This window comes from Nicotiana tabacum, chromosome 4, assembly GCF_000715075.1.
Source record: "Nicotiana tabacum cultivar K326 chromosome 4, ASM71507v2, whole genome shotgun sequence".
In the NCBI taxonomy this organism is placed as follows: Eukaryota; Viridiplantae; Streptophyta; class Magnoliopsida; order Solanales; family Solanaceae; genus Nicotiana; species Nicotiana tabacum.
Window position 1 is genome coordinate 46,820,097 of NC_134083.1, and position 70,984 is coordinate 46,891,080.

The 70,984-nt window shown below is 37.0% G+C and overlaps 5 protein-coding genes across 9 annotated transcripts; 3 read left to right on the forward strand and 2 right to left on the reverse strand.

The window, feature by feature from the left end:
* Nucleotides 1–3,692: 3,692 nt before the first annotated feature.
* Nucleotides 3,693–9,122, forward strand: LOC107767393 (uncharacterized). Of its 3 annotated transcripts, none has more exons than XM_016586392.2 (7): nt 3,693–3,918; nt 4,075–4,244; nt 7,013–7,505; nt 7,838–8,013; nt 8,437–8,460; nt 8,562–8,685; nt 8,803–9,122. In XM_016586392.2, exons 2-6 carry the CDS (start codon nt 4,180–4,182, stop codon nt 8,671–8,673), a joined length of 870 nt encoding a protein of 289 aa, XP_016441878.1. In that variant the 5' UTR covers nt 3,693–3,918; nt 4,075–4,179; the 3' UTR covers nt 8,674–8,685; nt 8,803–9,122. The 3 variants fall into 3 exon arrangements, with proteins under 3 accessions (XP_016441878.1, XP_016441876.1, XP_016441877.1); XM_016586390.2 differs by having other exon boundaries at nt 3,697–3,918; nt 4,075–4,216; XM_016586391.2 differs by lacking the exon at nt 8,437–8,460 and having other exon boundaries at nt 3,701–3,918; nt 4,075–4,216.
* A 16,398-nt stretch (nt 9,123–25,520) lies between these two features.
* On the forward strand, nt 25,521–32,903 carry LOC107767392 (mitogen-activated protein kinase kinase 3). Of its 2 annotated transcripts, none has more exons than XM_016586389.2 (10): nt 25,521–25,650; nt 26,302–26,448; nt 26,522–26,776; nt 27,315–27,533; nt 27,621–27,758; nt 27,874–28,041; nt 29,177–29,290; nt 31,605–31,712; nt 31,921–32,012; nt 32,462–32,903. In XM_016586389.2, exons 2-10 carry the CDS (start codon nt 26,347–26,349, stop codon nt 32,820–32,822), a joined length of 1,557 nt encoding a protein of 518 aa, XP_016441875.2. In that variant the 5' UTR covers nt 25,521–25,650; nt 26,302–26,346; the 3' UTR covers nt 32,823–32,903. The 2 variants fall into 2 exon arrangements, with proteins under 2 accessions (XP_016441875.2, XP_075107891.1); XM_075251790.1 differs by lacking the exon at nt 25,521–25,650 and adding an exon at nt 26,098–26,120.
* Nucleotides 32,904–33,633: 730 nt separating this feature from the next.
* On the reverse strand, nt 33,634–36,972 carry LOC107767391 (uncharacterized). Of its 2 annotated transcripts, none has more exons than XM_075251791.1 (6): nt 36,730–36,972; nt 36,580–36,650; nt 34,911–34,959; nt 34,675–34,782; nt 34,339–34,414; nt 33,634–34,255 (listed from the first exon to the last, which is right to left on the reverse strand). In XM_075251791.1, exons 1-6 carry the CDS (start codon nt 36,776–36,778, stop codon nt 34,003–34,005), a joined length of 606 nt encoding a protein of 201 aa, XP_075107892.1. In that variant the 5' UTR covers nt 36,779–36,972; the 3' UTR covers nt 33,634–34,002. The 2 variants fall into 2 exon arrangements, with proteins under 2 accessions (XP_075107892.1, XP_075107893.1); XM_075251792.1 differs by having other exon boundaries at nt 34,911–34,999.
* A 679-nt stretch (nt 36,973–37,651) lies between these two features.
* On the reverse strand, nt 37,652–42,814 carry LOC107802675 (abietadienol/abietadienal oxidase-like). The gene is made up of 9 exons (XM_075251793.1): nt 42,503–42,814; nt 42,094–42,418; nt 41,466–41,615; nt 40,737–40,976; nt 39,978–40,076; nt 39,808–39,886; nt 39,171–39,292; nt 38,924–39,051; nt 37,652–37,951 (listed from the first exon to the last, which is right to left on the reverse strand). Exons 1-9 carry the CDS (start codon nt 42,709–42,711, stop codon nt 37,864–37,866), a joined length of 1,440 nt encoding a protein of 479 aa, XP_075107894.1. The 5' UTR covers nt 42,712–42,814; the 3' UTR covers nt 37,652–37,863.
* Nucleotides 42,815–65,200: 22,386 nt separating this feature from the next.
* On the forward strand, nt 65,201–68,768 carry LOC107802677 (UPF0426 protein At1g28150, chloroplastic). Its single transcript, XM_016626214.2, has 3 exons — nt 65,201–65,372; nt 65,474–65,617; nt 68,411–68,768. The coding sequence occupies exons 1-3, from the start codon at nt 65,322–65,324 to the stop codon at nt 68,585–68,587; spliced, it is 372 nt and encodes a 123-aa protein (XP_016481700.1). The 5' UTR covers nt 65,201–65,321; the 3' UTR covers nt 68,588–68,768.
* Nucleotides 68,769–70,984: the final 2,216 nt, after the last annotated feature.

Below are 70,984 nucleotides of genomic sequence, written 5' to 3' on the forward strand. Positions count from 1 at the left end.
CTATCTTTGTCCTTGATGCTAGTAGGCCAGAATCCCGTGTTTTAGTCGTAGTTTGCACTCCACTTACTGTATTTTACTTGTGTTTGAGCCTAAATGATAGTGAATTGTACATATTATGTGTTGTATGCCTTGCATGAAGTGATTTCGAGTTAAAAAGATAATCGAGAGCTAAATCGAACAAGTTGGAGCTTTGAAGTCTAAGTATAAGCCCAAGGGATTAAACTAAGATCGCGTTCGGGGGTCGGGAGCAAAGGCCGGATACCAAAAATGGACGAAAACAATTTACTCTGTAAAAATTGCACAGCCGCAGTGCATGGGGCGGCGCGGCAATGTTTTTTCGTTATTGTCCTTCAGAAGTTGCTCTCTGAACTTTCCCACTAGCGCCCCGCATGGGGCGGCACGCGTGTACAAATTTATTAGAGTATTTTCCTATTTCGGCTTGGAAATGGTATATTCATCCGGGCTCACTCCTACATGGTATAAATACATCAAAAAAGATATTTTTGAAGGAACTTTTAACCTTGGAAGATTTGGGAGAGCATATATTGGAGGTTAGAAGACATAGGATTTCGTCATCTTTCCATCAATTCAATATGGGAGTTTGGATTGCAACGTTAGATTGATATTTTTTTATTCTTTAATTATATTTCTAATGACTTCTTTCATGATTATGGAGTAGTTTCCCTTAGGGTTTGATGTGTATAGTGTTTTGATAAATATTTGTGGATTCTAACTCTAGTTCTTTGCTTGAATTCGTTTATGGGGCTTTGAATTGTTGCAACTTTATTCACCGGTTTATTTAATCGAAAGATGAATATTTTGGTGATTATCTTTGCATTATTTTATTTGGTTTAATTCAGTGATTCTCTTAAGTAATCGAAAGCGCTTGTTGAATTGTTGATTAAATCAAGTTAGGAGAATATTCGACAGACGTTTTTATGAAAACTACTCCATTAACGCATGCTTGCATATTTTCACAATGCTTATATTAGTTCACCTCGTAGAGTTAAGATTTAATCGAGAAAGGAGTCTTGGCTATATGTTTGAATAATCATCGAGTGAATTCGTGAGGATCATTAGAACAATAGAGTGAATTAACTAGAGTTAGATCCAAAATAGTTATCTTTCACCTGTCATGTCGTAACCCTTATTCCTCACATTAATAAAAACCCAACTCTGCTAATCTCTAGTTCTTGGCAGTCAATTGTCAATTGCTTTACTTTAGTAGTTAATCATAGTTAGTAGTCCTTCAAAATCATGTTTTGATCGTCTTGAATAACGTTAAACCAGAAATTACTAGAGCATTATTTAAATCCAATCCCTGTGGAGATGATAATTTAATTATACTATCTTTAGCTAGCGAGTATTAATTTCGTGTTGTATTTTACGCTCGTCAGTACTACCAGATATTGTATTAACATAGGCCTTTTTCATAACCAAATATGAGAAAAAAATTCTTTTCTCTTAATATTGTGTGAGTTGTAGCACTATCCAAAATACATAAATTTTCATTACTTGTCTTGGATCCAATTGAAGTCTAGAGAATTTTATTTTCTTCATAAAAAAATAAAAGTGCACCATAAGAAATATAGAAAAACTAACAACATTAACAACAACATAAGACAAAGTACTACTTGAAAATAAAAATAACTTTAGAACGAAATAAAAAAATATTAAATATAAAAATAAAACATAATTGCATTCCCCGACAAAATGATCAAACTTTAGTTTTGATCCCCAAATAAGTCTTCAAATTCCAAATGAGTAAGATCATCGAGACCTTCAAAATCATAATCATTTAAAGCAAGATTTGCCTCGGCATTATCATCATTTTTGTTTGAAGACCCTGCCTCAAAATTATTTTTAAAGGTTAAGTGAGACTCCACTTGGGCATTAGTAGAAGATGCTCTAACATTATTTACCTTTCTTTTGATGGAGTTTTGATAAAGCCTGACAAAATGCTTAGGTGCATGACATTCAATTTTCCAATGACCTTTCATGTCACAACGGTGGCAGTTACCGTTTTTGCCTCTTAAAGGATTGTTTTGAAAACCCATATTGTTTTCTTATTTTCCATGACCACCACGATGATGATTATTATATCATCTCTTACCATTGTCATGCCCACGTACATTCATATGGCCATGATAATTATTCTATCTTTTTTCATACTTATCACGTCTCGCTACCATGTTCGCTTCAAGAATTGGAGCTAATCCCTGTGGGACGGGCTTCATAGTTTTTCATCAAAAGTGTATTATGTTGCTCAGTCACTAGAAGGCATGAGATCAATTCAGAATACTTTTTAAAACTCCTTTTATGGTATTGTTGTTGTAATACCATATTTGAGGCATGAAAAGTCGTAAGAGTCTTTTCCAACAAATCCTCTTCATTCATAACATCCCCACATAATTTTAATTGGGAAGTTATTCGAAATACATCAGAGTTATACTCACTTACGGTCTTAAAATCTTGCAACCGTAAGTACATCCACTCATATCGAGCATGTGGCAATACTGTAGCCTTAAGGTGATCATACATTTTCTTCAGGCCAATCCATAATTCAAGTGAAACTTTCACTGTCAAATATTCAACCTTCAAACCTTCATCCAAATGACGTCGAAGGAAAATCATGACCTTCGCTTTGTCCTGACTTGATGCCTCATTACCCTGAGTAATGGTGTCACCAAGACCTTTAGCGGCTTAAGTGAATCTCAACATCGAGAACCCATGATAGGTAATTCTTTCTAGAAATGTCAAGTGCCACAAACTCAAGTTTTGACAAATTCGACATAGTGAAAACTATCAAAGAAGATAAATAATTAAAAATTATTAGGATAATAGCGTACAGAAACGATTGACATAATATCAAATTTGTGATTTTTATACACTAAAGTGATAATTCCATAAAAAAGAATACTATTTTTTTCAAATTATTAATATATCTAATGTTACCTAGAACAAAAATGATAACTTTAACACAATTTCAAATGTCGAAAAACATAAATCAAGTGTTCTTTTCTCAATCCATTCTATTAACATGAAAATTAGCAACTTTCACGTGACAATCATGCAAACAACTTAAAATAAAGAAACATAGAATTCTCTACTTTTACACATGTCCAGAGATGTGAGAAATTATAAAACTGCATACTAAATACATTAATCATGAAATCAAAATATACAACGAAGAAAACAGAATGAATAGATACGCTTGAACAACGAAAAGAGCTCAACTTCGTGCTGATAACGTATTAAGAAATGTGGTTCACAATAATAATATAAAACAAGAAAATAAGTAATAGAATAAAAGAAGAAGAGATAATTTTCTTTTTTATCAAGTGTTCGAGTGTGTCTCATATCACATTTCATGCCTCTATTTATACTATTACATAGAATATTATAAAAGCATTATCTTAAACATGACATTAACAATTGAGATCATGGGAAGGGTTATAAAGGTGTGGCCGTTACCATCAAAATAGTGATGAGTAATGGTATGTTATTTGCGTCATGGACGAAAGTATTGGCACCAGTGAACATACACATTTATTAATAGTTTTACAACACTAACACTAACCAGAAAAAAATGATATTTATAATGAAGATGTTATCAAGTGGTTGACTGTAAAAGAGCCCTCTTTCCGAAAAAAGTAAAGTAAAAAAGAACCCTTTAAAGGGGAAAAAATTAAAAAAAACGCCCTCTTATAATTTTCTAGAGCTTGTCTTAAACCTCAGTCCCCAAAGTGAAACAGATTAATTTTGGAATCTTAAACCCTCCTTCGCCAACTCCTTCACTTTCAAAGCTTTCACTTCAAATATTTTAGTATATATTATTATGTGTATACTGTTGGGTTGATTTTATATACTTAGAGATGCAGATTGTTCGGCGACTCTCTATAAATCTCTTCAAACGAGGTATTTTTCTTCTTCTCTTGAATTTTATTACTAGTATTTATTTATTTATTTTGGTTAATCTGGGCATCTGGCTGTAAAGTAGTATCCTGGGATCATCAACATTTTGAGCAAAAAGTAATCCTAGGAAATAACGAATGCATGCATAATCTGTTGTAGTTGTTGATGGTGCTTCAAATTCAGTTCGTGGGAAGTCGTATGCTGCTTCCACTGTTCCGTCGGATTTAGCGGCAGTTAAAAGGCAACGCAAAAGGGTATCAAAGGATGAAAGGAAAGCAATGGTGGAAGCTTTTGTTAACAAGTATTATATCGTTTTCCCTTCTTTTTAGGTTGACTCTTTGCTTCTCTTTTCTTGTGTTTACAAGGGCTTAGTGCTTTTCAGTTAGTGGCCCGAGGCGGATCCATGATTTTAATTTGATGGTTTCAACCTTTATGTTTTACTAATGCCCCCATTACACTTTTGCAATTATGGGTTTAGAATCTAATATTTGTTAAAATTCTGGTGATTTTTCAAATATGTATCTATACTTAGTGTCGAAACCACTAGGTTAAGATGAACCCAGTACTTGTGCTCTACATCTGTCATTGGCTAGTGTGGGGTAGTGAGAGAGTGGACATATACCTGCAGCCTTCCTGTTAAAATTTCTGCAAAAAATGTTGTTTCCACGCCTCGAACCGTGACCTACAATCACCGGAAGAGCAACTCTATTGTTGCACTCACATGACTAAACAAATGGAAAATTAGGCACCCAAGTCCCCAAATTCTGAAGTTTGGTGCTATACATTATTTGACCTGTGTGACAAATTTTGCTGGAGGTATTTTCAAATCCAACCCTTATACTTGACGTTGACAAATTGGGAACAACTGATGCAATGGGCTACAGCTAAGCAAATAGGCATAAAGAATGCTCTGAATTTCATTCGAAAGTCATTAGAGAGTGAAGTTTCATATATGAAAATTTATGGAGGCTAAATAAAATTGGATATTGGATAATTATGTCTTAGTTTTTACTCATTATTAAGGGGAGCCAAGACATGATCTTCATCACCATCTTATACAAATAAAGTTTCCTCCGTTTTATTCAGTTTGGTGATTGAAGCATTTGGTTGACTAATTTGGAGGGAAAAGGGTGAGGTTCCGTTAGGGTTCTTGAATATGGTGGAGAGTATTTTACTTCTTGTTGGAACATTCCCGTTTCTTCCCTCCTCAAATAATTAACTTGTGTAAAGTATCATGTATCCAGATATGGCACCAAGATAATCAACACATGTTTTCTTGGAAATCATTGTTCTCAATTGTATCCCTCCCCGTGGATGCTTCATCAGAAGGTTTTCCCTTGCGTCTTTCGAGTCCTTTTTCTAGATTTGGCTGCAAAAACCTGTTATATGACCTCTTTTTGTACTGTATCAATGACCTGGTGGAGTTCTAATGATTGTATGATGCTCTTTTTCTCTTGGTTGATCTACACTAGTGAGATCCATTCTCACTGTATAAGTGAACCAATGAACTCATTCTCTTACTGATGGAATTGATGATAAGCAAAAAAGATAGCATTCTTAAATTGGTTATTTGGTTGATCTCTGAAAGCAACAAATAGGACTATGGCCAAGTGAATTGGTGATCCTAGGGGCAGAGCAGATTTATAGAAGTATAAATGAAAATTTTTGTGCTTAGTTTTGATTTTTGGAAGTCTGCTAAATCAACAAGAATATGTTACTCTCATTTTCATGGAAAATGAAGCATATATTTTCTAGATTTATTGATCTCTTGAAGTGTTCTTTGATTTAATTTTCTTCTATTTACTTATAAGTAAGAGAAAAACACTAGTGGTAGTGCGGAAAGATGAAGGGGCTACGCGATATATTATCTTCTTTGGCAATGTTACTGAATAGTCGCTTTTGATGTGTCAATCATGACAGTGCTCCTGGATGCCCTTTAGGAGTTCCTAAAAGGTATTGTTGTCTCTGGATTACGGGAACCTTAGTATTGAAAGTCATCGAACCTGTGTCTGAACCGAGTTAGAATTTATTTGTGAGTACTCCTGGTTGTCTATAAGGATATTACAGCTGATGTGTAGAGATTTTGTATCTTCTTTGTACTCAGGTGGGACAAGAGTGGGTTGCTCTAGTGGTGAGCACCCTCCACTTCCAACCAAGAGTTTGTGAGTTCGAGTCACCCCAAGAGCAAGGTGGAGAGTTCTTGGAGGGAGGGCTGCCGAGGGTTTATCGGAAACAGCCTCTCTATCCCAGGGTAGGGGTAAGGTCTGCGTACACACTACCCTCCCCAAACCCCACTAGTGGGATTATACTGGGTGGTTGTTGTTGTTGTTGTCTGTACTCAGGTGGAATAAAATTGCCTATACTCCTGACTAAGGGTGGCAAACGGGCGGGTCGAGTCGGATATGGGACGGATCGAAAGCGGTTAATGAAAAAACGGATAAATTATCCGACCAAACCCATATTTAATACGGATAAAAACGGGTTAACCGACGGATAATATAGGTATATTATCCATGACTTCTTGAATATGATCACTCTTGGGAGAATTCCTAATCTCCCAAACTTGAGAAACCCCCAATATGAGTCTTTACAAATGTAAAAGTTAAACCCATTAGTTGTCCATTTTCCACATGGATAATATGGTTCTTATCCATATTAACCCGTTTTAAAAAAATTCATTATCCAACCCATTTTTTAGTGGATAATATGGGTGGTTAACTATTTTATTTTAACCATTTTGCCACCACTAGTCCTGATCATATTTTCTTTTGGAATAGTTTTTATGTCAATCAGACCTATGTTGCTCGGACCCTCCGAAAATGTCGCAGGGTGCATGTCGCCTCCTCCAAAGGTAGTGTATTTTTGGAGGATCCGACACGGGTGCGGCAACATTTTGGAGAGTTCATTCAACATAGCATCAAACTACTATTTAGGTCTATATCTGTTCCTTTACCACTTTTACATAGCATCAAGTGCAAATAATGAATGCTTATAACTAATGTGTACACATTGAAGCAGGTCCTTAATTTGGTTTGCAGGTTTTACGGTGGAGTTCTGAAGTTTAAGGTCAGCTAATCATCTATTATCCATTTTGCAGATATAGAGCCATGAATGGTGGAAAATTTCCACCTACTAAGAAGGCAATGAAAGAAGTTGGTGGCTCGTATTACACTATCAAGAGGCTTGTACAAGAACTGCAGTACAATTCTAAAATGCCAGTTGAACATAAAGTCACTGTGGTTAAAGAAGCTTCCGCAGGAGAAGCTGCAACTAGGAAGGACAAATTACTGACCAAAGTTGAAGAGACTTTAAGCATTGCAACAGCTCTCAAACATGGAGAATGCGAAGATGGTCCGTTAAGAAATGGGATTTCATTGGAAAAAGAATTCACTCAGAACAGGAAGACCTCACCTGAACTCAAAGAAATCCTAAGTGATCGACAAGCAGTTGATGTAGGCATATCTCAAGAAGCTCAACCATTAACCATAGATGGCGATACTAATAGCAACTATGAGGCAGGGGCAAAGCCACAAACTCCAATTGCAGCAGAGAAGTCTTTCTTGCAGGAGATGTCAAGAATTTCTGGAAGTGTAAGTATGCAATAGAACTCAGTGCTCTTTGAGTTCATCTGATATTGAAATTTGATCACATTTTTGTCCCTGTTAAGAGTTCTTGAATTTGAATTTATAGTAATTGTAAGACGTACAATGACTTCATCATTATCCACCACTATGGTGATTTTTCAAATAGGCTTTGAATCCTCTTCTGAGGGCTCCACAAAATCAGGTTTTAAAGGAAAAAAGACATGGCAAGCTATCTTACTATCTATTTCCTTTCAAAGTTCATGAATCTGAATTTTTACATTTTCCCATGTTTCCTCTTGTATCTTGCATGTGGTAAAATAAATAAGTTTCTAATGCAGGATAATAAAGATGCTGCTGCACAAGTTCTTGAACCAGAGCTAGAAACCTTTTCACATTCTGAGGAACCTGAGACTAACATAAAACAGAAAGTCTCCACTATGGAAACTTTCAAATTTGATGGCCTGAAGCTGACGGATGAGAAAAAACGTTCACCTGAATTGGAAGAGCCTACAAGGTAACCTGGTTATCTGTGTCTGTCAATATTTGTTGACGGATGCTATGTCTTGTCCTATCCTCACCACCCCCACCCCACAAACCCCTCCACACAAAAAAACAGAAACCTCTTAATATAGCAATGATTAATTACTATTATAATAATACTAGTAATAATTGGACTATGACTTGCACAAATTGGACTTGTCATCTTTCCTTTCGAAGTATCATTTTAATGTGTGATAGACTTACAGTATTACACTTTGGAGTAGTTCAAAGGTGCAGAATCAGTCAAGCAAATAATGAAAAGTTGATTATTTCAAGCATCAAAATGTGGGTTGAAATTGATTAACTGGTTGATGCAGTTAAACTCGGAATTGATTATTCTTAGCTTAGGGCATCTTAAATCAGCTCATAATTATGCTTATATGCTTGCATTTGACAGATCAGCAGAGAAGGCCAATCAGAGGTGTCCAATCCTGCTTTAGTTTATTGGTTTTTCATATAGAATCATTTATATATGATGAGTCTATGTTTACACCTTATCTGACATGAACTAGCTTCATATAGGGAATTATCCAATGAGCACAAGGCTGATACACAAGCTGAAAGCAATTCATCTATGTGGAGGAATCTGAAGTCTCTTGCAGCTGGAATCCTCAACATGTGGAGGAAACAGTAAATTAGTGCCTAGGTGATCTCTACCTTTTGAATTCATCCATTTAGATATCATACTGTTTTTATCGTCCGTTGTTGTAGCTACGAGTTCCCTTATCACTTCCTCTAAATGTAGACGTTTGTGGTTCTGCAGAGTTAGCTTCCAGAACAAGATGTAGATGGACAGAATTTACGCCGACTTGAGAAATCTTACTGTGTGTTATGCAGCCAAGTCTATACGATGTAACCATTTAATTCTTAGTAAATGATCAATGGTGAGAGAATCTGAAGATGGGTTGTAGTCTTGAAATAGGTGTTTTCCCTTTTCAAGATAGGAGCCTCTAGGAAGGACAGAATTGTTGTAGTAGGTGAACGCAATGGAAATGTTATATGGGTGATGGTGTAAAACTATCCTCACTGAGGAGATGCATGTTCATGTAAATACTAATAGCTTGTTTGGCCAAGCTTTTTCAAGACCAAAAGTGCTTAAAGAAAAAGGCGCATTTTTTTGAAGGTTTTTTTTTTCTTCATGGCCAAGCTTTTAGAAGAAAAATAAGTGCTTTTGAGTAGAAACAGAAGCAATTTTGGAGAAGCAGAAAAACGTAACTTCTTTCCGGAAGCACTTTTTGAAAAATACTTTTTGAAAAAAATACACTTAGAAATATTTTTTAAAAGCTTGGTCAAACACTAATTGTTGCTCAGAAATACTTTTCAAATTAATAAGTCAAACACAAATTATTTTTCACCAAAAGTATTTTTGAGAAAAGCAACTTTGAGAAAAAACACTTTTCAAAATAAGTTGAATTTTAGAAGCTTGGCCAAACACACTAAAAACAAGGTTTTTATTTATCCTTTTGTTGGCCCTTGGTAACACGTATTGGCTGGGAAGTTGAATTGTTTAATTTTGTCAAGTGTAAAATAACCCAAGATGAGGATAAAATATGCAGATAAATAGTTCATTGCTAGTGTACATTTCATTCTGCGGTTCTGCCTCAAATGTCAATTGCAAGATCAAATCTGTTATTGTTGAGACTAATGAAAATGCTAATGCAAGAAACACCCTAGCACACTAAAAATAGTTAGCCTGTATATGAGTTTTTGCAATTCTTTTTTCATTTCTTTTTTTGCAAAATCCATTCTCAACGGAAGTTTTTCAGTCTTGGTAAAAATTGAATAAATTGTTTTTTGCCGTTTAGCTGGAAAATAACTTTTGCAAACAAAAAGGAAAAATCAATGTTAAGCAATATTCAAGGTTAACCATTATTCGCTATTAAGTATTTTTTGCCATTAAAAATTATTCGGCATCTTAAGTATTATTCACTATTAAACATTATCCGCCATTAAGCACTATTTGGCATTTTAAAAGATATTGGGAAAAATACAAAATTGATTGGTTGGCCGAAATTAGTTGTATTTTTCTTTGCAAAAAATAATTTTCAATGAATTACCAAAAGAGAAAAGAAAATTAGTCTTTATAAAAGTTGAGAAATTATTAGTATTGCCGTTTAGCTGAAAAATAACTTTTGCAAAAAGAGAAAAAAATAAAATTAATACTTTTTGAAAACTGCAATTTTTCCGCAAAAATTCATCTTCAACTTTTTCTTTTTCTTTTTTAAAAATGCAACCTAAAAAATTGTATGGGACAATAGTAGACATAATTAGTTTTGGATAAGTTTGTGTCCAATTTAAAGTTGATGATCTTTGTGTGTATTTGAAGAAGTGAAATTTGCCAATGGTGCTATAAATATTCTTATGACAAAACTTAAAAATGAAAAAGAAAAAAGAAAAACTAAACAAATATATGAGTGTTATAAAATAAAGACCGTAAAGTAAAGACAAGTATAGAGAGAAACTAATATATTATTCAAACTTCAAACTTATGTACATAATGAAATGAAATCTCCTCTATTTATAGAAGAAAGCAAGCTGCTACTTTACCAGATATAGATAATCTTCTACCGGGGTAATGTTTATCCATAACGGAGTACCGAAAGGATAAGCTCATTATACCAGATATAGATAATCTTCTACCGGGGGTAATATTTATCCATAGCGGGGTACCAAAATAATAAGCTCATTGTACCAGATATAGATAATTTTCTATCGGGTGTGATGTTTATCCATAACGGGGTACTGAAAGGATAAGTTTCTTCAAGAGACTTATTTCCAATAGAGTACTAAATAGATAAACATAATTATGGCAAAGTCTCATATAGATAAGCTTCTTCAGGAAGCTTATTTTCAAATTAAAACCTTACTAGGAAAAATCCGGTGGGAAAAAATCCTAGTGAAGGAAAAAGAGTACACATATTTAGTAATACGCATAACTAGTTATCTCATTAAAACCTTTATAAGGAAAACCCTGTGGAAAAAACCTTAGTAAGGGAAAAATAGTATAGCGCGTATTTTACTCCCCCTCATAAAAACCTTGTTTCAAATATTTGAGTCTCTGCATTGTAATCATGTATACCATCTTCTCAAAAGTTAAAGTTGGCAAAGATTTAGTGAATAAATATGCCGGATTGACACTTGAACAGATTTGTTGCACATCAATGTCACCATTTTTCTGAAAATCATGTGTATAGAATAATTTTGGTGAAATGTGCTTCGTTCTATCTCCTTTTATAAAACCTCCCTTTAATTGGGCTATGCATGCAGCATTATCTTCGTATAAAATTGTGGATCTTTTATCACATTTCAAACCACATTTTTCTTGAATAAAATGAATCAGATCTCAATCACACGCACTCCCTACTTGCTTCATGAATAGCTATTATCTCAGCATGATTTGAAGAAGTAGCAATAATAGATTGCTTTGTGGAGCGCCATGATATGGCAGTACCTCCACATGTAAACACGTACCCGGTTTAAGATCGAGCTTTATGTGGATCAGATAAATAACATGCATCTGCATAACCAACAAGATCTGCACTACCTTTGTTAAAATAAAATAAACCCATATCAAGTGTTTCCTTTAAATATCGTAATATATGCTTAATCTCGTTCCAATGTCTCTGTGTAGGAGAAGAGCTATATCTTGCTAGTAAATTAACAGAAAATGTTATGTCAGGCCTTGTAGCATTAGCAAGATACATAAGTGCACCAATTGCACTAAGATAAGGTATTTCGGGACCAAGGAGTTCCTCATCCTCTTCTGGAGGTCGGAACAAATTATTATTCACTTCAAGTGATCGAACAACCATTGGTGTACTCAATGGGTGCGCTTTGTCCATGTAAAAGCGTTTTAAGACCCTTTATGTATAGGTAGATTGATGGATAAAGATCACGTCTGCTATATATTCAATTTGCAGACCAAAATAAAGTTTTGTCTTTCCAAGATCTTTCATCTCAAATTCTTTCTTAAGATATTCAATTGCCTTTTGGAGCTCTTCTCGAGTTACTACAAGATTTATGTCATCAACATAAACAACAAGTATAACAAATTCTGATGCCATTTTCTTTATAAAAATACATAGACAAATAACATCATTTATGTAACCCTCTTTAAGCAAATATTCACTGAGGCAATTATACCACATACGCCCAGATTTCTTTAAACCATACAAAAATCTTTATAATCTGATTGAATATATTTCCCGAGATTTTGGATTCGCTTCAGGCATTTTAAGTCCTTCGGGAATTTTCATATAAATTTCATTATCAAGTGAACTGTACAGATAAGCTGTAACTACATCCATTAGATACATTTCAAGCTTTTCATGTAGTGCTAAACTGATGAGATATCGAAATGTTATGGCATCCATAACAGGTGAATATGTTTCATCAAAATCGACTCCAGGCCGTTGTGAGAATCCTTGTGCGACAAGGCGAGCTTTGTATCTTTCAATTTCATTTTTATCATTCCTTTTTCGCACAAAAATCCATTTATGACCAACTGGTTTTATACCAGTAGGTGTTTGGACTACTGGTCCAAAGACCTCTCTTTTAGCAAGTACGTTCAATTCTAATTGAATTGCCTCTTGCCATTTTAGCCAATCAGATCTTTTTCGACATTCTTCGACAGATCGAGGTTTAAGATCCTCACTATCTTGCATAATGTTAAGTGCAACATTATATGCAAAAATATTATCCACCACTATTTCAGATCAATATAAATTAATCCCTTCACCGGTAGAACTTATTAAAAGCTTCTCACTCACTTGAGTCTCGGGTTCATTGATTTCTTCAGAAATCTCAGAACTAATCAGATCTTGGATCTCTTCTGGGGATCCCTTCATAGTATCGTTTTGATCATTTGTTGTTTTTTTTTTCGAGGATTTCGATCCTTAGAACCCAAAGGTCTACCACGCTTCAGGCGTCCTTTAGGTTCACTAGCTCTCATGCTAGTAGATGGTTCTGGTGGGACATCCATTCGGATAGGCACATTCTTTGTAGGGATATGTGACTTAGTTATCATTTTCAAATCAGTAAACGCATCTGACATTTGATTTGCTATATTTTTTAAATGAATGATCTTCTGGACCTCCTGATTACATATAGGGGTACGTGGATCAAAATGGGATAATGATGAAACTTTTCACATAATTTCTCTTTTGATTTCCTTTTTCTCTCCCCCTAATTGTGGGAAATTTATTTCATCAAACCGACAATCTGCAAATCGAGCAGTAAATAAATCTCCCGTCAATGGTTCAAGATAGCGAATAATAGAGGGTGATTCAAACCCAACATATATTCCTAATCTTCTCTGCGGGCCCATCTTACTGCGTTGTGGTGGTGCTACTGGCACATATACAACACATCCAAAAATTCGTATATGGGCAATATTTAGTTCATGACCAAAAACTAATTGTGACGGAGAATATTTATTATAATGTGTCGGTCTGAGACGGATAAGTGATGTTGCATGCAAGATAGCATGACCCCAAAGAGTAGTGGGCAATTTTGTTTTCATAAGTAGTGGTCTTGCTATCAATTGCAGGCATTTAATAAATGACTATGCAAGGCCATTTTGAGTATGAACATAAGATACAAGATGTTCAATTTGTATCCCAACTGATAGACAATAATCATCAAAAACTTGAGATAAGAATTCTCCAACATTATCAAGGCGAATAGCCTTTATAGGATAATTTGGGAATTGTGCCCTTAATCGGATAATTTGGGCTAATAGCTTTGCAAACGCCAGGTTGCGAGATTATAGTAGGCACACATGAGACCATCTTGAAGATGCATCTATTAGGACCATAAAATATCTAAACAACCCACTTGATGGGTGAATATGTCCACATATATCTCCATGTGTACGTTCTAAAAAGGCACGGGATTCAATGCCAACCTTCATTGGTGATGGTTTAGTGATCATTTTGCCTTGATAACAAGCATCACAAGAAAATTCATTATTTGTAAGAATCTTCAGGTTCTTTAATGGATGCCCACTCGAATTTTCAGTAATTCGTCTCATCATTATTGATCCAGGATGGCCCAAACGGCCATGCCAAAGCATAAAAATATTTGAATCAGTAAACTTCTGGTTTACGATAGAGTGTGTTTCAACTGTACTAATCTTTGAATAGTATAATCCATAAGATAAAGTTGGTAACTTTTCTGCAATCCACTTCTGGCCAGAAACATTCTTCGTAATTCAAAGATATTCCATATTAATTTCATCTATCGTCTCAACATGATACCCATTTCAGCGGATATCCACAAAACTCAACAAGTTTCTTCAGGACTTGGAGGAGAATAATGCATTGTATATTATAAGTTTTATTCCCTTAGACAGAAATATAGTGGCTCTTCCGGAGCCTTTAATTAAACTTATATTACCAGAAATTGTTGAAACATTTGCTTTCTCCCTATGCAAATAAGAAAAATATTTCTGATCTTTGAATATGGCATGAGTTGTTCCACTATCAATTACACAAATATCTTCATGATTGGTCTTTGATCCAAACATAATTTGAGGATTATTCATATTCTTCAAAATGACATAAACAAAATAAATATGATAGTAAACATCATTATCAAAGCATAACTTTTATTTATGTACAACAATTACATAACCATACTATCAACAACAAATAATAAAAATTAAAATATTTACATCTCTACAGATTCATCACCGATCACATGACTTGTTTCTCCTTTCGGAAGTGCAAAGTAATCAGCTACATCCAAATGCATGAAGTCTAAATTATCTTCAGAAATAAAATTTGCTTCAATATTTTTCTCTGTCTTCTTCAGGGAGGCTTGATACAACTCAACCAGGTGCTTTGGCGTACGACATGTATGTGACCAGTGCCTTTTTCCTCCACATCTATAGCATGCATTTTTTGGCTTTGCTGCTTGCACCGCTTCATGCTTTTGTTCCTTTCTTTTCCACTACTGGTGGTTAGGAGGGTTCTTTGGTGCATTATTATTACCATGATTAGAGTTTCTTCCCTGACCACGGCCATGACCACGACTGGGGCCACGTCCTCTTCCACACTTAGCTTGGTGGAAGTTCGTCTTATTCACTTCAGAGAATGGACAAGAACCAATAGGTCGGCTTTCATGATTTTTCATTAATAGCCCATTATGTTGCTCGGCTACAAGAAGATGTGAGATAAGTTCAGAATATTATCACCACATAGTTTCAATTGGGAAATAATTCTGAACATAGCAGAATTATACTCACTGATAGATTTAAAATCTTGTAGCTTTAGATGAGTCCAATCATAACGTGCCTGTGGAAGAACAACCATCTTCAGGTGGTCATATCTATCTTTCAAATTATTCCACAGTATGACTGGATCTTTAATAGTGAGATATTCCATTTTCAAGCATTCATCAAGGTGATGGCGTAGGAATAACATTGCCTTGGCACGGTCTTGGTTTGAGGTAACGACCCGGCCGGTCATTTCGAGAGTTGTAGCCCCGTTTTCCCTATTTCTGCTTCCTTTTATAGCTATATGCTCTTTATGTGCTTTAGAAAGATTTACTGTAAATCATGCTAGATACCATGTCTAGGCCTTATGTCACTGTTGTTTGGACCCTTAGAGGTCATTTCTTATTGTCCTCTCACTGCTTTAGTTGATATACCGCACTCAGTCATGTTCATGTATTCTTACATCAAAGCCCAGTCTCTGTTATTCTATTTGTTGCATCATGTTAATTTTGTTTGGGCTGATTTCTTTGATTTCTCGAAGCCCGAGAGACTGGAGAGGTTTATGACTGAGTGAGGTCGAGGGCATATTTGTGAGGTATTGTACCTTAGAATGTTAGTTGTCCGTGCGGATTCTGATATGATATTATAGCACGTGAGTTGTCCGTGCAGCACGTGAGTTGTCCGTGCAGATTATAGCGTTTGGGATGTAGGAGCCCCTCCGAAGTCTGTACACACCCCCAGTGATCGCAGGTACCTACTGAGTGCGTGTGCCGAGTGATTGGGAGGCATGAGCGATTGTGAGGCATGAGTGATTGTGAGGTTGGAGTGATTGGGAGGACTGAGTGATGTTTTGCCCGAGAGGCGGTAAATGATTTCATTCGGTGTGCTCATAGCTTCTTTGAGTCCTTATTTGAGAATTATTGAAAGATATTTTTATTGGTTTTACCTGAACTGGATTTAAACAAGCCGATTTAACTTAAACACTGGTTTTTAAAGCATGTTGTACTTTACGGAAATTTTGTGATATGAACTATACTTGCATCTAGCTCGTCACTACTTCTCAGCCTTTATTTACTGCTGTTACTTACTGAGTTAGTGTACTCACGTTACTCCCTGCACCTTGTGTGCAGATCCAGACATTTCTGGCCACGGTAGCGGTTGTTGATATATTCAGTAGCGGATCATCGGAGATAGCAAGGTAGCTGCCTAGCGATCGCAACTCTGCTTTTCTCCTTCCTTATCTTCCCCTTAGTTGTATTGGGTTTTCCCGTACTATGCTAGTCTTGATGTTATCATACAGTTTGTAGTAGTTGCTCATGACTTAGTGACACCCCGATGCCGGGCTATCTTTTACGCATTTTATTTTTATTTTGGTTTGAACTCTTTAATGAAGATTCTAGTAAAGTAAAACTTTGACTTATCTTTTAAATGAAATATCGATGTGTTTTGGAAATGTGTCAGCTTTCCTAGTACCACGATAGGCGCCATCACGACGGGTTAGGTTTTAGGTCATGACAAGTTGGTATCAGAGCCTAGCTTACATAGGTCTCACGAGTCATGAGCGGGTTTAGTAGAGTTTTGTGGATCGGTACGGAGACGTCTGTACTTATCTTCGAGAGGCTGCAGTACCTTTAGGAAATCTCACATTCTTGAATTCTTGTCGTGCAAATCTGTTGATTCTGGTAACTAAACATTTGTTATTTCATTCTCTCACAGATGGTGAGGACTCGTACTGCTGGTCAGGATGGACGGCCACCAGTACCACCAGCCAGGGCTGCGAGAGGCCGAGGTCACGGTAGAGGCCACGGTAGGGGCATAGGTGCAGCCCCCACAACAGCTGGGGCAGTACCTGCAGACCCACCAATTGCCCCAGATCAGGATCAGATTCCAGTTATTGATGCACCAGCTCAGGCACCACTTGCGACTATTGTGATTCCAAGCCTTCAGGAGGCCCTAGCTCAGATTCTGATAGCGTGTACCGGCCTTGCTCAGGCGGTCTCTCTCTCGACCGCCGCAACCACTTCTCAAGCTGGGGGAGGCACTCAAACTCTCGTCCCTCGCACACTCGAGCAGGTTGTTCAGGAACTCCAGACACCGGGGGCACCACCAGCCTAGCCGGTTGCAGCTGCTCAGGACTATGTGGTTCCTGCTATGCCTGAGGATGATCAGCGTAGGTTGGAGAGGTTTGGGAGACTCCAGCCTCCACCTTTCAATGGCACACAGAGAGAGGATGCCCAGGACTTCTTGGGCAGGTGTCAAAGGATACTCTGTACAGTTGGTATTCTGGAGTCTTGTGGGGTCTCATTCACTACTTTTCAGTTTTCCGGGGCTGCTCTCAAATGGTGGGAGACTTACGAGAGGCGTCGGCCTTAGTCCCGTAGAGAGGAGCTGTGCAGACAGTTTGAGCAGCTTTGCCAGGGTGATATGTCTGTGACGTAGTATGAGATACGATTCTCGGAGTTGGACCGTCATGCTATCTGGTTGGTTCCCACAGATAGGGAGAGGATCAGGAGGTTTATAGATGGCCTCACTTATCAGTTGCGATTGCTTATGACCAGAAAAAAAGTGTCTGATGCTACTTTTGATGAGGTTGTCGACATTGCTCGGCAGATTGAGATGGTTCGCAGTCAGGAGAACGTTGAGAGGGAGGTTAAGAGGCCTCGAGGACATGGAGGATTTAGTGGTGCTCCTTATGGGAATCAGTTCCAACACGGCAGAGGCCTTCCATTCAGGCATGCTCAGTGATCCCGCCCAGTTCACCGTGGTGCATCATCGGGCCATAGTTCTCACAGTTCTCATCAGGGCCACTCATCACTCAGTGCCCTCCAAGCCCAGAGTTCGTCCCGTGCTCCGTCAGTTCAGGGCTCCTCTATGCCAGATTTTTCTACCAGTTATCCCGGTGCTAGGGGCTCCCTTCAGTCCCCTCCACTAGCACCAGGGAGTTATTTTGAGTGTGGGGAGTGTGGGCATATGTGGAGGCAGTATCCTCGTCGTCATGGAGGTCCATCTCAGCATAGGAGTCAGCCTTCGACTCCAGCACTAGTTCCTCCACCACCCGCCCGACCAGGCCCGTTTCTATGCCCTCCCTGCCAGACCAGATGCTATTGCTTCAGATGTTGTGATTACAGGTATTGTCTTAGTTTGTCACAGAGATGCCTTAGTATTATTTGACCCTGGCTCCACGTATTCATATGTTACCTCATATTTTGCTCATTTTTTGGATATGCCCTGTGAGTCTTTAGTTTCATATGCTCATGTATCTACTCCGGTAGGCGATACTATTGTTGTAGACCACGTGTATCGGTCATGTGTGATGTTTATTGGGGGTCTGGAGACCCGTGTGAACCTTTTGCTGTTACGTATGGTTGACTTTGATGTAATATTGGGTATGGATTGGTTATCTCCATGTCATGTTGTTCTAGATTATCACATAAAGACCGTGAAGTTGGCGATGCCGGTATTTTCAAGGGTTGAGTGGAGCGGTTCTATAGATTATTTACCTAGTAGGGTGATTTCATTTTTGAAGGCTCAGCGTATGGTTGAGAAGGGTTGCCTATCTTATTTGGCGTTTGTGAGGGATGTTGGTGCAGAGACTCCTACCATTGATTCTGTTCTGGTGGTACGTGATTTTCTGGATATGTTTCCTGCAGACCTGTCGGGCATGCCGCCTGACAGGGATATTGACTTCGGTATTGATTTGGTGTCGGGCAGTCAGCCCATTTCTATTTCACTGTATCGTATGGCACCGGCGAAGTTGGAGGAACAGCTTCAGGAACTCCTTGATAAGGGGTTTATTTGGCCTAGCGTGTCACCTTGGGTGCACCAGTTCTATTTGTAAAGAAGAAAGATGGTTCCATGAGGATATGCATTGATTACAGGCAGTTGAACAAGGTCACAGTCAAGAACAAGTATCATTTTCCTCGAATTGATGATTTATTTGACCAGCTTCAGGGAGCGAGGGTGTTCTCTAAGATTGATTTGAGGTCTGGGTATGACCAGCTGAAGATTTGGGATTCGGATATTCTTAAGACAGCTTTCAGGACCCAATATTGCCATTATGAGTTCTTAGTGATGTCTTTTGGGCTGACCAATGTCCCAACAACGTTCATGCATTTGATGAACAGTGTATTCCAACCCTATTTGGACTCATTCGTTATTGTATTCATTGATGACATCTTGGTGTACTCTCGTAGCCAAGAGGAGCATGCTCAGCATCTAAGTATTGTATTATAGAGATTGATGGAGGAGAAGCTTTATGCAAAAAATTTCAAGTGTGAGTTTTGGCTCGGTTCAGTAGTATTCTTGAGGCACGTGGTGTCCAATGAGGGTATTCAGGTGGATCCGAAGAAGATAGAGGCGTTGACCTAGACCATCCTCAACCACAAAAATTAGGAGCTTCCATGGTTTGGCGGGCTATTATTGTCGCTTTGTGGAGGGATTTTCATCTATTGCATCGCCCCTTGACCAAATTGACCAAAAAGGGTGCTCCATTCAGGTGGTCGGATGAGTGTGAGGAGAGCTTTCAGAAGCTCAAGACTGCTTTGACCATAGCTCCAGTGTTAGTTATGCCATCAACTTCAGGTTCTTACACCGTGTATTGTGATGCCTCGAGGGTATGTATTGGATGTGTTCTGATGCAGGAGGGTTGGGTGATTGCCTATGCCTCGCACCAGTTGAAGACCCATGAGAAGAACTATCATGTCCACGATCTTGAGTTAGCAGCCATTGTTCACGCCTTGAAGATTTAGCGTCATTATTTGTATGGGGTTCATTGTGATGTCTATACTGATCACCAAAGTTTGCAGCATCTATTTAAGCAGAAGGATCTTAATTTGCGTCGGCGGAGATGGTTAGAGCTTCTCAAGGACTATGATATCACTATTTTGTACCATCCGGGGAAGGCCAATGTGGTGGCCGATGCTTTGAGTTACCGGGCGAAGAGTTTGAGGAGTTTAGCATATCTCCCAGCAGCAAAGAGACCCTTGGCATTGGATGTTCAGGCCCTAGTGGGCCAGCTTGTCAGATTGGATATTTCGGAGCCGAGTCGGGTATTGGCTTGTGTAGTCTCCAGATCTTCTCTTTATGACCGTGTCAGGGAGCGTCAGTATGATGACCCCCACCTGCTCATTCTTCAGGATAGGGTTCAGCGAGGTGATGCCAGAGATGTGACTATTGGTGATGATGGCGTGATGAGGATGCAAGGTCGAATATGTGTGCCCAACGTGGATAGGCTTCAGGAGTTGATTCTTGAGGAGGCCCACAACTCGCGGTACTCTATCCATCCGGGTGCCGCGAAGATGTACCAGGATTTGAGACAACACTATTGGTGGAGGCGGATGAAGAATGATATAGTTGGGTTTGTGGCTCGGTGTCTCAACTGTCAGCAGGTTAAGTATGAACATCAGAGACTGGGTGGCTTGCTTCAGAGGTTAGAGATCCCAAAGTGGAAGTGGGAGCGAATCACCATGGACTTTGTAGTTGGGCTCCTACGGACTTCGAGGAAGTTCGATATTATTTGGGTGATTGTGGATCGGCTGACCAAGTCCGCACACTTCATTCCAGTTAGTACTACTTACTCTTCAGAGCGGTTGGCAGAGATTTACATCCGAGAGATTGTTCGCTTGCATGGTGTCCCAATTTTCATCATTTCAGATAGGGGCACTCAGTTTACATCACAGTTTTGGAGGGCCGTGCAGCGAGAGTTGGGTACTCAGGTTGAGTTGAGCACAACGTTTCACGCTCAGACGGACGGGCAGTCCAAGCGCACTATTAAGATATTGGAGGACATGTTATGCGCTTGTGTCATTTACTTTGAGGGTTCATGAGATCAGTTTTTACCGCTCGCGGAGTTTGCATATAACAACAGTTATCAGTTGAGCATTCAGATGGCTCTGTACGAGGCTTTATATGAGAGGAGGTGTAGATCTCTAGTAGGATGGTTTGAGGAGGGTGAGGCTAGGCTCTTGGGTGCACACTTGGTCCAGGATGCATTAGATAAGGTGAAATTGATTCAGGAGCGGTTCGCACGGTGCAGTCTAGGTAGAAGAGCTACGCGGATAGGAAGGTCTGTGATATGTCTTTTATGGTTGGGGAGAAGGTTTTGCTGAAGGGTGTTATGATTTTTGGGAAGAGGGTCAAGTTGAGCCCCCGGTTTATTGGGCCTTCTGAGGTGCTTCAGAGGATAGGGGATGTGGCTTATAAGCATGCCTTGCCACCCAGCTTGTCGAGTGTGCATCCAGTGTTTCATGTTTCCATGCTCCAGAAGTATGTTGTCGATCTGTCCCATGTTTTGGACTTCGTCATGGTTCAGTTGGAGAGTGATATGACTTATGATGTGGAGCCAGTGGCCATTTTGGATTGGCAGATTCGAAAGTTGAGGTCAAAGGATATAGCTTCAGTGAAAGTGTAGTGGAGAGGTCAGCCTGTGTATGAAGCCACCTGGGAGACCGAGTGGGAGATGCGGAGCATATATCCACACCTATTTGAGACTCCATGTATGTTTCTAGACCCGTTCGAGGACGAATGGTTGTTTAAGAGGGGGAGGATGTAACGACCCGGCCGGTCGTTTTGAGAGTTATAGCCCTGTTTTCCCTATTTCTGCTTCCTTTTGTGCTTTTCAGCTATATTATGTTACATCGGATTAGTTGGTTCGGGTCCGGAGTAGTTTCGAAATGAATTGAGACACTTAGTTTCTAAAGTAGAAGCTTAAGTTGGAAAAGTCAATTGAACGTTGGCTTATGTGTAAACCTCAGATTTGAATTTTGATGGTTCTGTTAGCTCTGTTAGGTGATTTTGGACTTAGGAGCGCGTTCGGAATGTGATTTGGAGGTCCGTAGTGGAATTAGGCTTAAATTGGCGAAAGTTAGAATTTTGACGATTTTGGCCGGCAGTGGAAATTTTGATATCGTGGTTGGATTGGATTTTCAGAAGTTGGAGTAGCTTCATGGTGTCATTTTAGACTTATGTGTAAAATTTGAGGTCATTCGGACGTGGTTTGGTAGGTTTCGGCGTCGTTTGTGGAATTCAGAAATTTCTAAGTTTATTAGGCTTGAATCCATGTGTAATTCATATTTTTGGTGTTGTTGAAGGTGATTTGAAGGTTCAACTAAGTTCGTATTATGTTATGGGACGTGTTGGTATGTTTGGTTGAGGTCCCTAGGGCCTCGGGTGAGTTTCAGGTGGTTAACGGATCATTCTTGGCCTTGGTGAGATTGTTGATATCTGCTGCTACATTCTTCTGGTTTCCTCTTTCGGGATCGCGAGTGGGCTCTCGCGTTCGCGAAGAGTGTTTTATGAGTGGTGAATTTTTGTTCTACGCGTTCGCGAAGGGGAGGACGCGAACGCGAAGGTGTGGTCTGCGTGTGCATTGCGAACGCGGGAAAAAGATCGCGTTCGCGAATAGGAATGAGGCAGTTGGGGACCCCAGGTCCTTGCTCTACGCGTTCACGAGGTGGTAGTCGCGTTCGCGAAGGTTTGAGTTAGTAAAGCATCCCGTTCGCGAGGCATGTGTTGCATTCGCGAAGAGTAAAATGGTGAGGCAGTCAAGTTGGTCTACGCGAACGTGAGAGGACGGTCGCATTCACGAAGGGAAAAATCTGGGCAAGTAGTGTTAAATTCAAATTGAGGGTTTGAGCTCATTTTTCATATTTTGAGCTAGAGATCACAGATTTGGGAGATTCTTGAAGGAATTTTTGCGGAGTTGATTGGGGTAAGTATTTCTTACTTGGTTTTGGTTATATCTTGATTTTTGCGAAGAGTGTTTTCTAAGTGGTAGATTATATCTAGATTTTATCATCTAAATTGTCATTTGGGGTGAAAAATTGGGAAAAAAGTGGAAGAGTTCTTAAGATGGAATTTTGAGGTTTTGAAGGGAATTTTGTTGTCGGATTTTGGTAAATTTGGTATGACTAGACTCGTGAGTGAATGGGATTTCGGATTTTGTGATTTTTGTCGGATTTCGAGGCGTGGGCCCGGGGGCCGAGTTTGAGCCGATTTCAGATTTTGGCTATAATTTGGTATTTTTCATGTGAAATTGATTCCTTTAGCCTATATTGATCGTATTGTGTTGCTTGTGGCTAGATTCGGGGCGTTTGGAGACCGATTCGAGAGGCAAGGGGATTGCAGAGTAGAGATTTGCTCGAATTGAGGTAAGTAACAGTTGTAAATCTAGTCCTGATGGTGTAAAACCCCAAATATTTTGTGTCATGTGACTATTTGGAGGTGACGCACATGCTAGGTGACGGGCGTGTGGGCGTGCACCATTGGGGATTTATGACTTGATCCGTCCCGTAGCAACTGTAAAGTTGAACAACCTGTTGTAGCTATATGCTCTTTATGTGCTTTAGAAAGATTTACTGTAAATCATGCTAGATACCATGTCTAGGCCTTATACCAGTGTTGTTTGGACCCTTAGAGGCCGTTTCTTGTTGTCCTCTCACTGCTTTAGTTGATATCCCGTACTCAGTCATGTTCATGCATTCTTACATCATAGCCCAGTCTCTGTTATACTATTTTTTGCATCATGTTAATGTTGTTTGGGCTGATTTCTTTTATTTCTGAAAGCCCGAGAGACTGGAGAGGTTTATGACCGAGTGAGGCCAAGGGCCTGTTTTTCAGGTATTGTACCTTAGCACGTGAGTTGTCCGTGCGGATTCTGATATGATATTATAGCACGTGAGTTGTTTGTGCAACACGTGAGTTATCCGTGCATATTATAGCGCTTGGGCACCCCTAGTGAGTGCAGGTACCTATTAAGTGCGAGTGTCGAGTGTCGAGTGTCGAGTGCTGAGTGATTGTGAGGCATGAGCGATTGGGAGGCATGAGTGATTGTGAGGTTGGAGTGATTGTGAGGAGTAAGTGATGTTTTGCCCGAGGGGCGGTATATGATTTCATCTGATGTGCTCATAGCTGCTTTGAGTCCTTGTTTGAGAACTGTTGAAAGATATTTTTATTGGTTTTACCTGAACTGGATTTAAACAAGCCGATTTAACTTAAACACTATTTTTAAAGCATGTTGTACTTTACGAAATTTTTGTGATATGAACTATACTTGCATCTAGCTCGTCACTACTTCTCAGCCTTTATTTACTGTTGTTACTTACTGAGTTGGTGTACTCACGTTACTCCCTACACCTTATGTGCAGATCCAGGCATTTCTGGCTACGGTAGCGGTTGTTGATATATTCAGTAGCGGATCATTGGAGATAGCAAGGTAGCTGGCTAGCGATCGCAACCCTATTTTTCTCCTTCCTTATCTTCCCCTTAGTTGTATTGGTTTTTCCCAGACTATGCTAGTCTTGATGTTATTAGACAGTTTGTAGTAGTTGCTCATGACTTAGTGACACCCCGATGTCGGGCTATCTTTTCCGCATTTTATTTTTATTTTGGTTTGAACTCTTTAATGAAGATTCTAGTAAAGTAAAACTTTGACTTATCTTTTAAATGAAATATCGATGTGTTTTGAAAATGTGTCGGGTTGCCTAGTACCACGATAGGCGCCATCACGACGGGTTAGGTTTTGGGTCGTGACATTTGATGCTTGATTTTTGTCTATGATGGTGTCTGCTAGACCCATCGCATCAAGATGAATTTCAGCATCAAGCACCCAAGACATGTATCTTTTGCCCGATATATCCAGAGCTACAAACTCAAGTTTAGAAATATTTGATATTATTTAGAAAAAGAAAGTTCGTACCTCTGATACTTTCAAAGTATTTGCTCGAGATGGCAGAGTCTCGTGCTGATAACGTGTTATAAAATAAAGACTGTAAAGTAAAGACAAGTATAGAGAGAAAGTGATATATTATTCAAACTTCAAACTTATTTACATAATGAACTGAAATCTCCTCTATTTATAGAAGAAAGCAAGATGTTGTGTAAGCTCCTTCTGCAAGTTACTACTTTACCAGATATAGATGATCTTCTACCGGAGGTAATGTTTATCCATAACGGAGTACCGAAAGGATAAGTTCATTATACCAGATATAGATAATCTTCTACCGGAGTAATATTTATCCATAGCGGGGTACCGAAAGGATAAGCTCATTGTACCAAATATAGATAATCTTCTATCGGGTGTGATGTTTATCCATAACGGGGTATTGAAAGGATAAGCTTATTCAAGAGACTTATTTTCAATAGAGTACTAAATAAATAAAAATAATTACAGCGGAGTCTCGTATAGATAAGTTTCTTCAGCAAGCTTATTTTCAACGGAATTTTAAATGAATATTCATAATATAATATTTTTATAACAATGGGACAATATTGCAAAAGGCAAAAAAACTATAAAGGCCCAAAGCGATTTATAGGCATTCATTTTGTACTGCAAATCCAACGTCCTCCGGTCCATCATCATCGTCTTTGTACCTTTTGCCTGTCTGATCATCAAAACAGGTGATTGCTTACTTTGCTTGTAATTTCTGCTTCTTTTGTTGTACCATAGAAGAAGCACCGGAGCAAATTGGGTGCATCAAATGGGAACTGAATTGAATTCGTTCTAAGTATCTCTAAGTGTTAACTTTTTGTCGCTTTCTTTTCTCATTTTCCCAAACAACACCGATCTCTTTTAGGTTTTCCTGTCTTTGTTTATATTGCTGCCGTTCTGCAAATTCAGCTCACACGACGTGTAATTGTTTGATGCTGATATTCTGATTCTGCGAAGTTAGTGATATTATGTGTTACTCAACTATTTGTGTATATTCTAAGAACGCGTGTAAGTTTAACAAAATTACATGAAGGTTCCGTTACATAAATGGAAAGTATGATATATGTTTCCATGACACATATTATGTTTGTTATGCAGTCTGAGAAGGAAATGTTGTAACGAGAAAAGATGATTAATGGGTTCAAATAGAGCTGAATGGGTATAATGATCCGTACAACGGGCTTTAACTTTTACCTTATTAAAAAAATGATTCATATAACTAACTCCAACTAGTTCAGGATAGAGGCATAGTAGTTTTTGTAAAAAGAAAGAAAAGGAAAGAAAGAAGAGATAGTAGAGAATGGTATATCTCATTAGCCTTATTCCCTTTATGTGGACAGGGAAGAAGGATGTTATATTCTACTTGTTAAAGCTTTTCGCATGTGATGGCTGGATTGGAGGAATTGAAGAAAAAGCTTGTGCCTTTGTTTGATGCTGAGAAGGGTTTCTCCCCTGCCTCTACATCGGATCCTTTTGATTCATACTCTGTAAGTTCTTTTTAAAAGATTAATATGCCCACGAACTACATTTTTACGAGTGCTGATATTGGTTTCTGTGAAGCTATCGGATGGTGGAACTGTGAATTTGTTGAGTCAATCATATGGTGTTTACAACATCAATGAGCTGGGACTTCAAAAGTGTACTTCATGGCCTGTTGATGACGCAGATCATGGTGAAAAGACATATAAATGTGCTTCCCATGAGATGAGAGTTTTTGGAGCCATAGGTAGCGGTGCCAGTAGTGTTGTTCAGAGAGCTATCCACATTCCAACTCACAGGATTATTGCTTTGAAGAAGATTAATATTTTTGAGAAGGTTTCTGCATTTTAGTCTTTTCAATCTTAATGTTTAATTCCTTTCATTTTACCTGATAAAAAAAAAAAGAAATCTTAATGTTTAAGTCTGCAAATTTGTCATAAATTTAGAGATAGAGCCTCACAACGGAAGTGATATGGATGTTTATCTTTTGGCTAAGACAGTGATAAATTTCAGTACTGTACTTCCTCTGATTTATGCTCCCTTTACCAACTTAAACATGTCTAGAAGGAAACGTCTTTTATCTGTGAGCAAAAAGATTCTATCTAGGTGTAGCAAACATATCAGCCATAAAGCTATTATTCCTGTGCCAAAAAAAAAAAAGAAAAAAAAAAGAGAGGAAATAACATAAGAAGCCATGAAGGATCAAACGTGCAGTATTACCATGTAATCATATGGTAGAACTTAAAAGAATGTATGTACATGTGGGTAAGTGAATTTTATGGAACCATGTCATTACTTTTAAGAGGATATTAGCCCTAAAAAAGGAGGAATGTCCAATTTTCTGTTCACTGAGATATTTTCTCGTGCATTTTAGGAGAAAAGGCAACAACTGCTTACTGAAATAAGGACATTGTGTGAGGCACCATGCTGCCATGGTCTTGTTGAGTTCTATGGAGCGTTTTATACTCCAGATTCTGGGCAAATAAGCATAGCTCTAGAGTACATGGATGGGGGTTCTCTTGCAGATATCATAAAAGTGAGGAAGAGCATTCCAGAAGCTATCCTTTCTCCAATGGTTCAAAAGCTCTTGAATGTAAGGAATCTTTTTCAACTTCTTTCTTTAGTGGTAGTCTTAGTATTGTCCCTCAGCTTTACTTATAGAACTTCTCTGTTCTTTAAGGGTCTCAGTTATTTGCACGGAGTTCGACATTTAGTTCACAGAGACATAAAGCCGGCAAATCTGCTTGTCAATCTCAAGGGGGAGCCAAAAATAACAGATTTTGGCATTAGTGCTGGCTTAGAAAGCTCTATTGCTATGGTTAGTTAAAGGAGGTTACACCAATATCCACTTCTCTTTCTCCAAGAAATGTATTATGAATATCTTCAGGCATATGTTATTTCAGATTCATTCCTTCTAATTTTTGTATTTTCAGTGTGCTACTTTCGTTGGAACAGTAACTTACATGTCGCCGGAACGAATACGAAATGAGAATTACTCTTACCCAGCTGACATTTGGAGCCTTGGGCTTGCACTGTTTGAGTGTGGTACAGGTGAATTTCCATATACAGCTAATGAAGGACCTGTCAATCTCATGTTGCAGGTCAATCCTCTATGGCTACCTATTTCTTACCAATTTGTTCTTGATTATTTTAAGGATTTGCAACTGAACCCCCTCTCCATCCAAAAAAGACTATAATACGCAAGTCTGAGATTCAAACTCTTATAAAATTTGCATGATTTGCTGTGGAACTTGTTGATTTTGTGCATTGCAGAGTTCTACTATATGTTCTTTCCTTTACATAAGCCTTTAACTTGCTGGTAAGTCATTAGGTTGCAAACCATCTCAGGTAGAAACCGACATCTAGAAACATGAAGTTTCCTCCTATTTCTGTGGTGGAATAGGATATACCATGAGAGAGAGAGAGAGAGAGAGAGTTTACCGTTTTCAGGGCATTAAAGGAGCATATGAGACTGATGCCGCTGGGAAGCTTACTATTTTGGACACGGGTGCTCCAGGTGATGTGGATAATGCTCTTCAGAGGGAGGACACCAATGATGAAAAAAGAGTCAGACTGCAAAAGAAGCAATAGCGACAAGCCGACATTGGTTCAGAAAGTAGGGACTAACATGTAAATTTTGTGGTGATCAGATGAGGAAAGGCGAAGGTAATGCAACTTGAAAAGGGAAGGCAAGAAGGTAGTGAACCCCGTTATAAGGAAAATCTTGTGAAGAAAAAGAAGGGCAGCAGCACAAGAGAATCGAACTTCAAGAGTTAGAATGTAATATCAACTACAACAAGAAAGGAGATAAAGCAAAATCAAATTCAGGGAAAGGAAATTGTATTGGAATGAACTCTTGCTTTTCTTCCATTTTTTGAATTTGAGGTGACAGTTAAATTTTGTTTGATAAAGAAAGGCTGGGCTTGTGAGGGTCGTAGTGGACGGTTAATACGAACAGGTTGCATCTCTGGATGCTCTTTTATCAATTATTTTACTGTAAAAACTTACTGGTAGTTTGCCCCGTTATTGTGGAAATGTAAATATGGATGGAATTATAAATGATTCATATTTGGCCCCAGTATGTTACCATATCAGATTTTCTAAATTTAGATCAGTTCAGCCCCTGTTAACATGTTTGGGTCACTTTTCTTTCAGATATAATCTAGATGAATTACATACACTAACTTGAGTCCATCATCAGATCTCATCCTTGTTTTTTCCAAACTATAATGGCAGATCCTAGATGATCCGTCTCCTTCACTGTCAAGACACGACTTTTCACCAGAATTCTGCTCGTTCATTGATGCTTGCCTCAAAAAAAATCCTGATGATAGGCTGACGGCAGAGCAGGTCAGTACAAAGGCTTTTCCTTTACAAGCAAGTAGATCACAAGAAGGGGAACTGGAAGTTTTACACATTCTAAATAGGTAAATGCAGCTATAAAAGCAGCATATACCTCTAGTGAAAATATGATGATCACTTGTACACTTCATATGTCAATCTTGAACTAAAAAGAATTCAGTATTAGGGAATATTATTCCTCCACTGCATTTTATATGAAACAATTTGAATATGTTCCGAGTTTATGAGGTAAGTTTTACTGGTAAAAGTATGAAAAGGTACAAAGTAAAAGTAAATATGTCTGTATGATGAGGGAATCATCACCATTGTTTACAATTGAATTGGTTAAATACATCTAAATTCTCAAAAGAAGTAAGAATTCCATAAAATATTATTTTTTCATAGAACCATGTTAAACATTTGAGAGGTCCTTCAGAGGTAGTAAGAGTTATGGTTCCCTTTTAGTGATTCTCCCTTTTTATTTCGTACGGGAATGGGAATAATACTGCTATTGGATAACTACACTCAGAATTTCCGATGTAAAAGGATTACGCTTAGGAGAATTAATCTTATATCCACACTACTTCATGCATGTGGTGTTTCTGGTGCATTCCTGAAGGAAATTAAAAAAAGGAAGGTGCTCTGGGATTGCAAGAATTAGTGCTCCATTTGATCAAATGCTCGATATCAGACAGTCAATAGATAGTTCACATTTCACCCTATCTTTGCGCAACTGCCAAGGCACTGTGATGCTACTGGAAGCAGAATCAGACTGTCAATTTTACTCAGTCAGCTGGAACAATTTCAGTTTTAAGTTATTAATCTGTCTACTGTTTACCACTCTCCTGATAAGTGCATTGGAGTTTGGGGCAATTAGGAACACCTTGATATGTCTTGCAAACAATTGCTTGCATACTCTCAGATTATTTGGGACTTGAGACTCTGCTAGCAATTGTTTGCAAAACGTATAATGGTACTAAAGCACTGGAGACATATGATAAGGAAGGGTATATAAACAAAACATCTGGTCTTCATGGACTTGGAGCTTCTGGAGGCCTTTGGATGGCCGATTTCTTGTTTATCTGTTTTGAAAACTTAAGACCATATGCCAGTGAGTTCATAGCCAATGGACTTCAAAGGACGCTTAATATTTTGAAGCCAAGATTACCCAATTAGGAAACTCCACCTGGTTTTCTTGATTTTGCTGTGAATATGGTCAATATAGACGTGTGAAATTATATTGTGCTACAAGCACTGGTTACGGTCTAATAGAAACTCTCTTCTTTAACCTGTTTTCACGCTTGCATGTAAACAGATGAAGAATAGATATTCAACAAGCTCTCCCTTGTATTAGAGGTGGAGCCATGTCTTGGATGGTGGATGATAAAGCATAACAGTGTGTTTCTCCCTGGGCAAGAGGAAGTAGATGTGAAATTCCCAAACAGCTTTGGAAGGTCAAATCTGCTGGAGAACTACTTTGAAATTGAAAGACAGATAAGGAGATGAAGTGGAAAAGGAAGCAACTGTAAAAGATATGCAGAGAGAACAAGCTTGCTAGACCATGCAAGGTTCAATTCGGTAATTGAATCCTGCATCAATTCAGTCTGAAAAGTTGCCCTCCAGGATTATTTGAACTACGTGTGCAGTCTAATGAATTTCTGATTCTTGTTTAGGTCAATCTCAGACATGTAACAAACTCCAGAATTTGTTCGTCAAAGGGACAATTATGAGAAGAAGTCCAAGGATCGACTTTAAAAAAAAAGAAGGAATTCCTTGATATCATTGCCTATTCGATATTTTAGAAATGGTATAGATGGTTAAAACTTCAAGTAGGAAAAAAGACCTTTTCCCATGAAACACTGGTTGTGTGTATGATGTCATCTGATTAGATGAAACCAGTGCTGCCTGATGATTGTCTGAACCTTATGTATGTGCCTAACCGACAGGCAGAAGTTTACTTTTCCTTTTTAAAGAAGGTACAAGCGTAAATGAGCATATATTTTCATTGAACATGGGACAACAGGGGAAGGTGTAATTTTATACAGCTTTCAACTTTTGGAGCTTAATGTACATTATGTATGTGCATATATATTCATTGAAGTTGGAGCTACTGATTGCGTATCGCTTATCATTGTTGGAACTGGATATGGATTTTATTTGACCTGTATGAAACGGGTGGCTGCAGTTACTTTTATGTCTATCATAGAGTTTTCTATGTAGGCTGATACATTAGGACCTTTACTGCTAACAATGATGAAGGTATGATGTACAAAGTAGACTGGTTTAAGATTGCATGGTGGCTCATGGTCCTCTTTTATTGCAGCTTCTTTCACATCCATTTATTACCAAATATGCTGATTCTGCAGTGGACTTGGGTGCTTTTGTCAGAAGCATTTTTGATCCTACACAGAGGATGAAGGATCTGGCAGATGTGAGTTGTCTACTTTATTTTTACCTTTTCAGTAGCTCTAATTCCTTCATTTGGTGAAAAATCTATTAGAATTAAGATGTCGTAGAGAGCATGGGCCTGCCCGTTTGCTGTATTACTTTAGTTAACTCGCTATCAATCAAAATTACAATAGGCTAAAACTTTCGGGAGTAGGTGATGCTGAATTCATGTTTGTTGTTTGCTGTGTCAGATGCTGACAATACATTACTATTTGCTGTTTGATGGATCCGATGAATTTTGGCAGCATACCAAGACATTATATAATGAATGCTCCACATTCAGGTATCTGACATATTGACATTTGCGACTTTAAGTCTAGACTTGTTTGTTGCAAGGAGAAATTTGATTTTAGTATGTCTTCTGTTTTGTTTTAACACACGTAACAAGCATCCGTACAAACAGATGTATACTGTGGGACCTGGCTCCTAGAGCCTAGGTCTTGCTCTGGGAATATTGTGGGATCTGAGGAATTTGAGGCTCTTTGTGCATACCCTTGAATCATATTTCATGAGACTTCACTCTTCTGTCTTTCTCAAAAAATATTTCATGAGAGTCACTCATGCAGTTTTGAGCATAGTTTACTGTGTCTCTGTCTGTCTTTGCATGTATCAACACAACGACAAGAGCATCTTTATTTAAGGCTCGTTGCAATCACGTGTTATGATTTTTTGAAGCTCTTTGTGGTCCTATTGACTTTACCTTCTAACTTTAATGCTTCTATGACGTTTAAGCTTTGGTAGGAAAGAATTTATTGGTCCCAGCAATATCTTTTCAACCTTGTCCAATATACGGAAGACATTAGCTGGTGAATGGCCTCCAGAAAAGCTTGTGCATGTTGTGGAGAAACTTCAATGCCGTCCTCATGGTCAAGATGGAGTAGCAATTCGTGTTTCTGGATCTTTTATAGTTGGGAATCAGTTCCTCATTTGTGGAGATGGTATGCAAGTTGAAAGTCTACCAAATTTAAAAGATCTCTCTATCGATACACCCAACAAACGGATGGGGACCTTTCATGAGCAATTTATTGTAGAGCAGGTGAACATCATTGGCCGTTATTTCATAACTAAGCAAGAACTTTTCATTACTCAATAGGACTCTTCCTGCAAAACTTTTGAGATCGTGGATGTGTTTGTAGTTCTCACTGTTCCTATAAATGGAATAAAGAGTTCAGACTCACCTCAAGGTAACGCCCATTGTAAAGCACGCCAATGAAGTGCAGCAATAGCCATTTTTAAGCCCGCTATTTAAAATATATTTACAATTTACAATGTATTTAAAAATTAGTCAATTCATCTCTAAGTATCCTAAATTTGGAAATTCAGGACTTAGTGTCCGAATTTTTGAGCTGCTAATTTGAAATTCATGACCAAGTGTTCTGAATTTCTGAACTACTAATTTAAAATTCAGGACATAAGATTTGAACTTCTTGACACAATTTTCGAACTTTAGGACACGATATCTTGAAGTTTGAATTTTGAAGTTTAAACTCTAGGACTTCAGGACTAAGTATCCTAAATTTGGAAATTCAGGACTTAGTGTCTTGATTTTTTGAGTTGCTAATTTAAAATTCAGGACGAAGTGTCCTGAATTTTTGAACTGTTAATTTAAAATTCATGACATAAGATTCGAACTTTTGGACACAAATGACACTAGTTGGGGCTTAAAGAAGCAAGCCGGCTTCTTGATTAGGATGGGCACATCGCCCCCTTTCGTTAAGCCCAAATGACACTATTGGCACGAGATGTTAACGCTGTTGCCTCTTGTGGACAATAATTTCTCAACGACATTAGCTCTAAGCTGCTTCTCTCAATTCTCTGTATCATTGGTGCAACTTTCAGTTACGCTGGCCGAAATTATAATATTGTAGAGGCATTTCCAGTCCCGCTCATTGTCACTTTGTATGTCAGTTTGTGAAACTCTTTTTTTTTTTTTTTTGATCTAGTAGTGAACCTACAATTCACTTTACAAAGGAAACAGTACATAGTAGAACTAAAACCAACACTCATCTAATTTAGGCTCTCACATGAAGATTTAGGCTCTTACAGTGCATGTGGGGTAGGGAGAATGCTAATTGTTAAGGTCAAAGCAAACTCCGGTATGAATTGCAACTGCCCATCATCTGTAACCACGTTAAAACAAGCAAGCCGGCTTCTTGATTAGGATGGGCACATCGCACCAACTAATGATGTTCACTACACTCTGCACCTATAACTGATGTTTTCTTGACTCAAACACTATACTAAGCATCATAGACGAATAAATCCTAACAAAATCAGTCATCATCATCAGAACTCTCATATACTGCAAGCAAACTTTTCACTGGATTTTCTATCTCTCCTCTATCTCCAGCATCACTTGGTCTAGCTGGCAAAGTCTCTATCTGCTTCTCATGATCAGCATCACACTTGCCACTTGGCGCAGCCTGTGTACTTGGAAGTACAGGAAAATCATTCCCATTGGATGGGTTAGAGACTTTCGGCTTCTTAGATTTGACTTCTACAACCCTCTTTAGTAGATCCTGTTGCCTGCAGCCAAGAAATCTTTTGAGTTGATTGCCAAAGATATTCTTGGCAATTGGTCTGCCTTGGATTAGAAGATAAGTTCAAACCTGATCCCACTCTTTGGCTTGGGCTCAACACGAAGTGCCAAAGGAAGTAATACAGGTGAAGAATCAGTAACAGCTTTGTTTCAAATTGTTATGGAATCACAAACTACCACATGATTACGTAGATATACATGCTCTCTTGTTTCCCAAAACCACAGGCTTGTAGTGTGCCAGTAAGAGAAAATCCATGCATAAATCATCAATACGAAACTTCTCAATTATGATAAGTTAATGAAGTTCAGTTGACATCATTTAAAATTTTCCAGCAACAGATAAAGCCAATAAGCAATCATGCACATGCAAAATGAGACAAAATCCAAGAAAACAAACAAAAGGATATTTTGAATGCTTGGAATGCACGTTTTTCAGTGCGGCGCAGAAGGCGTTCAGCGTCCTCCTCAGCTTCCATCTGTTCCTTGAGATAGAGCAAGTCATCACTGTCTAGGGCTGCATTTTCAAAACTTACACAATGCTCAAGAAACTTTAACACACTTTATTATGTGTGTGAAATTGCAGGGGAAAAAAGGAAAAAGAAATATAAAAGAAAATGAATCAAGCTGAGCAAGAATCAATACCGCCTCTTCCATGAAGGTAACCTCCACGTTCCCCAGCAACATCTTGCATCTGAACCATATTAAGTGCCCAGTAGGAAAAGCCAAGATCCCTGCCAGGGCATGTTATCAGACCACTCCCATGATTTTAAGTGGGAACATTGTGTAATATAATCAAGGCCTGAAACTTCTCTGCTGTATTATGACTTTTCAAGGGGGTCCTTTTTTGGATAAGGTACAAGGATTAAAAAACATACCAATTTGGTGTAGCAATGCTAAACTTCTTTACAGAATGTTTATATGCAAAATATCCGAGGAAAGACCTCTACTTTGAATGCTAATTGCTGGTGGGAATTTCTTCCATATACCCTTTAATTCTGTCTTTTTTTTATAAAGTTCTGCTGCTTAACTCCATCCAATAATCTAGCACTTTTTAGTCAACACATATTATTATGGTTGATTAAAGCCTTGTAACATCTCTTGTGTTCATTTAATGTCCGGTAAAGTAGAAAAGGAAAGAGGTATGTGGGAAAAGAAGAAAAGGGGATCTTCCTAAGGAAGTAACTAGTAAAAAAAATTGGTGCTCAGCATCCAAGTCAGCTTTGTTAACCCTTCCAAAGCTAGAATAAGAAAATAAATCCCTTCAGCTTTTAACGAACAACAAGCGGGTCGAAGAAGAATAAATGCTCCTGAATAAGAATATGAACAATCTCCAATTGCTTCAAAAAGAAAATAAGTTGAAAAGATATTTGATGTCGATCCAAGCAAAGAAACAAAAAAAGATATAACCTGTCAGAATTAGATCACGATGATTACAAATGTATGGGCCAAAAGAACTTTGCTTGACTACATTAATTCAGTAACCATTTAACATCACCATGCATACAGCACAGCGCAATCTAGCAGCTTGTTTGGATGGTTGTTATGTATCGTTTCATAATATATTGTATAGTATTGTATTGTATTTACTGTATCGTTTTGATGTATAGAATGTTTGGATGAATTGTAGTGTTTGCCGTCGTTTCATGATGTTATGCACTAACAATATGAAGAATAAACTTGCAATATTACAATTAAAAAGTAAGATATGAAGTAGAATTATAATATAAAAAGGTAGGGTAAAGGATAAAATAGGATTATTTAAGAATAAAGAAGGTAAAGATGAGAGGAAAAAATAAGGTAACGACGCGACCACACCAAATCGGCCGTTCTATAAAGTGTCATTTTTCATTGTTCCATAACGACGGATTTAACAATACGATACAATAATTTAAGTAACAATCAAAACAAATATTATATTTAACGTAACAACACAATACGATACAACAGGTAACAACCATCCAAACAAGCTGTAGAATACACCAGGTTACTATGCCAAACGATGAACCTTCCTTCCCATATACTCTGGAGTTCTTCACGCAACTAAAAACCTTTTATGTCGTATCCATTTTGTTCTATAATGCAGTGAAAATGCAACCATATTAAATGTTTTAGGAGAAACCAAATAACTTCTAAAAAAAGAATCTTCTAATGATCCTCAGGTATGTGGTAACGTGAAAGAGAAGATTTCAATATTAAATGTCAAATCAAAATTTGAAAAATACAAAAAATAAAAAATAAAAAAATTCAAAGGTAAATTCGTCGCTTGAAAACAAATCAAGAGGTAAATGGTGAACAACTGGGATTGGCTAACCTTAGAAACCATGCGATGAAAAGCAATTTCCTCGTCATCTATTTTATCCTTTCCTTTACCAAATTTCCTATCTGCAATTTGTTTGCATGTTAAATGTGAATGAAACCCTAATCAACCAAAAAAAAAGGGTAGTATTTTGCATGCACGTACCTTTAGGATCGGTGAGATTGGTATATTCTCGAACTTCTCTACCAGCCATGGCTGCTAATTGCAGAAACTACAACCACGGATTATTGACTCAAGCGTATTTGGATTACCAACGTCGAAGAAATGGGAGATGATTTAGGGCTTGTTTTCTTTGCAATCGGGTCGTTTATCCTCTATCTGGATTTAGAACAGCATTCCTAATTCGGGCTCAGTTGGCCAGCCCAACCCAACCCAACTCAGAGAAATTCGAAAAAATGTTTTCTTTCACATAGTTTATAGACAGCTCGTTTGGAGGGTCGTTATCAATTGGTGCGTATCATTTTGCATTATATTGTATTATACCACTTATTTTTATTTATTATGGTTTTAAAATATTTTTATTATTTTTTCCGTAAAAAATAATTTTTATTTAATTTAATTGTATTGTACAATCACGGATAAGTTGACTATAATGGTTAAAATGCTGAAAAAATTGAATTTCATGACTATATTTCGAACCGTGACCCTTGGTCCTTAAACTATGTGGGAGTTTTAGCACTTGAGTTATGCTTCTTTGACCCCTTAATCTTGATTGAACTGCACGCATTTTAGAACAGTAAAAGTTATTTTTTCTATTATCTAATAATTAAAAGCCATGCTTGTCCTTTTATTATATCGTTCTAAAACACTAAAATTATTTAACTAATCAAATAACTTTTTCGTGGAAAATCGATTCTATGAATTACATAAAAACTTATATACTACGTATTTTATATGGGTTAAATAGTTTCGCCTTTGCATCTTCTATAATTCATACATTTATTGCTAGCATTGATTACACCATTAAGTCTAATTTGGGCATAGTCACATGGCACTGTTGGAGGCTTGTTTCCTATTTGCCTTCACACTAATAAATGTTAGCTAGCCAAACAAAGGGAGGAAATTGTGGCAAACACCCTCAGTATTTCACATGTAAACAAGAAAAAAAATACATTTTTGATCATTCTTACAAAGAAATCACACACTATCGACATTTAAATTCGATTTTTATTATAACATATTATATAACATGAAAATGAACAAAGAAATAAGTAGAGTACAAGATTAATGCAAATTGGATTACTTTGATAAACATCCAATAAATGCATTGTCTGGGGCTTAATTTCTGGTTAATTGTATCTGGAGGCCATTGACCAAACGAGCAGATGGAAAGAAAGACATGCGATCTTCTTTCAGTTGCTTCCACCTACAAATTCAGTAAGCATCCAATTTATTAATTCAAATAAAATTCATGCTTAATCAATAGGGGAATTCTGAAGGAAATTGGTCTTGCACTCCATGTAATATGTCCATGGATTGGTCATGTATTTTCATTTTTATTCCAAAATAAAGTACTATATTGGCGATAATAAGAAACCAAAATATTGAAAGGATTATCTTTCAAAAATGATTGTTAAGAAAATATCCCTATAATAGTCAGTTTTAATTTCCAATTTATCTTCTTTTAAGAGATAATTTTACTTGTCCATTTGAAAATATTGAAAATACTATGCAAAATAAGGGACACATTAATTGTTGAAATGCGTAATCAATTCATTTAAAAGTTTAAACAATTAAAAAAGCACTCTTTGCCTCTAATCCTTTTTTAAAAAAAATGAAACACGTATTAGAAACGGACAAATATGAACATATATACGTACTATGCTAGATGGACTACAAAATCAGGTTCCTTAATTCCTTTTTATAGTTTAGCAATAGTATTGTTGTCCCATATTGCGAAATTGTGTTATCCAAACATGCTGCTTTAATTGTATTACAAGGTTAAATCAATTTAAGCAACAATGCGTTCAGAATTATTCTATCCTAACGTTAGTGTATTATACGTCACATTTGAAATCTTAAACAAGAATTTGGAAAGATGTTGTAAAAGTTGCTGACTGAAATATAAATAGTTTGTTTTCTAGAATAAACATGTTATATTCCGAAAAAAGGTTAAAAAATAAACCAAAGGTTGGTTTCTAAACACAATTCTTTCAACACACAAAAAACCAATTCTTCAAAAATTATCTTCAAACCCACATATTTTTCCATAAAATTAAAAAAAAAAACTACTTTTATAATTCAAATGTTAATTATGAAGATTTTGCAATAAATAACGTCCGAGATTTGTGAATATATTTATATTTACTAAAAGTAATAAGAGCGGTGAAGCGCCTACCTGTAAGTAGTGACAAAGTAGTGAAGAAATAGTGCGATTTGAAGGCGGGCCAATTCTGCACCAGGACAAAAGCGTCCTCCTCCTCCAAATGGGGCGAAAAATGGGCTATTTCTCCAATTTCTTTTTTCCTTTTATTGCAATTACGATTTCACAAAAGAATTAATAATTATGTCATTAGCACATAAATCAATTTACAAAGCCCCCCAAAAAACTGGTTGAAACTCTAGCTATTGGTTAAATGGCTAACCTGGTTTTCAGGATCCATCCATCTCCAAGGGTTGAAACTTCTAGGATCATCATAGATGTTTTCATTTAGATGAACTGCTGAGAGAAATGGTACCACAAAGCAGCCTTTTGGTATAACATAATCTACATATAGAAAGACACAAATTAAGTTACGTATAGATTGAAGCATTTGAGCAACGGTAAAATTAGTTTTCATGTGACCTATAAGTCACGGGTTCGAGCCGTTGAAGCAGTCACTGATATTTGTATTAGGGTAAACTGTCTACATCAAATTAACCTTTTGTGGTACAGTCCTTCCCCAAACCCTGTGTGACCGCAAAATGATTTGTACATCGAAATTCCATTTTAAACTGTTATATGATAATAGTTGAAGGCATGTCCCAGAATTATTACGCTCGACTTGTTGTATAATGTAAATTACCTTATTAAAAAAGTTTAAACTATTAGAACGGACACATACAAGACTGTTGACTACTTCTGAGACCATGTTAAATTATGTAAAGCGCTTCATCTTAAAGGTTAATCTGTTAGGAAGATAAACTTTATTTTTTTAATTTAGGTTTACAAAATGTTCTTGCCGATAATAATTTTGTGAAAACATCAATAAAGAGATTGAGATAAAACTAAGGATTATATACCTCCATATACAACATCATTGGTGGCTTCTCTCATCAACCATATTGCAATACCTCCAACCCGAAGAGTTTCATCTGTTACCTGTCAATAAAACTTGTTTTAGAAGATCAAAATTAAGCTATTAATGAAGGTGGAAAAAAAAAAAGAAGATGAAATCCAAAAGAGTACTCACACATTGAGTAAAAGGCATGGATTTGTAATCTTGCCAAGTGAGCATCTCGTCCTCAGTATCAAAGCTACCCTTCTGACTTCTTATGTTCTGTTGCTCATCCTATCCTTATGGACACAAGTTAAAAATGAAAAACAAGTGGCTTAGACAGCTAGGACTTTGTAAATGTTAGTCTTCATTTACATCCCTTGATCAATATATTTCCAGTATTTTTCAATAAATAGCTACTACCTACGGTTCATATTTTCTTGTTCTTTAAAGTTTTTGTATACCCCTCAAGAAAAATATTTAATACCATTAAAGTTTGTCTAATAAACTACCCTTTATCTCATAGATTTCTTTACTTTATTTACACCCCACTAATATTAGAGCAGTAAAGACGAATTTGAATTTTTTTAAAAAATATTTCCTGTTTTTCTAAAACGTTAAATGTTTTGAAACAATTTCCACAAGCCTTGTGGCATTTATTTTGCTTCTTTTTTTTTCCCCTTTTGGCAGTATCAGGATCGAAGCTAGGGGCGCAACCGTTTGCTGGAAAATTGTATTGTATATATAAGGTTAAATTATTTTGTATGTATATACCGTAGATGTTATTAAATCCCTATTACTTTTTCGCACGTTTATTTATTTATATATATTATTAATCACTTTAATTAAAATCTTGGCTCTGTCAATGAGCAGTGTATTCATAGTACATTCATAAAATAGGCTTAAAAAAAAACCTAATATGCTTTTTTGTATAATGGAATGCAGATTATGTACCTGTAGTTGTTTCATGGCCTTAGGACATTGAGTAAGGAAGTAAATAGCAAATGCCATGGTCTTAGCAGTGGTCTCATTTCCAGCAAACAAGAGATTTATAATGAAATCAGCAACTGCATTATCTGGTAAGCTTTCTTCCTCTAGCAGTCTATATATCACACCATTCCCATTTTCACCTGATGGTTGCCTTCTGTGTTCCTCAATAATCTTGTTTATCTTGATTATAATATTCTCTCTTGCCTATTCAATTAACATAAGAGACAGTTCATGATTCTATTGTGGCCTTTCAACTAATATATTATCTTTAAAAGTAATATTCAATCCCCACAAAATTCTAGTACTAAAAGTTTAACAAACTTTATTAGTATGCAATATAAATTAATGGAGAAAAAAAGGTTTAAATTTGCAGTTTGTTTGTGATGGAAAATATTTTGCGAAAAAATAATTGCCAAAAAAAAAAGTCATTTTTTGGTATTAGTTGCCAGAAAATATTTTTTATGAAAAAAAAAATTCCACCAAAAAGGGAAAATAACTATCCTTATATTTTGGGTGGAAGTTATTTTCTTTCACAATTTTCTCGAAACCTTAATTTCATATTACTTATAACAAACACTTAGACATTATTATCAATCTTTATATAACTAGTAAATTACATCAAAATAATATCTAGTTTGCTAATATTATCATTTTTTTTCGAAAAATATTTTGCACTCTATGACTTAATTTTACCTGCATAGCAGTATGGTAAGCAAAACCAGGCATATTGATTGGAACAGAAAGGCATCCATCCACAAAATCAGAAAATAACTGAGCCATCTCATTCACCTCTGATTCACTTGACACTCCCAGCAGTTGATTAACCATCAAATTAATGGCCAGCTGAAATTAATTCAATGTTTTGTAATTTCCATTAAATAAGAAGCTAAACACATAATGAACTTAGTATGAAAAGAGTTGTAATTAGCATAACCACTACGAGTTATCATGGGATGGATAAGATTAATCCGCCCTTAATCAGACGTCTTGGGTTCGAGCTTTGATCATAGAATAAATCCTAATAGGAAGCACTTCCCCTTTAATGGGGCTTACGAGCATAGGCGGATCTAGGATTTTAAGGTCGCGAGTGCACTTTTGCATTCAACCAAAATTTTTTTTATATATAGGGTGACGCTACTAATATATAACTATTTTTAAAGATATATACATGTATACATAAAAAAAATCCGAACTTTTCGGGTGTCGGTGACCCCTCTCAGCACAACATAACTTCGCCTCTGCTTACAAAGCGACTCCAGATTAGTCGGGACCCCAATACGGTACCAGACGACCGGTGGGAAACCCAAAAAAATTAGCATACCTTTCTGCAAACATCTTGGAGAAGAATAACCTCATTATCTTGAAAATTATTCAAGGTTTGTTGAATAACCCTCTGTATATCCTGCAAGAAATGGAACTTAAGCTTGTCCAGTCTCATCATATTAGAGGCAATAGAGTGAAGTTTCCTCTGTTGTTCTCCTTGTGCTGTGATCACCCCATTTTTCCCCACTAAATCTCTGAAAGATTTTGGATAACTTGATTTGAATAGCTTCCCTTCATTTTGCATTACAAATCTGTTAAAAGCAGGGTCTACTGATACTACAGCCCATTTACCATGTAAGCTACATGAGAATATTTTCCCATACCTGTGAATACATGAGATTTATATAAGAAACGTAGAATTTGGTTCAATGAAATTCAAGAAAAAGAAGGGTTTTTTTATGACTTACTTTTGAACTTGTTTTTCAACAAAACAAGGGGGATGAGAACTGGCAACAGCATTGTACCAGTTAAAGCTGTCACCAATAATTGGCCAGCCTCTTCTACCTGGAGGGAACTTTGCATTTCCCTTTCTAGATTTTCCCTTCTTGTATTTGATGAAGACAAGAAAAAACAGAGTGCAGATTATTAACACCCAAAATTCTGAATAAATTTCCATTGATTAACAGAAGGAATGAGACAGTGTAAGAGAAAGAACCATCTGCTAATGATAAGGAAGAGTTGAATGGAAGTTGACATACATAATTATTAGCTTAAGTCTAACAGAAAATTCTCTCCTTGAATACATTATTATTATTATTATTATTATTATATAAATTACTTAAATAACAAAGAATAGAGCCGGAAACAAACAAAAGAGGGTGGTGTGAAGGGAAAATAAGCGTTCGTTGACCCAAGATTTGTAGACCCACGTCTGTAAGTATTATTTGCAGCTTTAAGTAATGAATTTCACATCACATAATTGTTTGGAGAATGACAAAAACTAAATTATTTTTCGTATGTTTTGTCAACTCATAGTTAGTTCTGTTATTAAAGAATCTATTTTTCACATTCTTTTGCTGTTAGATATGATACCATTCTTTCAGTTATAATCTTAGCTTCAGATTTTATTTTTTTAAAATAAAAATGATAATCCGCCTAGATCTCTTTTCAACTGGGATTTGCTTTGTTTTTTCCCCTTGTCATTTTTCAAGCAGAGTCTAATAATTGTGACTCGAGTTACCTGTGATTTATTGTCATGTATCTATCTATTTATCATTGTGTAGTCTGAAAATTTTCCATTTTTGTAGCCTGCAGATCTCAGAACTGTCGCTTAATATATCATTTTTTTGGTATTGGGAATACTAACATATATTGGTAATAAAAGAAATCAATTTAAGCATTAAGTCTTTCCTCTCTCTGATCTAATAGATTTTTCCTTTTAGGGGAGGAGGATGAGGACACGAACAGCGGGGCAGTCTGATGCTCCAAAATGTACCTTTGTAAGAAAGTAGATTTTTTGTAATGTTTTTCTGTTGTATGTAAAAAAATATTTAATAGTATAATTTAATCGTTTCAATAAGTTATAGATTTTTCTATTCAATCCATACTTAGTGCAAGCACGCACATAAACTTTAAATAATTTGATTATATAAGTACTTTTAAAAAATGATGGTGTGCGAATTAACTTGTGCACCTTAATTACTATATTGGGTGTTTGCTACTTTTCATTATATCTGAGTAACTCTTGCCGCTAAAGCTGAGGTGGATGAGATGAAATCATATAGCGTTCTTTTGCCTTTGCTGTAATCTAAAATTTGGTGTTTTCCACTATTTTTACCACTTCATTGACGGCAACATCACATATTTGGTTACAATTGTATAGATACATATTCTTTTAACATGAGTCGATAAAAATGAAGATTTTCATGTTGTGTCGGAGCAAAAGACCAGGTGAGAAAGCTTCAAGTTGGAGAAAAGTTAGACAATATGCTCTCATTTGAGCTGTCTAATCTGATTTCTTTAATTTTATTCACCCAATCTTAAGAGCTAAGACCCATATTTTTTGACTAACTTTCTTTAATTTTATCTCTTCCCTTCCAAGTATTGTGAACTTTGGTTGTTTTTAAAGGCTCGAGGTTTAGACTAGTCAAGTCTATGTCGAGCCCCATAAATATTTATAGAGGGTGACAATGCTTTTACCCCACCTTTGGATCACTGGCTTTGCCATTAAATGTTTGATGTTTTTACTTTGTTAGGAACAAGCCCGACATATGCTAATAGAAAAAGGCACTTGTTGAATTTTTCTTGGCAAGTTATGGCGATGACTTTCAGATGAAAATTTATGAAACTGCAGTGCCACTATAATAGTCAACGTCTTAGGGACAGAAAAGCAACACGAGAAGCCTAGATTTCTGGCACTTTGGTATAAAGATTTACTCTATCAATTTTTATTTGTTCACTATACTAAAAATAAATTTTAAATTTTTACTCTTACTTTTACTTGATCGCTTTCGCATATCAAGAGAAAAATAATTTATTTTTTCTATTTAGCCCTTAGCATTAATTACTCATTCCAAAGCATTTTTCAAATCCGTTAAGGCTATACATCAATTAATATGGGTATCATGATAAATTATACATTTTATTTATTACTCCCTCCGGTCCACAATAAGTGACCATTTTACCTTTGGCACACTCATTAAGGAAATACGAACTCTTAGAGAAAAAAGATGTACTTCATTCACTAAACTAACCTTAATTAATTGTTATCTTGACACATTGGAATATGTAAATAAGGGCAAATTTTGAAAAAATAAAATTAATTCTTTCTTGATTATGTAAATGGACTTTTTATTTTGGACCAAAATAAAAAGGTAAAATTGTCACTTATTGTGTACCGGAGGGAGTATTTCTTAAAAGGCGTGCAAAGTCAATACTGGACAAGTAAAAGTGAATGAATGGACTAGTATTTGTTATTAGTGGTTTTAAGTATAGTCAAACTTATTGTTTTATTATGTTGTTGAAAGTTACGTGACTTTAATAGTTCAAAAACCCTGTTGTAGTTTTATAGTCATCAGTTTCATTGAGAATAGGTTGGTACCTTCCCAAGATTATCTGTATTATTAAACTATAGCCCAAGTGGTTGTTTGCTGGTAGGCAAGTGAGAACAAGTCCATTGCTCCGGAGATGTCTCAATTTTTAATTTTTTTGACAATGGATGATCATTAAACTTGAATAGATGATTGATGCGTGTCACACCTCCTTTTTCCGGGGAATGGTGCCAAAGGAATTTTTCTAATTTAAGTGACATTAATCGAAATTGGATTATTTATTAGATTCAGAGCCGCCACTTAAGATAATTTCTGGTGTCCCAAGTCACCGGTTTATTTTAAATCCCAAATCGAGGAAATTTAATTCTGTTTTACGGTCCGCGAACACAGAAGACCGGGTAAAGAATTCTGTTAACCCGAGAGAAGGTGTGAGGCACTCTCGGATTCCGTGGTTTTAGCACGGTCGCTTTAATCATACCTGGCTTAATTAAATTATTTAATTACTCATTTTAGAACCTATGTACATTTACCTTTTTACCGCTTTTAATTGCTTGATTATTCATAATTATGAAATTATCTTGAAACGAATCACGCGTACATGTATTCGTTTTGTTTGGTGGGTTAAGAATCATGCCGCGCATGCGTGTACACAATTACTAACGCTTTATTATTATCAAGATCGTTTGACCAAAGTCGCGCGAACGCGTACCTTGATTTCTTTTGGGAATCATAATTATGTCACGCGAACGTGTACACAATCATGATAATAGATTAAGTGCCTAAAGTATTCTACGAATTAAGAATTATTTTTTCAAAAAAAAAAAAGAAGTTTTGATATTATTGTGAAGCTAAAGTTATAGACGAGAAAGGTGATGTAATTTAGCTATGAATTATTGACGAGTGAATTACACGTGTGAATTATTACTTCAAAACCGGAAGTAATTTATCTGGCCCAATGAATTCATAATACCTACAGTTCATAATACCTTCACGCAGTAAATTATTACTAAATTCATAATTTGTTTAGTAATTTATTGCTAAAGTTAACAAATCATAATACCTACAGATTTTGTTTTAGACTAAACTAGCTAAATACTCCAACTAGCGTCACGTTAATACTTACTGACTTCAAAAAAAAAAAAAATCATCCCAAACAAATCTACTGCATGACATAAAAAAAAGAAACTAACTAATGACCTAAATTATCAAATAAAGCCAACACCCAATATTTAATTTAATATATTTAACCAGTCAAAAAGTTTTTAGTTCCTTCTTTCTCGACAGTAGCTATCCAAGACCAAAATGTCATACAATTTAATAACTGTACAATGGAACTTATTACCCCATATTTATTCTTCTATGGTTGACGCTACAAACATTATGAAACTTGTGAAACAAAATAAATTTTAACTTCACGCCTTATCTTTAAACAATTCAAACATCCAAATTCACACGCTAATCGCAATAACAAACACCAAAATACATGAAAAATGGCCAGTAACAGGTAAAACGATAAATTCGAAATAAGAGTTAATAAAGTGAGGTAGAAGACATATAGTAATTTTGAAATCCTTTAAATTATCTTCAAGACTACAATTCTAGAGAAAATGGTATAAAATTCTCATCATTGATTTCTTTAGCTTACGAAACCGGCCAGGAGCGAACATTTGCTTCTTCTTTTAATAAAATTTTACATCACACTAATTTAAGCAAAGATATAAGACAGAAAAGAAAACAGACGAGGGGAGTGCAGTAAAAGGCATCAATGAGATCTCGACATGAACTCTCAAATTTGAGATGAATAAACTATAATAAAAAGTACCATATTACTGCATACAACTCAGACATTTAAACCATAAAAAATTTACAATGAATACTACTAAAAATGAGAATCCAGACTAACCTTGAAAGCAGAATTTTTCTTTCAATAATACAAGGAATGTCCGCAAATACAACTCCAACGTCCCAACAATTTCAATTCGAACGAAGATGCAACAAGAATCCGAAGATCGCTAACCACAAAATAAGCTTGATCAGCAACCACAAACCCAACCGAGAACTCAGATATATTCGTGGGTGCTTAGCTCTTTTTTCCAAATCTCCCTCCGTCTGTCCTTTTCCTCCTTTTTTTTTCTTTTTATAGGGAATAATATTAGTAGTGTTTTTTGTTTCTCTCATTTGGAGTGGGGGAACATGGTTCATATATTGTGTGTGCAGATGGAGATGTGAGGGAGTGGGGTGAGATGTGAGTGAAGTTGGGAAATGAGGAAGTTGGGAATTGGGATACAGATTGTATTTTCTGTTTTCGTTAGTTTTTTTTTATTTTTATTTTTATTTTTTATTTTAAAAACCTTTTTCTAACCCATTTTTATTAAACAAAAAGATGGTATAATATATATATATATATATATATATATATATATATATATATATATATATATATATATATATATATATATATTAACCAACTTACTTTTAGACTTAAATATTATATACATAAGAAAACAAAATATTTACATTGTAGTTTAAATTATATTAAGAAAAATACTAAAGTTAACTTATTTATTATAATTATAATTAAAAGAAATCATATATTTTGTAAATTTTCATTTTTATATTTACAAATAGAAATAAAATATGTTCTATAAGTGTGTGTGTATATATATATATATATATATATATATATATATATATATATATATATAAGATTAGACCTAAAGAAAATATTTACACCAAATAGTATAGAATTTGGGTGTGGTTAAAAATTAGTTGTTCACAGCATGCCCCTCTTTGGTTGGAAACATGAAGAGTTTTCAGACAAAGAAAATGAACAAGGTGACTGATTTTAGACTTCACTATTATTTAAAAAGGAAAAGAAGAGAAAAGTAAAGGTTGCGACCGAGCCTTGGCTTTAGGCAGCCTACATATCCCGGGTTATAAGGGAATCAGGTCATGTGTAGTTCAAGTGAAAGAAGAGTGATGGAGTATGCTTAGAGGGGGAGTCGAGTGAAGTTCCGTCGAGGTTCCGATCCGCGGTTCCTACTTTTACATCGAAATAAAAAATAAAATTACATATCTTGAAATCTAAGATTTACAAAATTTCTATCGAAATGCCATATGGAGTCTTGTCTTGATTCTTGAGTTGTTTCCACGGATTGACTTTAGGCTGAAACTTGATGCTCTCGATTTAACCGACACGAAATATTCTCACAGGTTTGTTTCTTGATCAGATAATGAGAAGATGGATCTTGAGATCATATGTCTCTGCATGCATTATGTCAAAGCTGGTTCGGTTGGTATTGAGATCAAGCGTTCCACTTTCTCTGGCGAGAGCTGGAATCTTTTTTTTTTTTACACATCCAATTCGTGCTTTGCAAAAAAATATACAAACCATCACCAAAAAAAAAAAAAAAATAAATTCTGCCCCAGTTTGCACTAGAAATTTTTTATGAGTTATTAAAAACACAAAATATTATCTTTGCTATTGCAGAATGAAGAATTGAAAGAGAAATGGGCTTGCTTTTTTATTTTTATTATAATAGGGGATCTCGTACCCTATGTTAACAAGATGGAAGGCAACCAGGGGATGTAGTACCCCGTGTTGGTAATAAGATGAGGCTCGTGGCACTCTGAGATGCTACTAGGGAATGTCGTACCCTATGTTGGCAGTAAAAATGAGGCTCGCGGCACTCTGGGATGCTACTAGGGAATGTTGTACCCTATGTTGGCAGAAAGTAATGCAGCCAGGGGATGTAGTACCCTGTGTTGGTGATAAGATGAGGCTCATGGCATTTTAAGATGCTACTAGGGAATGTCGTACCCTATGTTGGCAATAAAAATGAGGCTCGTGGCACTCTGGGATGCTACTAGGGAATGTCGTACCCTATGTTGACAAAACGATGAGGCATGTGATTCTCTGAGATGCTACTAGGGAATGTCGTACCCTATGTTAGCAATAAGAAATTCAACCAGGGGATGTAGTACCCTGAGGTGAAGATAGGGTATTGATTCCCTATAATGAAACTAAAAATAATATGATTACATATATATTGGAAGGAAATCAAGTATTTGAGAACTTCACTTAGTAGGGTTTGTCTTTTCATGAACTGTTTCCTAAAATTGTTATGTTCCTGTTCTGAACAAAGAAAGATTCGTTAGTTTTAAAATGGTGGTCAGTTTGTGGCCTTGATTTCTTGGGTGACTTGACCTCGAGTCCATTACACTTGTTAGAAAAGTTAACTCTGTCGATGGTCGTACAAATCGCCGGGAGATTCTGTCTTTACTTTCTGGAGATCTTCTTTCTCAACATCAAAACCAGACTATTTTGCGCCTATCACCACTTGTGTTTATGATGCAAACAACCTTGCTCCCAAAACAACTTTTAATTGAGTAACTTTTGTTGAACCTTGAAGCATTGTTCAGTCCTTCAAGCCTTTTGTTCGTCAGGAAAAATCACAGATGGCTTTATGCCTTTGCCCATACGGTTTATGCCCAGCAATCTTTGCTTTATATAACGGGAAAACTGTAACCAGTTTTGCGGCCTTTTCTTTGCTTTGCTTTGACAAAATTAGACTGAAAGAGACTCAAAAAAGTAATGCGAAAGAAAATAAGAAGGTGAACTAATAGGTATTACAACTTAATCAAGAAGTGTCCATTTCAGAGGAAAGAATAAGAAAGGACTTATCTGGAGGAAATATGCTGACTTCAATGAACATGACATGCACTTTGGACTGGATGCCTGATCCGTTTGAACCGTCTAATTCTCAAAATCTATTGTAAACTTAACTTTGAAACTAAGTTCTTTGCCTTGACCATGCTTGTGTCGGGATGTACGAAGCCTTAAATCGATCAATGATGCCCTTTGTGGGTTTTCACCAATTGACCTCTCTCATTTGCCTTTCTCTCAACTCACAATTGCCTTATAGTGCCCGTGAAGGTTTTCACTAATAAGACTCTCTCATTTATTTTTTCTCTCTTCAATGGCTGAAGCATTACCCGTAGTATACTGACTTAGCATTCTCGAAAGTTGATCAGAAGGTCTTAGCAGGGAAAGGTAAAAAGAACTATTCAACTGAATTACAACTTTTGGAACCATTTTGATGGAACAACCATCGAAAATAAAATAAAATCATGCCCCAGTTTCTTTGAATACTGGAAAAATGTGGATTTTTATTTTGGTGTGACCGAACCCCAGAGTGAGGCTACCTACGTATCCTTTCGGAATCAGGTCGAACGTAGTTCAATTAACATGAACTTGTTTTGATGATTTTTTTTTTTGAGTTTTCTTTCTTTCTTTCTTTTTTTATTTTTTTAAAGTACATTGGTTCCAAAAGAGGGGAAACCAAAGAAATATAAACAAGGCTTCAAAGGGATAACTAGGGTTGACCAGTATTTGGGTAGCGAGAATGATAGCCTTTCGTCATCCCAACCTGAGAATGCTAAATATAAGAATGCCCCAACATAGCCATGTCATACATAGTATCTCTTGACCGTATCTGCGTTGACGGATATATCAGTCACCTTTCCTTCTATATCTACCAAGTGTAGAGCTCCTTTTGACAATACTTTCTTGACGAGGTAAGGACCTTGCCAATTTGGGGCGAACTTTCCTTTTGCTTCTTCCTGGTGCGGAAAGATACGTTTCAAAACAAGTTGTCCTACCTCGAATTGTCTTGGGCGCACTTTCTTATTGTAAGCGCGTGCCATTCTTTGTTGGTATAATTGACCAAAACAAACTGCCGCCAAACGCTTTTCATCAATCAAATTCAACTGTTCCAATCGGGACTTCACCCATTCAGTGTCCTTAATCCCTGCTTCAATAATGATTCGGAGAGAGGGAATCTCAATTTCAACAGGTATGACCGCTTCAGTTCCATAAACCAATAAGTAGGGCGTTGCGCCAACTAATGTACGGACAGTTGTCCGGTATCCCAAAAGAGCAAAAGGTAGTTTCTCGTGCCATTGTCTAGACCCTTGGATCATCTTCCTAAGAATCTTCTTAATATTCTTATTCGCAGCTTCAACAGCTCCATTAGCTTTGGGACGGTAAGGAGTAGAATTTCGATGCTCAATTTTAAATTGTTCACATACCTCCTTCATCAGATGACTATTCAAATTAGCAGCATTATCTGTAATAATGGTTTTTGGAATACCGAAACGACAGATAATGTTGGAGTGAACAAAGTCTACTACTGCTTTCTTGGTAACTGCTTTCAATGTAATAGCTTCCACCCATTTGGTGAAGTAATCAATTGCAACCAAGATGAATCTGTGCCCATTTGAAGCTTTTGGCTCGATTGGGCCAATGACGTCCATTCCCCAAGCAACAAAAGGCCAAGGAGCCGACATAGGATATAACTCTGAAGGAGGCGAGTGAATCAAATCACTGTGAATCTGATACTGGTGGCACTTGCGAACAAAACAAAAGCAATCTTGTTCCATAGTAAGCCAATAATATCCTGCCCGAAGGATTTTCTTTGCTAGAACATATCCATTCATGTGCGGGCCACAAACTCCCGAATGCACCTCATTCATAATCAATTCAGCTTCTTTGGCATCCACACATCTTAACAAATTCAAATCCGGAGTTCTTTTGTATAGGATTTCCCCACTCAAAAAGAAACCATTAGAGAGTCGCCTAACAGTTCTCTTTTGATCCCTATTAGCATGTTCCGGATATTCTCTTATTTTCAGAAACTGTTTAATATCACGATACCATGGTTCACCATCTGGTTCTGCTTCAATTGTATTGCAATAACCATGTTGATACCGAATTTGAATTTCTAATGGGTCAATATGAGTATTACCCGGATATGGAAGCATTGAGGCCAGGGTGGCCAAGGCATCAGCTAATTCATTGTGAAACCTAGGAATGTACCTGAATTCGATGGACTTGAACCTTTTGCTAAGATCCTCCACACATTGTCTATATGGAATGAGCTTGATGTCTCGAGTCTCCTAATCACCTTGAGCCTGCCGAATAAGCAAATCTGAATCTCCCATCACCAACAATTCATGCACATTTAGGTTTATTGCCATGTTCAGACCCATGATGCAAGCTTCATATTCTGTTGTGTTGTTTGTACAGAAAAAACGAAGTCGCGCCATGGCAGGGTAATGTTGCCCAGTAGGTGATACCAGAATTGTCCCAATCCCTACGCCTTTGATGTTGACAGCCCCATCAAAGTATAGTTTCCAAATTTGACTGTCATCTTGGACTACTTCTTCAACTAAATTAACCTCTTCATCTGGGAAATATGTGTTCAAAGACTCATACTCATCATCAATCGGGTTTTCTACCAGATGATCAGCCAAAGCTTGTGCCTTCATGGCAGTGCGAGTGACATAAACAATATCAAACTCTGTGAGCAAGATTTGCCATTTTGCTAATTTTCCAGTTTTCTAGTTGGCATCGGCTTCTGAAAGATGTACTTCAGGGGATCCATTCGGGATATGAGGTAAGTTGTATAGGCCAAAAGATAATGCCTAAGCTTCTGGGCGACCCAGGTTAAGGCGCAACATGTTCTTTCTAAAAAAGTGTATTTGGCCTCATAAGTGGTGAACTTTTTGCTCAAATAATATATTGCTTGTTCTCTTTTGCGTGTGACATCATATTGACCCAGAACACAACCAAAGGAACTATCCATTACTGACAGATATAAAAACAGAGGCCTACCAGGTTCCGGCGGGACCAAAATAGGGGGATTTGACAAATATTCCTTGATCTTATCAAAAGCTTCTTGGCACTCATCTGTCCACTTGATAGCGGTGTTCTTTTTCAACAACTTAAAAATAGGCTCACATGTGGTTGTAAGCTGCGCGATGAACCTGCTGATGTAATTCAACCTCCCAAGTAAACTCATGACTTCTGTTTTGTTCTTCGGGGGAGGCAGCTCTCGAATAGTCTTTATCTTGGAGGGATCTAACTCAATGCCTCTTAGACTAACTATAAAACCCAAAAGCTTCCCAGAAGGAACTCCAAATGCACATTTGGCTGGATTGAGTTTGAGATTGTACCTTCGTAGCCTTTCAAAGAACTTTTTCAAGTCTTGCACATGGTCAGCTTGTGTTCTCGACTTAATGATTACATCATCAACATACACTTCAATCTTTTTGTGCATCATGTCATGGAACATGGTAGTCATGGATCTCATGTAAGTTGCCCCTGCATTCTTCAAACCGAATGGCATGACCCTATAACAATAAGTTCCCCATGGAGTTGTGAAGGCGGTCTTTTTTGCATCTTCTTCATCCATCAGAATTTGGTGATATCCGGCATAACAATCCACAAAAGATTGGATCTCATGTTTAGCACAATTATCAACAAGGATATGAATGTTGGGTAAGGGAAAGTTGTCCTTTGGACTTGCTGTGTTTAAATCCCTATAGTCAACACAAACTCTGATTTTCCCATCCTTCTTTGGCACTGGCACAACATTTGCTAACCATGTAGTGTATCGAACGACCCTGATCACATTTGCACTTAGTTACTTCGTGATTTCTTCTTTAATCTTATCACTCATGTCTGTCTTAAACTTCCTTTGTTTTTGTTGGATTGGTGGAAAATTAGGATGTATGGGAAGCTTATGGACCATTAAATCGGCACTCAAACCCGGCATGTCATCATACGACCAAGCAAATACATCTCTATACTCAAACAAAACTTAAATTATGGCATCTCTCATCTTTTGTTCAGTATGAATGCTTATTTTTGTTTCTCTGATTTCTTCAGGACTTCCCAGGTTAATTGCCTCAGTTTCATTTAAGTTAGGCTTAGGCTTATTCTCAAATTGATCCAATTCCCTTTTTATTTCTCTAAAAGCCTCATCTTCGTCATACTCAACTTCTTGATTTATTATTTCGAGATTAGACAGCTTTTTAAGATCTGGGCATGAATTCCGCGTGCATGTCATGTTTTTAAAGCCAGCACTATCGAAACTGAAAATGATAAGAAATTAACAAAAATTAGGAAAATAAAAAGATAAAATTTTACTACGAAAATGGAACTTCATTTCATTGAATTTGAAAGGATAGAAGGGTTAACATCACAGCAAAGCAATTAAACTAAAATATCTGGATTACAACCCTTAAAATAATCCAAATACAGAAAAACAACAAAACAGGCTACCAAGTCTCCTTCCTGATGGGAAGAGGAATTGCTTCCCAGTTGCTGAGCGAAGTATCTGGACCAATCAGTTGAACACTTGCCCGGCTAGGGCCCTCCCTAACTTGAACCATATTGATCTCATAAAACATCTCCTTGAGACCCTGGCAAACTCCGTCAATGTCATCCTGAGTAGAAGGATTTTGAACTTCTTCAAATTGTGGCTTGACAAAAGAGTAGGCAATGTGAGGGATTGGTTTGGACAGATTCCAACCATTCTTTTTGCGGGCCTTGGCTCTGTGTATGTCAGCTGATGTTGGTTTAAAGCCCAAGCCAAAGGTATTTTTCTTCGAAAATAGAGCAATGGGGTTCACAATTCCTTGTAGAGAGGATCCCAATCCTTTTCCTGGTTCATAGCCATTCCTCAACATCAGCGAAGCTACCATCATAGATGTGGCTGAAAGACGGGGATGCAGAATTGGTTTTCCTTCTTCCACTTGGTCCACCTCAATCACCTCAAATGCTTGATATATGATAGATTCACATCCTTCCTTGGCGTCGATATATGGAATGGATGGGTCTTTATAGACAGATGAGTCGTCCTCCCCATGAACAATAATTTCTTGCCCGTCACACTCGAATTTGACCATTTGATGTAGGGTGGATGGTACAGCTCTGGCCATATGGATCCACGGCCTTCCCAAAAGAAAATTATAGGAAGTTTCCATATCTAACACTTGAAAGACAATGTTAAAATCAACTGGGCCGATTGTCATGGTGAGTTCGATTTCCCCAATAGTGTCTCTTTTTGAACCATCAAAAGCTCTGATGCTGACATTACTGGTTCGAATTCTGTTAGTGTCGATGTTCAGCTGTTGTAGAGTAGGAAGAGGACACACATCTACACTTGAGCCTCCGTCAATCATGACTCTTTTTACGTAGTGCCCTTCACATTTGACCATAAGATGCAAAGCTCTATTGTGGCCAGCCCCTTCCTCAGGCAAATCATCATCGCTGAAAGTAATTCTATTTACTTCAAAGAATCTTTCAGCCATTTTTTCTAGCTGATTCACCGTTGTCTTTTCTGAGACATATGCCTCGTTCAAAGTTTTGATCAAAACACGACGATGCTCTTCTGAATGCAAAAGCGGAGATAACAAAGATATCTGAGCAGGAGTTTTCCTTAGTTGGTCAATGATTGAGTAGTCTTGCAATTTCATCTTCTTAAGGAATTCCTCCGCTTCTTTTTCTGCAATGGGTTCTTTCACTGGCAAATGACCTTCTCTGGCTTGCTTAGCTTTTCTCAATTCCTCTGGTGAATAACACCTTCCAGAGCGGGTCAAGCCCCCCATTTCACCTGTTTCTTCAACTATCTCTTTTCCTTTGTATGTCATGACAGTCTTGTTATAATTCCAGGGAATAGCTTTTGTGTTTGTCACTATGAGTTGGGCAACAGGTCGGATCATGACTGGCTCTGTTATATTCCTCAAACCATTATTCGGAATAATCTTTTGAATGCCCCCGGGGATGTAAAGTTTTGGCCCACCCAATTGAACCTCAACCTTTTTTGTGCTTCCAGGAACATAGAGAATCGTTTTTCAGAACATGCCAAGTTCAAACTAGAATTCGCACCTTTCACCATCAATGGTGCTAATTGCGGCGGGCTCACTATCACTTTTGGTTCTGACCCTATGGTTCTAACAACCATCTCTGTCTTGCCAGACTGCTTATAATCCCGATCATCACAAATCATCCCAATAAAATGTGTATTATCATGAGTTGGGAGCAGATTGTTTGTGATATTAGGAGTATCCTCATTGTTTGTTACCACAATTGCCTTTGCTTCAATCAAATTTTCAATGGCTTTCTTTAATGTCCAACAGTTTTCAGTACTATGCCCTTAGGTGTTAGAGTGATACTCACATCTTGCATTTGAGTCAAAACCTTTTGAATTTGGATTCACATAGCGCGGCATAATAGGTTCAATCAACTTCAACTGCATCAACTTTCGAAATAGGCTTGTATACGATTCTCCAATTGGGGTGAACTCTTTCTTTGGCTCCTGTTCTCTCACATATTCTTGTCGGGGATGAGGATTATATGGTGCCTCAAAATTCGGCCGGAGTTGACGGGAGCCTTGTGGAATCGGTGCCCGCCATTGTTGGTGATTGGGAGGCCTAGCATAAGCCTGCGCATTAAACACTGTGTATTGTTGCAGGGGAACTGAGTATCGGGGACCTTGAGGCGGATAATAATGTTGAAGAGAATTGGATAGTCCTTGTTGGAATTGCACGTAAGAAGGAGCTATTCCTCTTTGAACTCCCCCGAACCCAGATGCCATCATGGATCCTTCCTCCTTCTTTTTCCGATTTCCGAAATTGCCTGACCCGCTTTGAATTGCTTGTGTGGTTGCCTTAAGGGCTGCCTGACTCACAATTTTGCCTGACTTCATGCCATTCTCAACTATTTCACCAATCTTAATCGCCTCAGCAAAAGGTTTACCGATGGCGGCCAACATGTAATGGAGGTAATCAGGATCCTGAGCTTGGAGAAAATAGTCAATCATTTCTGCCTCTTTCATTGGTGGTTTGACCCTAGCAGCCTGCTCTCTCCACTTGATTGCATATTCTCTGAAGCTTTCTGTTGGTTTCTTCTTTATGTTGACGAGAGAGGAGCGGTCTGGCACTATATCAATATTGTACTGAAACTGTTGGACAAAATCTTGAGCCATGTCATTCCAAACGTGCCAGTGAGAGATGTCTTGATCTATGAACCACTCTGAAGCAATTCCTGTCAAACTTTTCCCAAAATAAGCCATGAGTAATTCTTCTTTGCCTCCCGCTCCCCTTAGTTGGTTGTAATACCTCTTCAAATGGGCAACAGGATCACCATGCCCATCATACTTGTCAAACTTGGGGGTCTTGAAGCCGGGTGGCAAATGAACATGGGGAAACATGCATAGATCGTTAAACGAAACACTCTTGTGGCCCCCCAAACCCTGTATGTTTCTCATGGTTTGTTCCAAGCTCTTCATTTTTCTGGTCATTTCCTCTTGTTCCATATTCTTTTCGGGCTTTTCGATCTCAATTGGGAACACATTATGAGAAGTGTGCTTGTATGAATCTGGAACCTTTAAAGTCAGTTCTGGAGAGTAATGTTGGGCATCATGAGCATCCAATTGTGGATCATTATTGGACTTTTGAGCAAGAGCCGGTTGAGGGACAGTGAAAGTATGGACAATAGGTATAGTAGGTGGGTCATTTCTGAGAGGTGCGATTGGAGGACGTGGAATGGAGGTACTGGGGATAGTGGGAAGGTTAATGCTCGGACTGAATCCAGGTTGGTACAATGGGTTACTTGTTATGGAGATAGGCACTTGAGTGGCAACTGACACATTATGAAGATTATCCGAAGGCCCTATGGATAGTGAGGGCGGTGCTTGTCCATTCACCCAGGCTTGGTACATCTCTGCCAATTGTTGCTTCAACACTCTTACTTCTTCAACCAGTCCTGAACCTTGTTCAACCAATTGTCCATGGACATCATCATTATCTGACTCATTCTCACTGTTGTTTGCCATTCTACTTTTTCCTTTTGATCTCGTGTTGTAAGGGTGAGTCGCCAGTTTAAACCACAAACCAACCACCTCTGTTTTACTTTATCTTTTAAAATGACAAACAACAAACATGTTAGAGTTAGGCATTTTGCAGATATTAATCACACATTATATGTTATGCACCTAATGCCATTTTCATTTCTAAAATGATCTTGGAAGGCTTTATGTTTCATCCCGGCTTATTGATTTATTGGTTTATTTTCATCTTGAATTTAACGGGTTTTTTTTTTCATTTTTTTTAGATTAATTATGGTTATGATCGCATCCGATGAGGATTGCCTACGTATCATGACGCCGCATGAATCAGACCATTACGTAGTTCAGGGGAAAATAATAGTATTTTTTTTTAACAAAACGAAATAATACAATAACAGAAAGGACATTACATTGAAAATGACTTACCAAACTCTGACAAGACTAAAAGACAGCGATTTTAAAGATTCAACAATGACTCAAACTAAAACATAACTACTACATAAAAAGTTCTAACAACTACGACTATAATTCAACTCCACAATCTTCTGGCTTTCAAACACTGGAACATCTGCTCATGGTGGGGCTTGCCCTGGTTGACCCCCTAATGTACGGTACATCCTTTCTAACTCTGCTGCAAGATGACGGGCAAAAGTAGGTGCATGCTCCAAAAACTTCTCATAATCCATCCCTTGGCAGTTCACATAACTTTGAGCGGTATAAACAGCCAAATTATGAACTTGCTCTTTGAAGTACTGGAAATTCTGGTCTCGATCTTGTAACTGCTGCTGGCGAGTGGTGGCTATCTCCCTTATGTGGCCCTCACGATCTAAGGCTGACTCCAACTGAGCCCGAAGTCTAGCCTGCTCGAGTCTCGCCTGAGCCATCTCCCTATCAAAATCTGCATGCTGGTATTCTCTATTGTACCTTCTCATTTCTTCCAACTGTGCATGGAGCTGAGCTTCTGAACGTACCCAATGGGCCTTCTCTCTCTCGAATTGAGCCCTCTTTTTTTCAAATTGTGTTACTTGGCGATCCTTACTTGATTCGGCCTTCTCATTTAGCTGTACGATCTTTTCATTGGCTTTGTCCAACGACTTTTCAGTCTTTGCCAAGAGGGAATCATAATCTTGCACTTTTTCCATCAGATTGGCAATGGTTCTATGGTCTTTCCAACTTCTCACTGGCACTTCAGAGGCTTTCTTCATCTGTTGAAGTTGAGCACGAAGGGCTTCATTTTTGCAGATTAGACTCTTCTTTTCCCCTTCGGCTTCTTGTTCTTGCAAGTCTTTCTCAAAATTGAGGTTTCTTAGCCTTTCTTCTAAGGCATGAATAGTTGTTTTGTATCCCTTTTCCCGTTCACCCCAAGCCAACCGTTCTTGGATTTTATCATCAAAGGCTTGAACATGCGGCCTTTTTGGGGGCCTTTTGGGCTCTGGCACATCATCCACGTAAGACCTCTTCCCAAACCATATAGCATAACCCGGATCTACCTCACCTCTCGCAGGATCTGGCACCTGAGTATCATATTTCAAGTAGCGACAACCATTCCAAATTTGCTTGATTAAAGCTTCGGGGAGTGGGGCTTCGGGGTGTAGCTTAATAACTTGCACACTTAAATCTTCATCCTTAGGTACTACTCGGTACCTTCCTAGCTGTCTTAGAACTCTGTGTGGCACATACGGCTGGACACTTTTCAAACCCAACAATAGCAAATAACTTTTTAGGGCCGACATGTGTATCACCTCTCTTAGCAGGAGCCATCCCAAAGTCCACTCAATTTGACTTGCATTTAAAGATCTTAGGTGGGATATCCAGGCTTTCACCCCTTCTGGAGAGTTGTAATCTTTTACTCTTTCTTCGTAACTCTCAATGAAATTGTCCTTGTTCGGACCATAGCTCATGAACTTGAGGTGATGTCGGAGATGCTCAATCAACCACATTTGTAACAAAATATTGCACCCTTCGAAGAATTTTGCCCCAGACTTGCACAAAGTCAACGCCCGATAAATGTCTGATAGAATGATCGGGGCAAGAGTGTGATGTTCTTTGGTAGTGAGGACCTGTACAACCCTGGCTATGCGGGTATCAATTGTCCGCTTCTCGTTTGGGAAGACCATAATTCCTAGAAACGCCACTATGAAGGCGAAGCGACGATGAATCTGCCATGTGTCTTTGTTCTGCTTGTTGTTAAGGCCCTTTTCATGCATTTCAAACCCATTTGGCTGCCCGAACCTAGAGTACAAGAAGTAGAAAGAACAACACCCTTCGACTACGTTGGTCTTTCTAATTTGCTTACTGATGTTCAGAAGATCAAAAAATCGGTGTACAGAAAGAGCCCTTGGGAATATGAGCTCCTGGTTTCTCAAATCCCTGCCAAACCCGGAATATCCAGCTATCTCTTCTAAAGTGGGAGTTAGCTCAAAATCGGAGAAGCGAAAGATATTGTGAACGGGGTCCCAAAAAGTCACTAGTGCCTCAATCAAATCGTCCCATGGTTTAATTTTCATAATATCTGTAAGGGCTCCCAAGTGCTTGGTGACTCATTTTTGCCCATCTTCTCCTAAATCATACTACCACATCTAAAGCTGAAGTGGAGTCTCGCCTACAACTGTGAATGGTGTGTTCTGGACAGTGCTCATTTTGTACCTGTGGGTGGTTAAGGTTAGGGTTGACACTAGTCTCAAGAGACAGAACCAATGCACTCCTTTTGCAAAACAATCTTTTGTAAATAACTCAATTTTAAGAAAAATCAACGAGAAGGGTGGCTATTTTTGCAACTATGGCCCCTTCTTACTTTCAAGGATAGCTTTAGGGTCGGGGGAAGGGCATTATGGTCAAAGTGATTCCCAATTGACAGACACGTCCGTTCTTGCGAGAACAACCCTTCAACAATTTTGAAGATGTTCTAAGGCTATTTTGACAGGAACGATTTGGGATTAACCGAAGCTGGGTCTGCTTATTTGTTTTTTTTTTTTAAAAAAAAACACTAGACACATTTCTTTTCTTTTTTTTTTATAGTTATTTTATAAAAATGGGGCCGAACCCTATGAAGGTTGCCTACGTATCTCACATCCGGTAAGAATCAGACCCGCGTAGTTCGTAAATATTTCAGGAATAGGATGACACTTTTTTTTTGAAAAATTCAGCCTTTTTTTTGGGGGGGTAAATACTGAAATTTTCGAAAATCGGGTAAATTTTCTCCCTCATATTTTCTTCTTTCTGATTTTCCCTCAATATTTTTATATTTTTATTTTATTTTAGAAACCGGTCAACATGCACAAACCAAATCAAACATAATGCACAAGTAGCACATAAGATGCATCAGGATGGTCTTGTAATTTCGGGTACACCTGTCCTAGACGGACCCAACCCCTGTGTTGAGTCCCCAAAGTCAAATGCACATGATGCAAACAAACGTTCCTACTAGGGATCCTGCATGAGGCTATGTTATTATAGGTTTAAATCCTAAGGGGAGTATTTTAGACCTGGCTTACCCAAGCGGACAGCTCGAGTCGAGGTGGGAGTAACGTACCGGGAGCACGAAAGTCTACCCGGCCTAGTTACTGACCCAGCCTCGTTCTAATTGGTATGACTTCTAACAGAAAAGTGGGTCACGCGCACGTGTACACCATAAATTCAGAAGACTCGGAAGGGAGGCGTAAGAAGACAATTTAATACAGTTCAAATAGTATCAAAGCGGTAAATAAGCAACAATTAGCACATTAGGCCCACAAATATCATACAATCAATAAAGCCAAGTATAAATCACATTACAAGCTCAAATTCTGAACCCTGAACCAAAAGTTCTGGGTTCTTTTCCCCAGCAAAGTCGCCAGAGCTGTCACACCTCCTTTTTCCAGGGGGAATGGTGCCAAAGGAGTTTTTCCAATTTAAGTGACATTAATCGAAATGGAATTATTTATTAGATTCAGAGCCGCCACTTAAGATAATTTCTGGTGTCCCAAGTCACCGGTTTATTTTAAATCCCAAATCGAGGAAATTTGATTCTGTTTTACGGTCCGCGAACACAGAAGACCGGGTAAGGAATTCTGTTAACCCAAGAGAAGGTGTGAGGCACTCTCGGATTCCGTAGTTTTAGCACGGTCGCTTTAATCATACCTGGCTTAATTAAATTATTTAATTACTCATTTTAGAACCTATGTACATTTACCTTTTTACCGCTTTTAATTGCTTGATTATTCATAATTATGAAATTATCTTGAAACGAATCACGCGTACATGTATTCGTTTTGTTTGGTGGGTTAAGAATCATGCCGCGCATGCGTGTACACAATTACTAACGCTTTATTATTATCAAGATTGTTTGACCAAAGTCGCGCGAACGCGTACCTTGATTTCTTTTGGGAATCATAATTATGTCACGCGAACGTGTACACAATCATGATAATAGATTAAGTGCCTAAAGTATTCTATGAATTAAGAATTATTTTTCCTAAAAAAAAAGAAGTTTTGATATTATTGTGAAGCTAAAGTTATGGACGAGAAAGGTGATGTAATTTTGCTATGAATTATTGACGAGTGAATTACACGTGTGAATTATTACTTCGAAACCTGAAGTAATTTATTTGGCCCAATGAATTCATAATACCTACAGTTCATAATACCTTCACGCAGTAAATTATTACTAAATTCATAATTTGTTTAGTAATTTATTGCTAAAGTTAACAAATCATAATACCTACAGATTTTGTTTTAGACTAAACTAGCTAAATACTCCAACTAGCGTCACGTTAATACTTAATGACTTCAAAAAAAAAAAAAAATTATCCCAAACAAATCTACTGCATGACATAAAAAAAAGAAACTAACTAATGACCTAAATTATCAAATAAAGCCAACACCCAATATTTAATTTAATATATTTAACCAGTCAAAAAGTTTTTAGTTCCTTCTTTCTCGACAGTAGCTATCCAAGACCAAAATGTCATACAATTTAATAACTGTACAATGGAACTTATTACCCCATATTTATTCTTCTATGGTTGACGCTACAAACATTATGAAACTTGTGAAACAAAATAAATTTTAACTTCACGCCTTATCTTTAAACAATTCAAATATACAAATTCACACGCTAATCGCAATAACAAACACCAAAATACATGAAAAATGGCCAGTAACAGGTAAAACGATAAATTCGAAATAAGAGTTAATAAAGTGAGGTAGAAGACATATAGTAATTTTAAAATCCTTTAAATTATCTTCAAGCCTACAATTCTAGTGAAAATGGTACAAAATTCTCATTATTGATTTCTTTAGCTTACGAAACCGGCCAGGAGCGAACATTTGCTTCTTCTTTTAATAAAATTTTACATCACACTAATTTAAGTAAAGATATAAGACAGAAAAGAAAACAGACGAGGGGAGTGCAGTAAAAGGCATCAATGAGATCTCGACATGAACTCTCAAATTTGAGATGAATAAACTATAATAAAAAGTATCATATTACTGCATACAACTCAGATATTTAAACCATAAAAAATTTACAATGAATACTACTAAAAATGAGAATCCAGACTAACCTTGAAAGCAGAATTTTTCTTTCAATAATACAAGGAATGTCCGCAAATACAACTCCAACGTCCCAACAATTTCAATTTGAACGAAGATGCAACAAGAATCCGAAGATCGCTAACCACAAAATAAGCTTGATCAGCAACCACAAACCCAACCGAGAACTCAGATATATTCGTGGGTGCTTAGCTCTTTTTTCCAAATCTCCCTTCGTCTGTCCTCTTCCTTTTTTTTTATTTTTTTTTATAGGGAATAATATTAGTAGTGTTTTTTGTTTCTCTCATTTGGAGTGGGGGAACGTGGTTCATATATTGTGTGTGCAGATGAAGATGTGAGGGAGTGGGGTGAGATGTGAGTGAAGTTGGGAAATGAGGAAGTTGAGAATTGGGATGCAGATTGTATTTTCTGTTTTCGTTAGTTTTTTTTTTTTTAAAAACCTTTTTCTAACCCATTTTTATTAAACAAAAAGATGGTAATATATATATATATATATATTAACCAACTTACTTTTAGACTTAAATATTATATACATAAGAAAACAAAATATTTACATTGTAGTTTAAATTATATTAAGAAAAATACTAAAGTTAACTTATTTATTATAATTATAATTAAAAGAAATCATATATTTTGTAAATTTTCATTTTTATATTTGCAAATAGAAATTGTGTGTGTGTGTGTGTGTGTGTGTGTGTGTGTATATATATATATATATATATATATATATATATATATATATATATATATATATATATATATATATATATATATATATATATAAGATTAGACCTAAAGAAAATATTTACACCAAATAGTATAGAATTTGGGTGTGGTTAAAAATTAGTTGTTCACAATGCGTTCTTATACTAAGTTGAAATGCATGATTTAAAAATATTTACTTATTAGTGTTAGATTTGAAACACAAATAAGTTTAATTCCCATAAGTAAAATCGGCACGATAATACCTCTGCAAAGTATTTACAACCATAATATAAATGAAAGAGTGAAGGAAATGAATGTTCTTTCATAATATTAACCTTAACCTCTTCTTTTTCTCCACTGGCAAGGTAGTTACAAGGTTTTACAAGAAAACAAATGTGACTATATTAGACAACGTTACACCTAACTGATGAAGCCTTAATTTGATTAGCACCTGCATTAAGATGGTGTAAGGTTCAGTTCTCACAAGGAAGTATAAGTTTATCATTATGTTCGCTATTCTTCTCCCTACCGTGTGCTAGAGACCTGTTTTGATGAAAAAGGAACATATGCCATCTAAGCAAATTTAGTGTGTTTGGACTAGAAAAGGATTATGGTTTTGTTTCATATTGTGTTTGCTCAATTTTTTTGGGGTGAAAATTATTTACACCCTCAATTTCCTTTAGAGATAAAACTCCTTTAATTTTGAACGATTGACATTCTCCCTCTTCATATCTCAATTTGACTTTTTTGCCTATTAACCCTATAGATTATCAATTTTTGTCTTTTTTTTTATTGGTTTAAGTCCTATGGTATCTGTTGGTGGTATTGATATTGTCTCTTTTCGTTTTCTTGAGCCGAGTTTTTTCGAAAATAACTTCTTTACTCCCTCGGGGTAGGGGTAAGGTCGGCATACATACTACTCTCTCCAGTTGTTGTTGTTGTTGTTGTTGTTGTTGTTGTTTTCATTGGTTTAGGTAGGAGTATTTTTATCCAAATACTTTTTCAATAAAAAGAGGCTAAATGTTGATTAGATTTGAAATATTTGGCTATTGTTTTTATTAGCGGCGTGAAATGTGGCTATAGTAGAGTGTTGCAAGTGTTCTTAGCTCATTGGGCCGGTCCGTCTAGTATAATTGGGCTTGCACTTCGGCCTATGTTTTCTCGGCCCGAATTCGTGGCATTAATCCTGCGCGTTTTGTCTGTTACACCTCCTCCTCGAAAATTCTGGAGCATAAGCATTGCCAGTCCTCACAGCTACTCCAAGCAAATTCAGGGAACAAGTAGCTGAAGAAGAAACAAAGAAGATGTCTATAGTTTTGAACTGTGTTGCTTCCGTATCACCTGCTTGTGCCACAGTAAGTTGGAGTTCAATTTCATTGGTCGATGTCCATTTGTACTGTTACTTCTGCTTTCTCTAATTCCGGTGAGTAATATTTGTTTGACGAATTTACTGCAGCGGAAATGGAAAGCTCCTATGTTTGGGAAACAGTTACCATCGAGAACATCGTCTTTCGAGCCACATGTGAATCCAGCTGGGTTTCGGGTCAATGCGTTTTTCTTCAATCCTATCCAGGAACCCATTCTCAAAGATGCTCTCAAGGTACTACCCTCTATCTTTTTTTCTCTCAATAATTTTTATTTTATACTAGTTTTTATATGTAGGTTAATTTACCAAACTCTATTTTAGTATAATTCTTTTGTCGTCTGATATCATCCAGTTTTGTATTGTTAGCTTCCGCACGTTATTTCGATCCCAACATCTCTCTCGGTCGATGGCCTATTAGTAGATATCAGATATGCTATACAATTCGACATTTCTTCTTCACAATACTGCTGTCTGGTCTGTTATTTTTTGTCCGCGTCATAATTGCAGTAATGCCTGCGCACACGAAATGGCGTTGTATATATTCACCAAAAGAAAAAACAACTGGTTTTGCAAATTATGTAGAGAATTTTTCCGTTAAAAATATTTTCACACAAGATGCCACCATATCTGCTTCTTAGAAATTAGACTTCCAGCTAGTTATTTTTTACTATGTTATTGGAGAATTAATATGTCTGGTGTGGATTACTTGTGCTTAGCTCTTGAATACAATTCTTCGATAGGCATTTCTTTTTGGGTGGGGGTTGGGGGTGGGGTTCCTAGTGTATCTTTTGGAATCAAAATGTGTGAGCTCATCCTGACCACTTAGCTTTGTATAATTCTTAGTGGCAGATAGTGGAGTGAACTATCCAAGCACTCCTCCGGGGTATCAAATTTTTTAGTGAGCTGTTCAACTTATGTTCATTTTTATTGGAACTCCGCAATACCTCTTTCCTTATGTTACATAGTTTTCCAGTTCAGCAGTATTTGACATGGTGTAGTATGTTGTTGCTACCAAGATGAGGTATATGCTGCTGATCTAGTGTATTGCTTAGCTCCTTGGTGTCACAAAGAGGCGTACGCTTGTTGTGCTTGGTGACTGGATTGAAATATTGGCCAGGGACTGCACTAGAATGATTGTTCTTAGTACTATTCTTGCAATTGTTAATAGCTTGCCAGACGTAGAGATTGAAGATGTGTTGAAAACCGACTTAGCTTAGAGTTTGTGTCAATGGACTGGTTAAGAACTCCATTATACTATGCATCAGCTATAGAAGATGATGATGTCCCATTTTCTTTAAAAATTGTAAAGATTTTGGCAATGGGCCTCATCCAGTTAAGGCTGGGATAGTTAATATGGAAATTTAACCTAATTCATTTAGTTAACGACTTAACGGGCAGCCTAGTGCATTAAGCTCCTGCTATGCGCATGGTTTAGGAAGGCCCCGACCACATTAGGTCTATTGTACACACTCTTACATTGATTTTTGCAAGAAACTGTTTACACGGCTTGAACCCATGGTCCCATGTTCTGCTAGTTATTAGCTATTTAATTTTATGTTGGAGATCCCCTTGGGAAAGGTGGAACGGTAACTCATTTGCTTTTATGGATGGAACATGGAAGTGTAGCATGTAGTTATTGCCAATTTGTTTTGTGCTGATATAAAGGAATTAAGAAAAATGCAGAGGGTATAGACCGAAAACCATGAAAAGAATTGTTGAACTCCCCAGCCCTGCTGGAAATGTTACAATGGAACTCTAATCATAATATCCAGAGGGCTAGAAGTTAGATTAATACTTAAATCTTGATTTCTATATTTAATTTTTTTCCTGAAAGCTTAACTTTAGTCGGAAAATCTGAGACATTTGATTAGTAGTTTTACTTAAGTATTTACTTCTTCTACTAAAGCCTTTTTGTAATGTGAGATGTTGCAGTGCTTATTGAGTTGATATTGTTCTCATCTCATCTAGTTCTCACAATCTGACAGTTGCATCTGCTGAGAAGTTGAGATAATGACATCGTGCTGATTTTCATACAGATTTACTAAAAGATTCTAGAAGCCACTCCCACAATGTCTTGGTGTAGAGTTATGCCCATGTAACACTACTTAACAGTTCCACTCTGCTTTAACTAAATAGTCCGATGTCATTATAGTAAAGTTCGTGCCTGTGGCGTGACCATTAAGCATTTGCATTGTTCTCATATCTAGAAGGCTCAGAATCATGCTATTTTCACAGCTAAAGACATCTGAGCTTATTGATATAGGTAGCTTTTGCACCATGTGACATCACAGCGAACAATATTTATGGCATTTTGCATTGATATGCAACAATTTCAAATTAAATTTAAAAAAAAAGAAGCCAGTTGCAAGATCTTGCTGATGGTCGGTAGTTTGTTTGCCATCCAGGGGAGGAAAGAAGAGAATTAATTTTGATTTAACCAAGTATAAGCAAAGAGATGGAAAAACTTTAACAAAATAGAAGTGTAAAAGCAAACTAGAGAGGAGCTTTTCTGTATTCCTTTAAACATGGTAGCAAACAACTACATCTCCCTGGAACATTCAAGAAGCAAAAGTTCTTTGTCTTCAAAACTTTTTTGAACCAATTTGAATGTAGCGATGTAGCTTAATGGACTGTGTAGTGGAAGAAAAGCCAGAGGAAAAGGTATCAATTGGAGGCTTAGATTATTGCTCCATGTTCATTGCGGGGCAAAACAACTTATCTAGTTGTTTTCCAACATCATAGTTAGTTGCACAGATCCCATGTATAACCTCTTCACTGAAGGATGTAGTAGTGGAAAAGCTGGAGAATGTAATGTTACCAAAAGAGTGAACATAGATAAATAAGAAAAAAGAAGATTATGCATTAAGATTGAATGCTTTAAATTCATGTCTGTTTAAATGATGATCTGGTCTCTAATTCTTGGAAAATCCCTTGTCATTCTCTTTCCTCTCTCCTACTTTAATATTAAATGTGAAGACTCTTATGTCAAGCTTTCTCATGTGAAACTTTTCCACCCCAAATATGCAGGAACCTGTTGCCTTCGCGGGAGGGATATTTGCTGGACTTCTAAGACTTGATTTGAATGAAGATCCTTTGAAGGAATGGGTTGCTAAAACAGTTGAGGCCTCTGGAATTACAGCAGAAGAAATTGAGACTAGTGTTGACCAAGCAGAGGACATCCCACAACAGATAGAAATTGAATGACCTTCTATTCTGTCTCTCCCTGTTGACAATGCTGTAAAAACACAATATTTGTCATTTACCTTAGAACTGTACGCAAAGAAAATCCTAAATCTTACATGAACAGTGAACATACATTTCTACTGGTGTTGTTACTTTCACCAAGCACTGGATTCTGTAGATAAAAGGAAAAAATTATCTTCCATTCAGCTCTTTCTTCCTGGTAGGAGATGAGGCAAAACCCACAGCGAATACCCTTGCATTTTCCTGTTAGATACTTATCCCTCTGACATCCTATACCCTTGCACTATAGGACGTCAAAGGGATCAACTGATTATTATCTTGTATTGACGGTAATCATTTTGCAACATCTGAAGATTTATGTTTCAATGAGCCGTTGTCTGTCCTTAATTTCTTTATTATAGAGGGCGATGTTCTTATTTGGTGGGATTTTAATTTCTTGTTAATCCTCACCTCATGAGCTAACTTTGGGGATCGAGTTAAGTTCAAAGTCCATTTATCAGTATTTGGTTGCGTAATATAGCCGGTTGTTTGTCCATTTATCAGTATTTGGTTGCGTAATATAGCCGGTTGTTTAGAGAATATCTATCAAAATACTGACGCTTACTGTTGTGATAATTTCCTAACCAGAATATTATGGAGGCAAGCAGAAGTGTCTTTTCCTTTCTGAAACAGGCAAGCGGAATTGACTGACTAAACAGTCATGATCTTAATTTGCTAAAGAATAATTTCCTAACAAATTTTCTGCCATCGTAAGGGAAAAATGAGAAAAATTATGAAAGTCCAGGCCTTATCGAAATAGCCTCGACTCTTGCGCTATTACTTGTCTAGTGAATTGTAGCATCCTAATTGAATGACATAAGACAAACATTTCCGACAAACCCAAATTCAAGTATCTTCTCCTAAAGCTACTTGTTTTTCCTTAAAAACTTTAGTCTAAAGTAAATACGCGTTTGTTTTGCTAGCTGGTGAACGTGAATCCAAAAGTAAGTAGTGTATAGAGTTTGAAAAAGGTAATTTCTTGATCTATTTGGTAAAATTCGATGAAAACGAGATATAGTAACAGGTGGCTAAAGGTAAACAGAAAAAGACAGGGAGTTGAAGTGTCACATAATGGTGGTACACAGAACCATTCATTGCCCATGGTGTTTTGTAGGTAGTAAAAAACCAGATCAGGCTTAGCTGTGAAACAATCTCATTTCCCAACGCAAATCTTAAATAGTTTCAGTATCATGTGGTATCCAGTCTAAAATTGGACGTTGAAACTAGTAAAAATGATCAGAAGTGTAATGAGAATTTGGACAATTCTGATAATTGCAGGCCTCTTTCAGCAATTTAGATTTTAGCGGGCACTGCTTCTTTCCCGCCAACCGAACAACATGCTGACTTCAACACGTTATCTCATTTAATCATCCACGCTCTTTTGTTATTCCAACTTTGGCAGCGTCTACCTACCTTTATCCTTAATCCTAGGATTTATTGTCTCTTTGGCAGAAACAAATATTTCCAAGTTTCATTTACATTACTATAAATAGTTCTGTTTTTTTTAAAATAATTTTCTTATTCAATTTTATCCTTACTCTAATAAATAGAACGTTGCATGGATTATAGTTTTAATGCGTTGCATGTACTCCGAGTTGAAAATTGGCTCTAATATGCGCTGTTTTAAAAGGTTTTTTTGGGACTCGCCTCGGCGCTCGCCCTGGGACGGGGCATTATCAAAATGCCTTGAGACTCATGTGTGAGGCTTAGTTCTGTGAGGCTTACGCCCCCAAACGCCCGACTGTGCGTCCTAAATACGCCTAACACTCAACGATCGAGACTCGCCCGATAATTCATATGCAAATCATGTGTTGAATTCACTAATTTGCATGGTTGACTCTCAATTTTTTTTAACAAATGAATGATTAAAGTTCTTTTTATCTATATGAATATAAAAATTGTGAATAACTCAAATAACGAACTATAGTACTACATATTTACTAATTGAGAATATCATGAAGGTGATTATCATTTGAATATTTCTTCTAAAAATAGATAACCAAAATTTATATCTTTATTTGATAGATCTTTACGTCTTAGTTCTATGTCTCTCAAAATTATCAAAGTAAATTTCTTATTTTACTATTTAAAAATTATTTTATATTTACTCATGAAGGAGTAATATTTTAAAGTACAGCGTTGATAAAATTTATTGAGTATTTACTTTTAAAGAGGTAAAATATTCAGTTTGACAATATTTTTCAAGAAATTATAATTTAATTGTTTGAAAGTAAAGAGGTTGTAGTTAATTTATATTTCATAGTAACTTTAACAATATTATATTATTTATACTTCTAAAACATACAAAATATTTTATTTTATATGAGTTTCTTTAATTCTTTTTAATTTTCTTGAACT

What these genes read in the sequence shown, in the direction of transcription:
- LOC107767393 (XM_016586390.2), top strand. Translation starts at nt 3,876, where the DNA reads ATGCAGATTGTTCGGCGACTCTCTATAAATCTCTTCAAACGAG. An exon ending in GTGGAAGCTTTTGTTAACAA is followed by an intron (nt 4,217 to 7,012) that starts GTATTATATCGT and finishes TCCATTTTGCAG; the next exon opens with ATATAGAGCCATGAATGGTG. An exon ending in TGTCAAGAATTTCTGGAAGT is followed by an intron (nt 7,506 to 7,837) that starts GTAAGTATGCAA and finishes TTTCTAATGCAG; the next exon opens with GATAATAAAGATGCTGCTGC.
- LOC107767392 (XM_016586389.2), top strand. Translation starts at nt 26,347, where the DNA reads ATGGCTGGATTGGAGGAATTGAAGAAAAAGCTTGTGCCTTTGTTTGAT. An exon ending in AGATTAATATTTTTGAGAAG is followed by an intron (nt 26,777 to 27,314) that starts GTTTCTGCATTT and finishes CGTGCATTTTAG; the next exon opens with GAGAAAAGGCAACAACTGCT. An exon ending in GGATGAAGGATCTGGCAGAT is followed by an intron (nt 31,713 to 31,920) that starts GTGAGTTGTCTA and finishes TTGCTGTGTCAG; the next exon opens with ATGCTGACAATACATTACTA.
- LOC107767391 (XM_075251791.1), bottom strand. Translation starts at nt 36,778, where the DNA reads ATGGCTGGTAGAGAAGTTCGAGAATATACCAATCTCACCGATCCTAAA. An exon ending in CAATCTCACCGATCCTAAAG is followed by an intron (nt 36,651 to 36,729) that starts GTACGTGCATGC and finishes AACAAATTGCAG; the next exon opens with ATAGGAAATTTGGTAAAGGA. An exon ending in TTCATCGCATGGTTTCTAAG is followed by an intron (nt 34,960 to 36,579) that starts GTTAGCCAATCC and finishes AATATGGTTCAG; the next exon opens with ATGCAAGATGTTGCTGGGGA.
- LOC107802675 (XM_075251793.1), bottom strand. Translation starts at nt 42,711, where the DNA reads ATGGAAATTTATTCAGAATTTTGGGTGTTAATAATCTGCACTCTGTTT. An exon ending in GTTGAAAAACAAGTTCAAAA is followed by an intron (nt 42,419 to 42,502) that starts GTAAGTCATAAA and finishes ATGTATTCACAG; the next exon opens with GTATGGGAAAATATTCTCAT. An exon ending in AGGCCATGAAACAACTACAG is followed by an intron (nt 40,077 to 40,736) that starts GTACATAATCTG and finishes CCATAAGGATAG; the next exon opens with GATGAGCAACAGAACATAAG.
- LOC107802677 (XM_016626214.2), top strand. Translation starts at nt 65,322, where the DNA reads ATGTCTATAGTTTTGAACTGTGTTGCTTCCGTATCACCTGCTTGTGCC. An exon ending in TATCACCTGCTTGTGCCACA is followed by an intron (nt 65,373 to 65,473) that starts GTAAGTTGGAGT and finishes AATTTACTGCAG; the next exon opens with CGGAAATGGAAAGCTCCTAT. An exon ending in TTCTCAAAGATGCTCTCAAG is followed by an intron (nt 65,618 to 68,410) that starts GTACTACCCTCT and finishes CCAAATATGCAG; the next exon opens with GAACCTGTTGCCTTCGCGGG.